This window comes from Miniopterus schreibersii (assembly GCF_964146895.1).
Source record: "Miniopterus schreibersii genome assembly, chromosome: 12".
Taxonomy (NCBI): Eukaryota; Metazoa; Chordata; class Mammalia; order Chiroptera; family Miniopteridae; genus Miniopterus; species Miniopterus schreibersii.
Genome location: NC_138112.1, coordinates 12,091,162 through 12,163,250, shown reverse-complemented (window position 1 = coordinate 12,163,250; position 72,089 = coordinate 12,091,162). Strand labels below are relative to the sequence as shown.

The window sequence follows — 72,089 nt, the reverse complement described above, 5'->3', positions numbered from 1 at the left end:
TGATGTGTCTCTCTCACATCAATGTTTCTCTCTCTCCCCTCTCCCCTCTCCCCTCTCCCCTCTCCCCTCTCCCCTCTCCCCTCTCCCCTCTCCCCTCTCCCCTCTCCCCTCTCCCCTCTCCCCTCTCCCTTCCCTTCTTTCTACTCTCTAGAAATCGATGGAGAAAATGTCCTCAGGTGAGGATTTTTTTAAAAAAAGAATTACGTAATATTTAGCACATATGCATGGGCAAAAGTGTAAAAGAAAGAACTGAAAACATACCAAATCTATGATAATGGTTTCCTCTAGGACAGGAGAGAAATAAGATCAAGAACTTTGACTTTATTGGACTTTTTTTTTTCTTCTTAAAAAAACTTTTTAAATCTGAATCTAAAACTTAAAATATATTATAATTCTTTGTTTATTTTTCAAAACAAATTATTTTTTAAAACATTTAAATAAGCCTGACATTTCACATGTAAGTTTCAAATACTTTCTCTTCCACCCCAGACTTAACACTCTCAGTTTTCCCATCTGTTAAAGGGAGAAAAGTCACATTAGATCACTTCTAAGATTCCTTCCAGCCCTGACACACCACCTTCCTATAAAATCTTAAGGACTTTGATGAGTGACTTTTTGTTTGAATAAAGTCTGGAAAGGGGCTAGGAATATACTGTCAGCTGTTACAAGGGAAGGAAGCCCTGGAACATTTTTATAAACTATGAAAGCTTCTTTGCACAGTAGCCTCACCCCAGAGGCATTCCTCGGTTAGTGTCTTATCTATTTATATTCTGAGAACCCTATCTAAATTAAGCTTTCACACAAGGGTTACACAGTGACAGGTTCTGGACATTCTGGCGCTGTTTCTCTCCCCTCCCCCCAAGCCATAAGCCTTATCATGAAACTTCATTATCACTAATTCTTATATAAAACACTAGGCTTAGAAGTTGGATGATCATATACCCCACTGAACCCAAAAGTAGAACTTGTGATCGGACACCAGTCTGACAATGGGACAGAATATTTGCAATCAGGATGATCCCAGCAAATCTTCAGTCTTGTGAGAAACTGAAGGAACCAGTTAACAGGTCCCATGGAATATAATACGCACACACACTTACTCCCTCACACACACACACACACACCCTGACCAGGGCCAGGGATGGAGCCTGCAACCAAGGTGCGCGCCGTTGGCCGGAATCAACCCCAGGACCCTTCAGTCCGCAGGCTGACGCTTTAACCACGGAGCCACACTGGCTGGGGCAATTATATCTTAACTTAAGCAAAACAAAGGTAACTATTACAACTAATAATACCAAAAGAAATGTTTTTAAAGAATAAATAAACATAGTAAATACAATACATACAATAATTACAGCATTATGTAAATGGAGGAGTTGGCAAGGAGTGATTTCCAGGACATATTAAGTGAAAAAAGCAAGGTACTAAAGAGAATGTGTAGTGTGCTACCTTTTGTGTTAAAAGAGGGAGAAAAGAAACATACATGTATCTATTTATTTTTGCAAAAAGAAACACAGGAAACATAACCAAAAAAAATGACATTGATTACATTCAAGAAGGGAGAAATGAAGAGAAACAGATAAGAAAAGGGGTGATGCTTCTTTGAAGTACAGTATTTACTTTTGGAAGCATGTTAGTATCCTACAGATTCAAGTAATGAAATTAAATCCACAAGAATAAAGGAGGCCTTAAGCTGACTATAAACAGAAACAAATGAACCCAATTGTATTTCAAAGGGTAGGGGTGGGAGTGGCAAACAAATCCTGAACTCATTCTTAACAGGTTTGTTTTTCACAGTGGTATGGATACAACAATTCAGAATCTATTTATATTCACTGTAAGACTGAGTAAATGTAATTCTGTTTGAGGAAGCTAGAGTTCTCACGGTGGAAGAAAGGAGGTCTAGCTATGGAATGGGCAAAAGAAAGGAAGATCCCCGTGACGTTTAATTGGCACCGGAGATTTAAGCGTGAACTGGTGATGTATAAAATGTGCCAGCAGCAAAGAGCATTCCCAGTGCCCAGATCTTGGTTTATAAAAGTGGCATCACCAAATTAAAGGGGGCGATAGTGTCGGCTTTTTTCCGACACCATTTTCAGCTTTTTTTAGGGAAAAAGAAAGTTTAACATGGACCTACACCTCACACCATTAATCAAGGTCAATTTTAGCTGTATTAAATATATGTGAAAGGCAAATCTATAAAGCAAATAAGAAAAAATGTAAGAAAACATCTTATAAACTTAGTAAAGCATTTCTTAAGATCAGAAAACAAAAGCCATACAGAGAAAAGTTGAGATCTGACTACATCAGAATTAAGGATTTTTGTTCAATTAAGCACCAAGTGGCATGATGACAGCTTAGGAAACGTTTGCAACATATACATTCGTTTCCTCCCCCCTGACCTGCAGTTTCATTTTCTGAGGTTTCAGTTACCCACAGCGTACAAGGTCCCAAAACATTAAGTGGAAAGTTGCAGAAATAAACAGTTCCTAAGCTTTAAACTACGCGCCTTTCTGAGGAGCATGATTAAATCTCGGGAGTTCCGCTCCATCCCTTGGGAATGTGACTCATCCCTTGGTCCAGCAAATCCGCACTGTATCCACCCCCGCCTCAGTCTTTTACCAGCCACCTGGGTTATCAGATCAACTGTTAGTCCTGCAGTGACCCTTGTTTTACTCAGCGGCCCCAAAGTCAAGAGTAGTGATGCCGGCCCTTTGGATATGCCAAAAGGGAAGCCGAGAGGTGCTTATTACCGATCGTCAGAAGGTCCGCGGAAGCCTAGGCCTGCGTCAAATGCCTGCACCGTTCCCCTCACTTCATCCCCCCACTGGGGCATTTGGTCATCTCGCATCATCACAGGAAGGGTGAGTACAGTGCTAGAAGATATTTTGCGAGAGAGAAAGAGTACATTCATATAACTTTTATCACAGTATATCGCTATAATCTTGCTATATTTTCTTTTTAGTTCTTGCTGCCAAAGGCACACCCGGGAGATGTTGCGGGTTGGGTTCCAGGTCGTCGTAATAAAAGCAGCATTGCAACAAAGTGAGTCGTCATCTTTTTGCTGGTGGAAGGCCTTGCCCTCAGTTTGCAAAAATCGCAACACCTGTGACGTACAATAAAGCAAAGTGCAATAAAACCAAGTATGCCTGTAATCGCCTACTGTGCCTGATTTATAAATTAAGCTTTATCATAGGAATGTATGCAGAAGGAAAAACAGTGTATATATAGGGTTCTGTGCTACCCCCTGTTTCAGGCATGCCCTTGGGGTCTTGGGACAAGTCTCCCTCAGATACGGGGGAGCTACCGTAAAAACCAATAAGAAATTAATTTAAAGGAACACCTGCCAGCAAAACAAAGGACATCCCATTTTTAAAAGATACAATAGGAATAAATAAATACTATGAGGAGGTAATGAAATTCACAAGACAGAAAAACCGAATGAATGCGTGGCAAACAGATCTTTCTCTGCCTCCAACACACCCGATGCCCTGGCTCTGGCCCCTGCGTCTCTGCACCAGCCGCGGCCTCAGTTCTGAACGTTCTTTCCCCTAAAATTTCCTGGGCCCGACTCTTCCTTGCCGTTCAGATCGCAGCTTAAATGCCTCTCTTCAAAGAGGTATTTCCATCCCACTCCGCCCAACACAGCCTACCTGGCCCATCTTCCTTCATCACGTCACGCTGCTTTATTTTTATTTTATACTTTTTATTCAGTGACACAATCTTCTTCATCTGTATGTAATTCCTCTCTCTAAGCCGGTCGTAAGACCCACGGAGTAGGAAATTCGTGTCCTACTCAACCTTGTCTGTCCTTGGTGTTCAATAAACATCTGTTGAGTTAATGAATGTATTAATGTATGAAAAAGGTAATGCGGTTCTGTTACTGGCTTAATGACAAGGATGTTCAATCATCATTAAATAACTAATTAATGGAATCTTGCTAAGCAGCGTCAACATCAGACGGAGAACTGGACAGGATGACCATTTAAGATATGTTCTTTCTAAAAATAATATTTATGAGTCAAAGGAACACGCTTCCCTTGGATACCTTTGTTTTGACCACGGTGCCTGGAGCTCATATTTTAGTCAAATAGATTAAGCCAATTGAAACACAACCCTCTATAGGATTATGCACATTTTAAATGCCATCGGCCTAGAGGGGCCCTGATGTGAATTCCATCAACAGGAGGTGGTGTTTGTGTGGAATATTCCACCAGGCAGAAATGTCCTAACCGTGAACCTGTGAGACTCAAGGTCACTCACAGTTGCTTCCCACTTTAAATCTTGTGGAGTGACAGTCACCACATGATAGTGGGGAAACCCCTGCGTTTTGCTAACCAGGTCTCATGAGAGAAAATGCAGCTAGTTTCTCGTGATCAGATCTCAGGGGAAGCAAGATGCCGTGGTGCCGCGCCTGCGATTGCAGTTGAGGCCCAGAGACTTTGATTTAACAAATTGTTGAATTTATGTCAACAGAGTACTGACATGCTTGGGAAATCTGTCATACAGCTTCTCGGCATGCCACTCGATTTCTAATGATCCATTTATGTGACCTTCTCTTGCCCAGTGTAACTCGAGCCTCGTCACTGTGGATTTGCAGGGATGTCTGTTTATGAGGTTTGGTTTGGTTTGGTTTTCTTTTACTTTAGATGAAGAGTTACATGAAGCACAGTCCTAATTCTTAACGCATTATCATCATCAGTCCATGTAAAACACCTCTTTTGCTTTATCTCTTTACTCTTTCCCTTCATTCCTGACCCCCAAAGTCACTAACTATAATATATTTTATATAATGTTCTGAACTAGGCGTATATCCTTCTGAAATTTATGGAGTTGTGTGTTTATGTACTTTTTAAACTTTCCTTTTCATTTTTATTTTATTTTTATTTTTTGGATTTATTGGGGTGACACTAGTTAACAAAATTATATAGGTTTCAGGCGCACAATTTCACAATACATTATCTATACACTGTATTGTGTGTTTATCACCCTAAGTCAAGTCTCTATCATCATTTATCCCCCCATACCCTCCTCCATCTCCCTTCCCCCCTGCCCCTGACAATCACAACGCTGTTATCCATGTCCATGAGTTTTTTCTCTTTTTTTTTTCTCAATCCTTCCACCACCCACTCTGCTCCCAACTCAGCTCACCCCGTGTTCGTGTACTTTTAATATAATACCAATCTGTTTCTTACTTCTATCACTTCAACATCATTTTTAAGACACATCTATTCCTGAGTGACTATCTAGTTAAAAGCTTCTAGTTCCATCTCTATCCACTATATTTTAATTATCATCCTCTTGTGCAAGAGTTATTGCTATTGTCAACAGTCTTATTTTTTATATTATTTTCAAGTTTGTTTTTACTGGCCTAGAGAAACTGTTGATTTTTTTATAAGTTGACCTTGTATCCAATAATCTTGCCAAATATTTGTGATAGTTCCCATATATTTGCATAGATTGGTTTTATCTTTCTTTTCAGTCCTGGTATCTCTTATGTCTTTTTCTTGCTTTAAAACTGGCCAGGATCTCCCTTACTATGTCAAAAAGTGCTAGTCAATAAGGCTATTTATTGCAGTGAAAGACAGAAAAGATTCCAAATATCCATCAATGAAGAATTATTTGAATAAACTATCATACACCCGCACGATTTTATACCGTGCCCAACAGCTCTAAGAGGAAATGAGGAAGCTCTCGTGCTCTGCTCTAGAGTAACCTCTGAGACATACTGTTGAATGAAAAGGCAAGGCCAGAGAGGAGTGTATAGGGTGCTTGCTTTTATCTAAGAAAGAAGAGATACAAATGGGGGGGGGGATTTGCCTCTACAAACAGTTAAAAAATGATTAAAAACAAGAATTTAAGTGATACAAATGAACTTAGCACTTCATCAAGGGGGCAGTCTCTGCTCCCAAGGGTCCAGAGAACTGCCACCTGGGGTGGAAGCAGGAACAGTTTACAGGGTAAAAAATAAGGAACAATGAAGTAAGAACAGACCCCAGGGGTGGCTTGGTGTTTGGGGACTGGCTGGCGATACACTAAGGTTCTGGTCAAGCAGAGCCTCTACAGGGCATGAAAGTTACCGAGGTTTCAGTTTGCTGATGTGGCACCGCGGGCAGGAGCAGTTCCATCTTAGGCTTAGAAAAGTATTTCAACAACTCTCCAGGATTTGATGCAAACTAGAGGAGAGCCAGGGCCTTAACTCTTTATACTCCTAGGAGGATCTCTTGACCTGGTGCTCTCACTCAGTAATTATTGTCTGCATTTATTCAGCTTAGTGACACATCTATTGAATCCAATTTTCAGTTATTAAATTTTTATACTCAGGATATCTACTTGGTTCTTCTTGGTTGCTTTTTGTCCCTGCTTCGTAATTCTATTTCTTTGGGGACATTTATTAAGCTTATTTTATTTGAAAGGCTTAGTCCACAAGCCCCAAATGGTGTCACTTGTGCTAAAGCCCATGACACCAAACCTAGATTTAATAGCTGACCAAATTGCTGTTTCAACCTCTCCCAGAAGCATAATCTCTACTTTATTTTATTTTTCAATTACAGTTTACGTTCAATATTATTTTGTTTTAGTTTCAGGTGTGCAGCATAGTGGTTAGATAATCATATACTTTACAAAGTGTTTCCCCCTCAATATATCTAGCACCCACTTGGCACCATACATAGTTATTACAATATTAGTGACTATATTCCCTATGCTGTGCTTGACATCCCGGTGACTATTTTGTAACTACCAATTTGTACCTCTTAATCCCTTCACCATTTTCACCCAGTTCCCCAACCACCTCCCCTCTGGCAACCAACAATCTGTTCTCTGTGTCTATGAATCTATTTGTTTTGTTTGTTTGTTTATATTGTTCTTTAGATTCCACATATAAGTGAAATCATATGATATTTGTCTTTCTCTGTCTGACTTATTTCACTTAGCACCTTATAGGTGCATCCATACTGTTGCAAATGGTAAGATTTTATTCTTTTTACAGCTAACTAATATTCCATTCTATATATGGACCACCACTTTTTTATCCACTCATCTACTGACGGGCTGCTTCCAAATCTTGGCTACTGTAAATAATGCTGCAATAAACATAGGGGTGCATATATTCTTTTGAATTAGTGTTTGAGTTTCTTCAGGTATATACCCAGAAGTAGAATCTCTGGGTAATAAGACAGTTCTATTTTTAATTTTTTTGAGTCCCCTCCATTCCCTTTTCCACAGTGGCTGCCCCAGTCTGCATTCCCACCAGCAGTGAAAAGGGTCCGCCTTTCTCCACACCCTCCCAGCACTTGTCATTTGTTGGTTTGTTGATGGTGGACACTCTGACAGGTGTGAAGTGATACCTCACTGTGGTTTTAATTTGCATCTCTCTGATGATTAGTGACATTGAGCATCTTTTCATCTGTCTAGTGGCCATGTGTATGTCCTTGAGGAAGTGCCTATTCAGGTCCTCTGCCCATTTTTTTAATTGAATTGTTTGCTTTTTGGTGTTGAGTTGTCTGAGTTCTTTTTAAATTTTGAATATTAACCCCTTATCAGATGTATCATTGGCGACTATCTTCTTCCCTTCAGTGGGTTGTCTTTTCCTTTTGTCGATAGTTTCCTTTGCTGTGCAAAGACCTTTTCGTTTGATGTAGTTCCATTTGTTTATTTTTTTCCTTTGTTTCCCTTACCTGGTGTGACTCAATTGATTGATTAAGCATCAACCCATGCCCCAAGAGGCCCCTGGCTCAATTCCTGGTCAGGGCACATGCCCTAGCTGCAGGCTTGATCCCCAGTAGGAGGCATGCAGGAAGCAGGCGATCAATATTTCTCTCTCATCGATGTTTCTCTCTCTTTCCCTCTTCCTTTCTCTCTCTCTAGAAAAGTCAATAAAAATATATTTTTTAAAAATTTAAAAATAAACAATAATGAGCTTCTACTATGTTCAAAGCACGGGATAAAGGGCAATCGATAAGACATACAAAGTCCCCGGGCTTACTGGACTACATTAGAGAGGAGACTTGTGTATGTTTGTCTCCTAGATTATACCTCCCGAAGGCAGGGACAAAGTCACATTCACTTCATCATTTACCTATTCTAGCCACAATAAGCATGAAAAAGCTGTTAATCGAATTGAAATATATTTGAATTGAATCAAATGTTATCAAAATGACAATGTTTCATTTGGGTTACTAGGTAGCTCTCGTTTTGGATGACTGTGACCAGGAAGAGAGCTAGATTGCCTTTAAATCTTCAACAATGGCCTTTCCCAAATCATCTGTCCAAGCTTTCCCTATTCAGGATCTGAATTAAGACAGATATTTTCTCCAGCAGAAGCCACAAAGGTCAGTCTGCAGAGCAAGTGTCTCTTGTGGCTTGTCATAGAGCCTGTGTGAACAAAACCACTTCTCATAAGACAAAATGTGTGTGCATGACTCACACACATTTAATAGACCCATGGGGTTACTGCGAGTGAATGTGACATGGCCGAGCTCTGACTCTGAAAACACCCCCATGTCCTGAATCACAGAGTATTTTGATGGCACTAAGCTTGTGGGAGCCTCTAACCGTAGAGTGGTTTGAGAAGCCAGTGCAGTGCAAGATAAAAACAAAGTCATAAAATAAAAATAAAGAAACTCATAAAGTTCTGATTTTTCCCATGACAGCTATTTTTAAAAATAGAAATTACCAAATTCAGAATACAGTTTCTCATTTTCATGGGGGTAGCTGAGAGAGCCCTAAGCACATGTACGTATAGATATATAAAACCCCAGAATGGGGTCAGTTGTTGTCATTACTCATCTTTAACAAAACTGAGATGGTAAGGGATTTTTTTTTTTAATTGATCTCAGAGAGAGGAAGGGGGAGAGGGAGAGAGAGACACTTACATGAGATAGAAACATCAATCAGCCACCTCCCTCCCACACTCGCCCCAACCAGTGATAGAACCCACAACCTGGGTATGTTCGCTATGTGCCCTGACCAGCAATTGAACCCGCCACCTTTTGGTGTACAGGATGTTGCTGCAACCAACTGAGCCACACTGGCCAGAGATGGTAAGGGATTTAGCCAAGATCACAAGGTCAATTATTAGCTGAGCTGAAACTCTAGACGTGCATCTTACACTCTTCCAATAGAGCGTTCGGCACACATACTAAGGGATGTTGTGTATGCGTGCATGTGTGCATGCATTCATGTGTATATGCATGTGTGCTCGCACACATGAGTGTGTGTGTGTGCCTGTGTTACGTCTATGGGTCAAAAGTGGCAAGTATTTACTAAAAACACGGTGAGCCAAGGAAGCCTGGGATTCTGAAGGTCTGGGTTGACCTGCTGTCTCTCTGTGGGTGCTGTTGCTACAGGGAGTATAAATTCTCAGGAGTCGTGCACCAAGATTTCAGAGTGAAGCACCACCCAGAGACCTTGGGCAGGCAGGGACCCAGTTGTTGCCTGACTGCCATGGGGCATGGCCTCTTCTGCTACAGTGGATACAGCGCAAGAATCAGGTTTTCTTTTGGGGGTAGGGAGGCAGCAAGTGTCAGTCCATCTGCTGCGTCTGGTATGGGGGCTGGAGAGAGAACGTGAAAGAGATGGCAAGGAGTTTATTCCTTCCATAGAGGGCACATTTTCACTTTCACAGATGGGTGAGCAAACAAATCTGAATGCAGTCTTACAAATCTTTGTCTTAAGGGCTTGATGTTTGCAGCCCGAGCTAGGGGGATATGGAGCCTCCGAAGTAATACAGATCTTAATCAGACATATGTCCTTTCACCAGCTATTAATTATCAGAATGTCAATAACAGGATTCAGCTGAACAAAGTCCCAGCGGGTCTTGTTTGTGTGTAAATTCCAGCATTCATTTTCCAAAATTTTTGTTTCAACACCGCCATCTAGTGTCCAGTTCTGTGACTTAACAGGTCTCAGGTTATCCGTTCAAGGAAAAGCTACTTAAGCTCTTAAACAGGGAAGTCAATATTCTCTGCTTTGGAAAGATATCTAAGACGCTTTGCTGAATGAAAAAAAGAAAATTTAAAAATGGTATGTACTAGCCCTGGCCAGTGTGGCTAAGCTGGTTGGAGCATCACGCCATACACTGCAAGACAGCGGGTTCTATTCCAGTTCAGGGCCCATACCCAGGTTGTGGGTTCCATCCCCAGTCAGGGTGCACAGGGGAGGCAACCGATCAATGTTTCTCTCTCACATAGATGTTTCTCTCTCTCTCTCTTCCTCTCTCTAAAAAAAAAAAAAACCAACAATGGAAAACATATTCTCAGGTGAGGATTAAAAAATAATAAAATTTTTAAAAATAAAATAAAAATGGTATGTACTATATAGTTCTGTACATGTAGACTTGTGTGTATATCTGTGTGCAAACTTTATTTATATGTATATGCATAAAAATGGAGAAAAATATTCTCCAAATTATTGATGGCATCTCTGGTACGTAGGATTTGGGGGAATTCTTGTTAGTTCCTTATTCGTACCTGTACTTCAGTTTCTCATAACAATAATCAATCATTTGTGTAAATAGGGCGAAAGTTTAATTTTTTTATATGTATCTTTTATTGATTTCAGAGAGAGAAAGAGATAGAAACATCAATGATGAGAGTCATTGATCGGCTGCCTCCTGCATGCCCCACACTGGGGATCGAGCCCGCAACCCGGGCATGTGCCCTGACTGGGAATTGAACCACGATCTCCTGGATCCTAGGTCGATGCTCAACTGCTGAGTCACGCCCAGCTGGGCAAAAGTTTAATTTTTAAAAAGACCAAATGAGCCCCCAATATGAGAATCTACCAAAAAAAGATTATTTTATGAAGTGAGGTATATTCAACAGAAATGCACTGAGCAAATGTATTCTTTTGATCTTAAGGTTCACCAGTAAAGTTAGATAATGTCCTTCTACCATAATACGAGCTTCTATTTAATGAATGTTCACTATGTGTTAGGCACTGTACTGAGAGCTCTTTGTGCTCTAAATCTTAAAACAATCCTGGAGGTGAAACTACTGAGGTGAGAATACTGAAGCTCAGAGAGGTTAAGTAACTTTCTCAAAGTCACAAAGAATATGAGATTCAAATCCAGGTGTTTCTTCAAAACCTGAATGAACACTGAACCACTATATAATTCCCCTCCAAGTTTCTAAGAAGTTCCCCCACATTATCTACAAGCGGGAGCAGAAAAGGAAGTTAAGTCTTTTGAAGGCTTGCTAAACGTCAGGCACCATTTTTTAACCCTCACAGAAATCTATGAAGCAGGTATTTCTTAGAGTGCAATCACATTAGAAACAAGCAAAGGTCCATCATTATAACCTTATATAACTTTATTTAACTAAGGTCACAGAGATAATAAACACAATAAATAGTGTGTTGAACAGTTGCTATATGCCAGGCCCTTTTCTAAGAACTTAACATGTATTGACCCGTTTAATCTTCCAAACAACCCCATGAGGTAATAGATACAATTATCCTTCTCATTTGGCAAATGAAGGGAAGGTTCAGAGAGATTAGGTAACTTGCCCAAGACTTAAGCTAATAAATCAAAGAGCTGGAATTTGAACCAGGTGTGACTAACTCCAAAACCCAGATCCTTCCTTCTATCTGATGCTTGCCTGGGCTCAGGGTAGGAATCAACACATATTTCAAATAAATCGTTAAAGATGAGGCTGCCATCATTCCCATTTAACAAAAGAGGAGCACGACTTCCCTGGTCACTCCCAGTCCAAGCACATAGGAGAACTGCATTTCTACATCCCTTTGAATTTAGATGTGGCCATGGAATTCGCTTTGGCCAATGAAATGTAAGAGAAAGTGATCTATGTCACTTCTGGGCAGTCTTTAAGGGCAGGGAGGCCCCGGGGAGTGTGGCTCAGCTGGCTGGGCATCCAGCCCTGCGCCAGGAGGTTGCCAGTTCAATTCCCAGTCAAGGGCATATGCCTGGGTTTCAGGCTCAGTCCCCGGTAGGGGCCGTGCAGGAGGCAGCCGATACATGTTGCACTCTCACCTCATGTTTCTCTCCCTCTCCCTTCCTCTCTCTCTAAAAATCAATCAACAATTAAAATTCTTTTAAAAAAAAACAAAAAACAAAAACCGCAGAGGCAGGGAGGAATTTTCTGTTTCCCTCTTTCCCTCTGCTATGGCTGCCCCATTGGCCTGGGTCCCAGGGTGAGTAAAACTTGAAGAGACCCACAGGGGACATGCACTATGGCCAAAATTAAATCTTTGTTGTTTTAAGCGAATAATATATTTGGTATGGTTATAGCGGTATAATCTAGTCAATCCTGACTGATTCAAGCCTCAGTTTCCTCATTTATTAAACGGGGATATAAATAGAATCTACCTTCTTAGGATGTTGTGAAGTTTAAATGAATAATTCATGTTCTAAAATTTTTTAGCACCCTGCCAAACACATACTATTTCTAGATCAATGGGCTATGAGAGTGGAAAGTGGCAAAGAATCACCCAAAATCACCCAGATTTTTTTGTTCAATTAGTAATAACTGCACCTCAGATAAACCTCATCAGCTACGACACTGCCACTGTACAAAGCTAGATTTTTAATGATAGAACCAGTGTCTTTTCTTCCAAGCAGTCACCTGGAGAGTCCATAAATGTGCTAATTATCTATTCAGATATACAGATTCTGGCTCCCAAATAGAGTCATTTTCACCAACGTGGCTGTCAACACTGGGGTGATCACAATTTCCTCTAATCCTTCTATTCACCTTGGTTGTCGTTTCTCAATAATGTATGTTATAACCATAGGAAAAATAAGCTACTGGTCTAGGTTTTCCTTTCTCCCAACTAGAATAGCGTTTCCTCATCAAGTATCTTCGAAAATTCTTTGTTCTCCCACATTTTAACTGATGCCAAGAATGAGACTTCCTGGGAGCGATTAACGTGCAGTTGATGGATATCCCCATGGTGCGCCATAGCGAAGGGTAAACCATCCTTTGAATTCTTACACCATAGAATTATTTACTACTTACCAAACCAAAACTAGTGATTCACAAGTTTAGGATGGAATGGAAGTTGAGAAAAACATAACCCGCAAGTAGTTCCTGTTATTTTTAAGGCTTCGTGTTTGGTGCTACGTTGGATGTGTCAACCTGTGTGCCTGTGAGCTTTCTCCTTCCACTAAGGCTGCGGCAGGACGAGATCTGTGCACGAGGGCCTTATAATTTCATTACAAAGGTAATATATCCATATGGATTGTTAAATAGGTAAGTTAGCAATACAAGGCAGAAGTTAGACCTCAAATTCAGTATTTTCATCGACTCTCCATTTTCCTGTATTAGATATTAATACCACAAACGAACTTTTGAAAGCCTGTGGTGCCTCAGCCTACAACAGTGCCTGGGCAATTGGTATTTATATAACTGTTGGACTGTTTTATAACAGTCCAATTGCCCTTCCTATTTTATAAAAAGGAGTGAGACTGAGGTGCCAATGAGGAACATGAGTTTTATAAATGTAATGTAATAGGACACAAAATGGAAACTGTTTCTATTTTCCAAAAAATGAAACCACAAAAGTGGTGCATCTATAGCCTCCATTGGGATCAGCAGTCTATTAAGTCGTGAAAGGGGGAAAAATTTTTTAATGTATACAAAATGCTGACAAGGTATCATCCAAGTATGCACCTAAAATGCGAGATGCAGCTGGATATTTTGAATTTCTTAGCGCTCCCGGAATGCACCTCCTTCACCCTTTGTAACATGTATTGTTTGACTTCCACATTCAACATTATGCACATTCTGAGGAACGCAGGATGTCTGTGCCACCGGATGATGATCGCTCTGTCACCAACGGGGGAGAAAAGAGGAAGTGCCATGTGCGCTCTGAAGAGGGAGAGGACCCTGTGGGCTCCGTCACTAGGAAGAGGGGATGGACCTGAGCTGCAGCTTGGGGTGAAGTCAGCATTAGGTACACAAAGCCAAGGTGGAAGCAGGAGTTGAACCTAAGGAGAGGCGCCTGTAAAGCAAGTGGAGGCAGAATCCACAAAGCCCCGAGCATCGGTCAGGGAGGCTGAATGAGCAGCAGCAGGTCACCATACGGGGATGGGAAAAACAGAGTCAGCCAGGCTCAGCTTGGACTTTATTCTAAGAGTAATCAGGAGCCGTCGAAAGTTTCTGGGTCAACTGGGGATATTTTAGAGAGGTTCCACTGGCAGGAACATGTAGGGTTGCAATAATTTCAGGAATATGTAGAGAATAAAAGAAACCATAGACAGAGACTCAAGATAGATGGCTATAGGATTGGTCCAAGCAAGAGTAAAAAAGGCTTTACGCTGATGTGAAAACAAAGAGAGACAGACAGACCACCATGAGAGATGTCACCAAAGAATTAAGACATTTGTGCCCTGCTGGATGTGAAGGGTGAGGAATCAATGCAGCGTAACTTCAAAGGTTATACGCAGCACTAATAAAACATGTGCTTTTATAATAGAATATGAAAGTCAGAAGTGGAAACTCAGAGGGGAGAGCAGGTGATGGAGGGCGTGAAGGGACAGAAACCACGAATGGGCTTCAGTGCAGCTTGCTGAACATGAGGCAACAGCGGGATAGTGAGTTGGAGAAATATCCATTTTAGAAGGTTAAAGAATATTCCAAGGGCACAGGCCTATTGTCAGGGGCTAAATGGAGTTGTCTGTCTTTGGTGCCCCCCCGTTACCTTTCTTGAGCTCATACCACGGGCCTAGGACTCACCTTCCCCTTTCTTCTCACTGCTCCACACATCCCCGTCTTGGAGACCTACTTGGGCGCCCTCCCATAACCTCGCCAGCCTTCTTCCTGGATTAGCATGAACCCACTGAACTCCGGGCAATTAGAGTGCCCTGCTCTCTGCAAACAATCTCCCAGACTGTGTCCTTTGGCCTGGCCTTGAGTTCTCCCGCTCTGCTCGCCAAAAGGACATGTGGGCTTGAACCATATCCCTACATCATGACCGAAGAGTTCTCAAGACAGTAGACTGTGCTGACCAGCCAACTCTGGCTCTCAACCAAGCCACATGCCCCTGCTCTGGAAGGTCTCGCACTTCAGTTAGCAAATCAGGCATCGGGCCTTGGCCCTCCCCCTCCCGTCCAAGCCTCCAAACTAACAGCAGGGCTCAAATAAATGTTGTACATCAATTGTGTCCGACTCAAGGTGCCACATACACTCAATCCAACAGGTGGACTGGGGACATGAAGTTCTAAAGGAATGCTCTAGATGTTTGTGGGGTGGGGTAGATTCTACGATGCTGCTGCAATCAGTCCTATCGACAGCAGCAATTTCTGGAGAAATAAGATGTTGGGGGCAGAGGGGAGGGGATGATGGTGACAGTGTGTGTGTCTGTGTGTGTGTCCCCACGTAAAGGTGCATGCACTGCCCTAGCAAGCTGGATAAGGTCCCACATGGGATTGCAAGGACATAGTCAGAATAGGAATCAAGAAGAATGTGAAATACTCAAGCAAAAGTGGAAAAACACAGTCACCAGGCAGAAAGAAACCTCCAAAATCAGGGAAGGTGGGCCTCTGCGTGGAAACTCCAGCTACTAGCGCTGGGAGCCCTATACATCACACCTTGTATCAGGAACCTTGACCTCCCCATCGAGCAGGCCCTGAATACCCATAGTTGAATGAATGGTGATTATATGGCACCATCTAAATGCTTGTTATGCTCAACTGAAGCCAATAATTGTTCAGATGGTTCTCCCTTTTTTTTGGTATCACTGCTCTCCCCTTTTCAATCTAAATTTCCTTCTCCAAAAGTATCTACACTTTAAATTAAAATTGCTAGAAGAGGGCGACAATCAAACCAAGGAATAAAGTGCATGATGACAGATTGGGAGAAGAAATTTTGGAACACTAAATCCTACAGGTAAAATTGTGCTGTTCTGAAGAGGCTGTACCCCCCCCCCCGGTGTGCCGCTTAAACATGGCCAGGCTTCTCCAGACACCCTTTATCAGGCAGCCGGAGAACTGCATGTTCAGCATTACCTAATTTCCTCATAAATCTCTTGCCTTTTAATCAGCTAAGTGGCTATCTGCTGAATTTCCCTGATTTATTGACATCTTATGAGGGCTGAGGCTATGTCCAGATACTAAGTGATTAAATGTAGATGAAAACGGCCCATCCCATAATGACAGAAACGGGAACCGTGACTAGGCATACATCAGACCTCACAGAGATGAGTGTGGACAGCCTCTTAAAAGGGCAGGCTCCAGGGCTGCAGAGAAAACCGCACTACCAAGCCGGCTTTGACACGAAAACCTACCCGATTCCTCCACTAGAGATGCACTCGCATTCGCTGGCCCAGCAGCTCCCCGAGAACCAGGGCGCCTAGAATTCCGTTTCAGAGAAGCAGCATCGAACTCTAAGCTGCTAAACTGAAAGGAATCCTGGATTCTATTTTCAACTTGGCCACCAACCGTGTGACCCGCAAGGAAGGATGCGTCCACTTGTCCTCAGAGGCCTTCATCTTTCATCTGTTAATCCCAAGGGCGATCCCTACCTAGGACAGTCATAACACCCTGTTTTAAAACAAAACACTGCGATTTAACAGGACGCTATGTTGGCCCCATAAAATGAAAGATTGTTTGTCGCAGGTCTTTGTTACACTGTATTTGTTAGAGCGCCACCTGCTGGAAACACCGCTGATAATACCAGTTCTCTGTGAGATGCTGGTATCAGAAAGGTGAGGGACGTCAGCTGCCTGGCCACAAAAGAGAACCTAGTTTCAAAAAGCAAGTAGTGAAAATGGCAGCAGCAAAGCCCTCTCTTCGTGCAGAGCTACACAGTCCAACTGCACAATTTATTACCCCTATGCAACACTAGGGAGCAAGCTAGCAGCTATACTATTCAGCAGGGTTTCTTTAATGGCATAAATATCTACCAAAAATATTGGAAAATGAATATTGTTCTAGTGGGCTGAAAAAGAATTTACAGGAGGTTCTCAACTTAAGGGTGTGTTGTGTTTCAAAAGCATGTGTATAAGCCAAATATTTAGAAACACATTGTCCAGGCTGGTTCAGCTAACTCCCAGTCTTTACACTTATTTAAACCGGGATGCACAGGCTTGCAGTCCTGCCATGTGACTCGCAGTATGGATTCTCTGGAACACTGGATTCCCAGTTTTAACTTGGGATGCCCAGAGTGGAACTGCCTTGCCCAACTCCGGAGGGAGCAGGTGAGGGGAAGCACTAAGATTAAGGGTATGAGCGGAAAGAGCAGAGCAGGGTAGGATAACTTACTGTCTGCAGGTACCTGCATAAAAGGCCTCACTTTAGGTCAATTTCCCTTTAAATGCTCTGAACTGGGACCAGAGACAAAGCTCATCTAATAAACACCCAACAAATCATAGGACTAGAAAGATGAAAACAGGCTGTGGTTGACCTGGAAGAGCTCAACCTGTGGTGAGGTGGGGCAGGCAAGCGGCAAGCACTTCAATTCAGTAAGAGCTGCGAGGCGATGACCCAGGGCCCTGGGTGCCTAAAGGAGGGGCTGCAGCTGGCTGGCCCAAGAAAGGCGTCTTGGAGATGACATTTGAGCTCCGCCCTGAGACGTGGGATGTTGTCACCTGAGATTCCCTACGTCATCACTACCCCTATACACACAGGTTTCTTTCTTTCTTTCTGTTTTTGTAAAACTATTTTTTTTACAGGTTTATTCTTAAGTAAGGTATTTTAAGAAATAAGCAGTGTATTAATCAAACTGAAAGTACTCCCCCAAATGCCAAATGTTTTAACATGACTTTTTTCACTCATTGACAGTTGTTATTGGTAGGGAATGAAAACAAAACATCAATTTTAACTGGCTTCCTTGAATGAGAAGTTATTTCACTCTTAAAGAAAAAGAATTTAAAAATATTTATTCCGGCAAGATCGATCTGTGAGCTCACTCTGAATTTCCTTTCATCCCAGCATAACCCCAAAGAGATAAGTTTATTTTACCTTACAGAAGACATGATTCTGAAAAGTTGGATGTGAAGAAATCTTGAATATATTGAGCATTTAAAATCAACAAGGGAAACTGGTTAATCAAAGACATCACACCATGGATGTATTTCCATGAAATCAAAATACTTTAATAATATGAACACTTACTCTCGATTTCTTTTGCCCAACTCCAGGGAGAGCAGGCGGGGGGGGAGCACTAGGATTAAGGCGGATGAGTGGGAAGTTTACACAGAGTTTTTGTACAGTGGCATGCTGGTAGTTGATATCATAATGAGGCTGCCTATAAACACCTCCATTGAGGAAGTACTTACTGTAAAACTCTCAAGGTACATAGAATTTGGTAAGAGGTGGTGCAGTACCCTTTTAACAACGGACAGAGGGTCCCCGGTGAATGCTTCTATGGCGCTCACATGTGCGTCTCGGGATTTCTCCAGTGCTGCCCCACCCGTTCTCCTGCCGTAGGCAATCAGTCCCCAGACCCCATCAGTGGCTCATGGACAACGGCGGCCTCAGAAGACAAAACCCAGAAGCCTCCGACCGAGGAAACCCGCTCCAGCCTGCCCTGACCGCCCCTACTCCTGACCACCCGCCCAGCCCAGACAGCCCGCTTTCAGCCTGTCCTGAGGCTGGCGGTGTGGGCACCTGCCCCATCCTGCTCGCTGGCCTGTGCCTCCAAGTCCCCAGAGTGGGGCCACACCTGGTCTCCTGACACTACCAGGTGTTGGTCCTCACACACACAGAAGCACAGTCCTAGCTTGGCTTCCGCTTCACCTTGGTATTTGCACATCTGGAACATTATTTTGTGTTCCTTTGTAAGATCTAGCCAGTGGGTCCCATCCAATGCCGTGGGGCGTCTGCTCTCAGGCTGGTCACTTTCCAGGTATCCCCTCAGCAGTCAGCAGGCTCTGCTTTCTCCGGTGGCAGCTCCCCGTTTCCCAGGAAGCCTCGGGGGACGGGCGCCCCTTGTCCGGCTACAGGACTGCAGAGTGGGCCTCCGGGAGGCTCTCCTCCAGCTTCAGCCCCAGGTTGTCGATTCCGATGCTGGCGACCGGGGGCACGCTGCTCTCGGCCGGCTCTGCCGTGCGCGTGGGCGTGGAGCAGTACAGGACGAAGCCCACCATGATGACGGTGAAGGAGAGAATGTAGAGCCCCGAAAACTAGGAGAGAAGAGCGGCTGCGGGTTATCTGTGCGGCGGCCTCTGCCAAAGCCCTCCTGTGCGCGCGTGATGGTGAGCGCCCGGGCTCACCACCTGCCCTGGCACAGCAGCCGCCTGGCCCCTTCCAGCCCTAGGAAACGGAGCTTTTGCCTTTTTCTGTGACAATCTAGCTGCACCCCTCCTTGCAACTAGTCCCCCTTAAGAGACTAAAAGGTTAGTATGGATACCAGGAGAGAGCCCAATTCAGACCCCAGGCCAGCGTACAATATTGTTATGAAACAGAGGAAGACAGGACCTAAGATAAAATGTGTGCGCACGGCCCTGGCCGGGTGGCTCAGTTGGTTAGAGCATCCTCTCGTACAACAAAAAAGGTTGTGGGTCCGATCCCCGGTCAGGATACATACCTAGGTTTTGGGTTCGATTCCTGGTTGGGGCACGTTGGGGAGGCAACCAATCGATGTTTCTCTCTCACATCGATGTTTCTCTCTTTCTCTCTCTCCCTTCCTCTCACTCTAAAAAAAGTCAATAAACATATCCTCAGGTGATTAAAAAAAAGTGGACGTACGGATGTGACCACTTGTCAACAACCCCTCATCTCTGCTATTTCAATAAAATTCACTTTGTTAAAATTTAATAAATTATCTTGTTTCTGTAGGCAAGTGTTACTTAGTAAAATTCATGGTGGACTGAGCAGATTCAGAATTTTAGAACTGATAAGAGTCTCAGACATAGTTTTTTCAGAAGAGTCTGAAGCCCAAAGAGGTTACTGGTGTCAGGTCCAGTTGGACAACTGCAGAGAATGGAGCCTGGCAGGAGGCACCTCCGACCCTCTCTGCTCCTGGAAGAACGAATTATAAGCAAGAGCTTATAATCTGACAGACACACCACGAGGATGGATGGAGTTCCTGCTGACCTTCCCCAGCCTGCTCTTTTTTTAGGGTTACAAACCACCACCCAGAACAAAATGCACTGAAGACAATGCTAATTCATTGTGTATTTTTACTGAAAATGATATTCCAAATAATGCAAAGTTTAAATAAATAATACGTACTCTATATAGTTGCTTCTATTTGAATTGAGGATCCATACAAAAGTCCAAGTGTTAGGAAATTAGTATTTAACAGCATGAAAAATAAAACACAGAAAGAGAATGGGAAAAGACTGACCAAGAAGCATGGAGTAAAATTTAGGGAAACTATGTAGCATAATGAATGTGTAATTAGATGCCCAAGATCATTTGTTTTTTTTCTTGGAACACGCAAACACAATTTTTTTTTAATATACCTTTATTGATTTCAGAGAAAGGAAGGGAGAGGGAGAGAGAAATAGAAACATCAATGATGAGAGAGTCATTGATCGGCTGCCTCCTGCACGCCTCCAACTGGGGATCAAGCCCAAAACCCGGGCATGTGCCCTGATGAGAATCGAACCTCGATCTCTTGGATCCCAGGTGGATGCTCAACCGCTGAGCCACACCGGCTGGGCAAACACAATTTATAAGTTGTCCTGCTAACCTGATTTTAAAATTAAGAATGAGGCATGCTACTTTATTCAAGCCAATGAATGCTTTTAAATTAGCTTGGATTTCATAGTATGCCCAATAAAAAGAGATCATATCAGGGGATAACAAAGGAAAACACTAATAAAACAGAATGGGTTGGGGAAGGAGAAGAGACAGTTGAGAGAGAGAAGAAAAAACAAGCTACAGTCCCAAAGGTAGAAGGAAAAATGAAATAGGAATCAGGTAGGCTGCTGGTCATCTCCAGCTGGGGGCTTCTGTGGGTCACCACTGGCTCAATGGTGATGCTCAATTACCTCTTAACCTTAAACCTTTAGAACTGCTTAAGGAATAAAGGAGCCACAGCCCTCTCTAAGGCAGGAAAGCCTTCACTGGATTCAGTGCTGATGCAAAGCCAGTGTTAATGTCAAGCTGAGCAACCCAACTGATTTCCTACCACTGGCTTTAAATTCTTAGACCCAATACTCAACACAGTGCCCAATACATAGCTGGTGTTTAATAATGTTTGGGGGGGGAGTTCAGAGAACAGGAGAGGAAGTTAAAGCTATTTAGAGTACCCTAAACTTTTTAGACAGTATTATGAAAATTAATCATGCTCTCCTATAAAATGTTCAGTTACCCGAGGGAAAAACCTATATAACTTATTCACAACATGTCTTGTTTGGTTTGGTGGTTCTAAATATTTAGAAGAAAAAGCACCTTGTCCCTGTTAAGAAGGCAGGTGATTAAATCGAAGCACCTTTATTAGAAGGGATGGACTGTGAGGGAGTGAGGTAAGTCTCCTCACCCTTTTTCTTTTGTTTAAATTCCACCCTTGTGTCTGGGTCTATATGGGAAGTTTCTGTGGCTACTCTGTTCAATAGGTATTTACTCAAGAGTCCGACACAGATGAGTGTAGAAATTTTTAAACCTCTTTTTCAACTGTCTGTCTGAAAAAATCAGAGCCAGTTCTTTTAGATTTTACAATTTTACAAACTGGAGGTATACTGGACTTAAGATTCTGTCTTTAAAAATTACTTTTAAAATGTTAGGTATTGCCCAGCCAGTGTGGCCCAGTGGTTGAGAGTTGACCCATGAACTAGGAGGTCACCAGTTCGATCCACGGTCAGGGTGCAGCTCGGGCTATGGGCTCGATCCCCAGTAAGGGGTGTGCAGGAGGCAGCCGATCAATGATTCTCATCCTTGAGGTTTTTCTCTCTCTCTCCCTCTCCTTTCCTCTCTCTGAAATCAATAAAAACATATTTTTTTAAATGCTAGGTTATCTTCTTTATGCTTAGTCTTCCACCTCTGTAATTTACTCTGAAAATCACAGAAGCCTCCTCTTTGTTCTGTCTTGAAATGACCTTTGACCAAAAGCGATAAAATCTGATCTGATTCAAGAGTGAGCTGCCCAACATGCAGAGTCAAGGAAACACAAAGCAAAACAGCTGGAAAGGCTGTATCCAATTTTGAGAATAAAGTCACGTGGCCGAAAACGTGGCACACAGAAGGACTTTCTCCATATTAAAAGTTAGAGCAGTTAAAGAGCAAATATTTACGTTAAGGGGAGCTTCCAACAGTTTGGCAGTGACAAGTGTACTTTTACCTCTAAGCCTGTATTTCTTTAACCTTACTTCCTCCTTTGACATCATTTTACTTATGAGGGACAGTTAAAAGTTAAACTACTAAAGCTAAATCAGTATGTTTGGTTTTTAAAAAAAAGCACCGGTGAGCACTGGTTATACGGTTGAGCTCTCAGGCTTTCTTGTAGCTATCAACCGGCCTTGAACTGCAGGACAGAAACACTATCACCCTCCAGGGGTGGCCATGTGAAATGCAAGCACAGTTCCACAGAACAACTCACTTTCAAAGGGGGGTAAAAAAATCTAGGGCTGTCAGGATCACTCTGAATTAGTTGCACTTTTTTTTTTACTGTTTAATGCTGCTTCTAAAAACCTAAAAATACTCTTCCAGTTTTAGTTCAGGAATACCTTCACCAGCAAGTTTGCAAAGATAACAGCTGGTTCCTGTCACATGTAACTCTGCAAGGCAGAATGGTTTATGCACCTCTAAGTAGAAATTTCTGAGAAGCCACTGAACTAAGCAGTGTGAATTCACAGCCAATTACTGGGCATAGTGTAAATCAGTGCCGGAGATTTCTGGCTGGATACAAAATTGTACAAAGACAAAGAAAGGTAGTTGCTATCCCCTACTGAAAACTAAAATGATCTCGTGACAGCCAACATCCTGCTTGTTCATATGACTGTGGGGAAAGGTAGCAAACAGGTCAACAGGCATTCACTGAAGCTATACTGAGGAAAGGCAGACTGCTAAAGCAGCAGTTCTCAAGATGGGGTCCAAAGACTCTTGAACGTACCCAAGAAGTTTTCAGGAAGCCTGTAAGGTCAAAACTCTTATTATAGTAATACTAAGATGCTATTTGTCTTTTTTGTTTTCATTCTCTTAGAAGCGCACAATGGAATGTTCCAGAGACTACATGACATGTGATATCACAAGGCAGAATGAAGAACCAGATATGAGAATCCAGCTGTTTTTCAATAAGTCATACATTAAAGAGATTTTTTTTAATGTAAATCAATGTCATTCTCACTAAGTCTTTTTTATTTTGGCAAATATAGTTCTTTCAAAAAAAAAATTTTTTATTTTTGAGAGAGGAAGAGGGAGAGTGAGTGAGAGAGAGAGAAAGAAACACTGATGTGAGAGAGAAACATCGATCAGTTGCCTCCCCCGTGTGCCCCCTGACTGGGGATCAAACTCAAAACCTTGGTATGTGCCCTGACTGGAAATCAAACCTGCCACCTTTTGGTGCACGGGACAACGCTCCAACCAACTGAGCCACACCAGCCAGGGCAATGAGTTTATTATTTTCTTAATGAGTTAATAAATATTTTTTAAATATCTCAGCTTTAAATTCTAATATGATAAATCATAGAAATAAGTGACCTGCAGTCTTCACTTTTTAAGCATTTAAAAAGATCCTAAGATTTAAAAAAGTATGAGACCTGCTGTCCTAAGAGTTTTTAAATTAGCTGTGAAGTATTAAAAAAAAACCTACTTACTGGTTCTCTCTAATGCACAAGACTTTAACTTGATAAATACATAAGCTTGAGATTCTCACCTTAATAATGAAAATAGAGAAGAAGGTGCAGTGGGAAGAAGACTGAACTGTAAGACTGATAACTACTAAGGTTCTGTCTTGACTTTACTGCTACCCAGCTGCTCACTAAGGGTAAGTCACTTAATTACACAAAAACTCCCTGGGCCTTTGTTTCCCCATCTCTAAAATAAGATCATTTATTCTGCAATTTTCAAGGGAAGGTGTATCAGACTCTCTGGAGATGCTATATTTGCTCCCTTGTTTCCTTTGAAGACACTGATTCATCCCTTCCCACCTCCCTCTCCTTGAGAATTACTGCATGTAATAAGAGCTGTTACTGATGGGAGCAGATTACACTTGTGAATGCTGTAAGGCTGCAAAGACAGAAAATGTCTGAAAAACCACTAGACTGAATTACCTTTAAGGTCCCTTCCAGATATAAAATTACCATCAAGGATGGAACCACTCCAACCACTGCATGCAAGATAATACAATGATCTCCCTTCCAATGGGTTCCACAGGCTTTTTATCTGTGTATTAGGGCTTTGCAACATGTAAGTGTGTCAAATCAACACGCTGTACACCTTAAATTTACACACTTGTAAATTATATCCCAATAAATCTAAGCGGGGAGAAGCTCAGGATGCCCACGGTAGGTGAGATGGTCTTTTAAAAGTCAACAGTGGCTCTGGGATTCCTTGTTTATCGCCAGGCAACATGTATTAGCATTTCCATACAATAGTGTCCTGGGCTATATCAAAGAGGAAATAGATTGCATTTCACCTTTTAGAAAAACCTAGATGAACAATTCTTATTTGGGTCAATTTTCTAATTTGGAAGCAATAACAAAAGGTATAAGGACTGTCCAATGAAATTTTTGCCAAGAGGACGAGATGGTTTTATTTTTGGATCCAAAATCTTGAAGAAGCCCGCTACTTCTTTTGGACTAAGTTTAAGTATTCTTTCTTATTTGAATGTGATTTCTATTTGCTTACCTTATAGCCAAAGAGAAAGAGCCCAAAGAAAAGGCTGTAGAGGTCGGCTGTCAGGATGCCCAGGTTGACAGAGGTGGCACTGGTAACTTTAATCACCAGTGGCATGAAGCTGTACAGGCAGAACATACAGAGGGCAAATGCCGCGAACAGCAGGGCTGTGAAAACATGGAAGGAATCAGAAGGCAAGGTGCTTGCGGCCTGTCTGCCATATAAAATCCCTGACCCTTTAACCGACTATCTGCAAAGCCCCATGTTAACATCAGCATTGCAAATGAGACATACAACACTCTCGGGAAAAATAATAAAACCAAGATGTGATGCAGGTGAAGGACTTCAAAATACAACAGGGTGTTGAATGGTCAAGCAGACAACCTTCACAGAAAGTCTGAAAACTCGAGATAACAGATCTAATTGAAAGCTCATGTGACAAAGGTCTGTCTTGCTCAGAATTCCTAGTAAAGAAAGGCTATTCCTGAAGGTAAAGATTAAAAATTAACTTCTGTGGAGGTTCGTTCACAAGTTCTCAGAGAAAATTCAAAGCAAATCACTACACTGTATATTGAATTACTCTGATTTTACAAAAATGCCTGAATGTTATTAAAATGAAGCATTTGTTTCTTGCTGTGTGTTTTTGTCAGTTAGAGGAAAAGATATTGACTACAAAGAATGATCCTTTACATACATACCAATTTTCCAGTCCCAGTGAATGCTGGCAATATCCTTATATTCCACAAGCAATCTAAGATTAAAGCAAGAGGTCACAGAGAGATCCACATGCTAATTTTCACTACTTAAAACGCATTTAGGTGCTATACTTCAAATAAGGTGAGGAATTATGTTGACTTCTGAATCTTTCTTAGAGTATAAAATAACAATATTTTATAAAAATGACAAAGAATAAAATCAAAGGAATCCATAAACATATTTGACTCCCTTAAAGCCCTCCTCAACAGTAGTCCACGAGCCCGGCCGGGCGTGGCTCAGTGGTGGAGCGTCAACCGAGGATCCAGGCAAGTGGGGTTCAATTCCCGGTCAGGGCACATGCCCGGGTTGCGGGCTCGATCCCCAGTGGGGGGTGTGCAGGAGGCAGCCGATCAATGACTCTCTCATCATTGATGTTTCAATCTCTCTCTCTCCCTCTCCTTTCCTCTCTCTGAAATCAATAAAGATATATTTTTTTAAAATAATAATAATAGTAGTCCACTACAGGAGAAAATACAAAGTTAAATATTGTCCAGAAATAACTGGAAAAAAAAGTCTTTACTGGTAATGCCTGTACCAAATGTATAAGAAAATAAGACATAATTCTTAATATTTTAAAACTCCTCTAATATATATTTAGCAAGTTCCTGATTTTTAAGGTGAATCTGGGCCAAATAAACATTGGATGTTGGTAACTGGAAAGTAATTCTCTATGACGTATTTGCTTATTCTGTTTTTAAGGAAAATTTTAGACTTACAGCTGTATGCCACTGATGATTGTTCCAAATAAGCCCACCATTCCTAAAAACTCCTGCCTGCTCAGCTTCTTCACAATGTATTCCTCGCACACATTGGAAATGGCATAGAGGGAAGCGCCCACAAGGACCAAGATGTCACCGATCAGCACATTGCTGCCTGTAGGAAGACAAGCCACAAAACGGAACACACCGTCAATAGGGAAGCCTCTTCAGCTTGCCTCCAGGAGGCTCGTGTTCACCTAACGTCAAGATTTTATGGAAGGAGAAACCCTGAGTTCTAGAAGTTTAAAGGCTCTTAATCTTCTCACTTTCCGGCACAATTCTGCTGTGATTTTTTTCATATTTTGACTCCTCAAGAGACTTACAGACTGGAAGGTGGTGGTACATGTCTTAATGTAAGGTCTCAGAAAATGATTCTGTGACATGAGAAATTAGCGGAATTTATTGAAGGCAATTAATTGAAAATTATAGGGAAGGAAGCTAGGTGAGCAAGGTCATTTCTCTCTTAAGAGAGATACTGACGTCACCTGTGGACTGGGTGAACTCGTGGACCTTATTGAGATTTTATACCATCAATTGCCTGAACCTTGATCCAAAGAACATCAAAGTGTTTTCATCCACAGAGTGGACACAAAGTCTCTATTCGATATTTTTAAAAAAAGAAAAAAAAAGAATCTATAGTACATTTTCCAGTAACTGTACCAAAAGAAGACTGTAACTACATAAAGAAACTTCTTTCATGAAACAAAACAAAATTAGTGTGACAAAAGGGAACAAGAACTTTGGGCCGGTAGGAACATAAAAGGTGCTTTGTGGAAGTGGTTACAGTACCAGAGGGAGCAAATAAATCTAAAAATAAAATTGAAAAGACAGTTAACAGGACATGTTTCCTGCCTTTTGCTATGTATTTGAAAAATAAAAGGGAAAACTTAAGCAAAACTTTTCTCCGGGACTGACCCAAAATTAAGGAACACAGTCTTACCTGAATTGTCTTCCCTCCCTGCCAGTATGTCTGCACCAACCATAGTCCCGACGCCCAGCAGACACACAGCCACAGCAATGAAGTGGATCACTCTGTATCTCGCATAAAGAACGAACCATGAGAGGGCCATCAACACTGGAATCCCAAAGCAATCCAAAAGCTGCATGGGAAGAGAAACAAACAGCGTAAAACACCTCTCGTCAGCTAACATACATGTAATTAAGTTATAACAGAAGTTAGCATTGATGTCCAGCAGGCATGGCTCAGCAGCCGAGTGTTGACCGATGAACCAGGAGGTCACGGTTCGATTCCTGGTCAGGGCACATGCCCAGGTTGCGGGCTCCATCCCCAGTAGGGGGCGTGCAGGAGGCAGCCGATCAATGATTCTCTCTCATCATTGATGTTTCTATCTCTCCCTTTCCCTCCCTGAAATCAATAAAAATATTTTTTTTTAAGTTGGCATTTATTGAGCATTGTTATTGATTGCCAGCCCTGTACTGAATGCTTTACCTGGATTAACTCATTTAATCCTCACAGCAACCCTATGAGATTGAAACTGCAAAGCCTATTTTACAGGAGGGAAAACAAAGTCCCAGAGAGGTTAAATGAGTGGTCCAAAGTCACACAGTTAAAACCCTGGCCGGTTTTCTCAGTGGTTAGAGCATCAGCCTGTGGACCAAAGGGTCTCAGGTTCAATTCCTGGTCAAAGGCACATACCTCGGGTGCAGACTCTATCCCGGGGCTCATTTGGGAGGCAACCAATTGATGTGTGTGTCTCTCTCTGCCTCCCTCCCACTCTCTCTAAAAATCGATGGAAAAAATATCCTCAGGTAAGGATAAAAAAAAAAAAAAAGTCAGAGCGATAGTTGCTCAATCCAGGAATTCTGCCCGACGGCCTGTGCAACTTACCTTTACATTGCCACTGGGTTTATCCTTAAGTTCAAAAGGCAAACTTTCCTACCTGCACGTACCCATTCACTCAGTCAACAAATATTTCAGCATGGGAGACACACTGAGAGGAGCTGGAATGTAGAGAAAAAGACAAGCCCTGTCCTCAGGAGCACACAGAAGGCTAGACAGACACAGAATAATTAATCACACAGCCAGATATTTAACTGCCATTGGGCTGAGTGTTACAAAAAGGTGCCAGTTACTGTGAGAAAGCAAGAAGACACCATCCCCCTGACGGTGTCCGACCCCACCCTGTCAGACAGGCACCGGCTCACGGCACATACTCGAGTTTGTCATATGCTCCTCCATCACCTGTTGACCCTGGGTCCAGAAAATACTTGCTCCACCCCTGCTATTGCCAGTCTGGAAGGCAGGGGGATTAAGGGTGACAAAATTATAGCAAATCCAAAATCATCCTGTTGCTTTTAGCCTTGCCTGGGATTCTCCCTGTGTCTGTTCCACCCTGGACGAGGCAGGGCCCTAAACCTCCAGCAGCCTGTGGGATCCTGCCCGCAGCTGTTGGCTAATCCCCCGTCACTGCAGTGTCCTCACTGAAGTCTGCCGCCCCTGCCGGAATGGGCACCTTGCCTAGATATTTATTCCAGCTGCAGAACTCTAATCTCCTAAGTGCTTTATCGAGCCCGCCTGAACAACAAAGCCGCAAAGATGCGAATGATAATAGCCTGTCCCGGAAGACACCAGCAGAATCCAGCCGGAATGACTTAACAAAGTCTGAACTACATTCCTTAAACAAAAAACTAGAGACAGGCACAAAAACCTCTCACAGGAGACTCCCTGTCTTTGAATCATATCTTAAAATCAAACTTAAATTTGCTCTATTTTTAACAATTTTGGTGGGCAATGAGTGGCCACATAAGGGAACTGCTTAGGTCGTGGTGAGAGTTCCAGACTCCCCAAGCCCCTGACCAACTGTGCGAGTCACAGCCAGTCACCCTCTGAGCCAAAATATGAAATGAAGAGGTCAGACCAAACGATCTCACAAGTCCCTTCCAACTCCAAAACTCTAGGGCTTCTTATCTGACATCTATTGCATCCAGCTGTTTATCTACATTGAACCTCCTTTTCGAGATGTATTCTTGGTGATTCTCTGATGCTCTCAGTTCCAAGAGTCCCCCTATTTAATTTAAATTTTAAAACTTATTGTACGCCCAGCCGGGCGTGGCTCAGCGGTTGAGCGTCGACCTAGGATCCAGGCGATCGGGGTTCGATTCCTGGTCAGGGCACATGCCCGGGTTGCGGGCTTGATCAATGACTCTCTCATCGTTGATGTTTCTGTCTCTCTCTCCCTCTCCTTTCCTCTCTCTGAAATCAATAAAGATATATTAAAAATAATAATAATAAAAATAAAAATTATTGTACAGCCCAGGGCGGTTCGATTCCCGGTCAGGGCACATGCTCGGGGTGCGGGCTCGATCCCCAGTCGGGCGCGTGCAGGACGCAGCCGATCCATGACTCTCTCATCATTGATGTTTCTATCCCTCTCTTTCTCTCTCCCTTCCTCTCTCTGAAATCAATAAAGATACTTTTTTTTTTTTTTTTAATTATTGTACAGTCACAGTAAGCAAAAGGTACTAAGTAAGACCCTAGAGGGCGGGGAAGGCGTAAGTATAAAAATGAGTCAGACTTTATCAGAGATACAATGGAGTATAGAGGAGAAAGTAAAACTGAATTCAGCCTTAGAGAATGGAGCAGGAGGTCTTCAAACATTCTAGAAAGAACAAAGCCGCACGAGAGGGGAGAAGCAGACTGTGGGTGGGGGCCATGCACATGTGGCAGCAAAGTGGGAGGAGAGGTGAGTAGAAACCTAGGCCTCGGGGTGTCGACAGCCACATCCTGAATTTCACGTAAACGGCTAGGTTACTACTCATAATTACAGAATCTGTGCAGGAGTCCTTAAGAAGGAGGTTCAAAGACCATCAAGTCCAAATATCCACCCTTTCAGATGACCCAGGCCAGAGATTTACTGGAGTAAAGACTCAGAGGAATTCCTGGGGCAGGTGCTCTCCGCTGCTGGAGCGGGCGCCAGTCGTCAGGTGGCTTTTAAACATACACTCCGTGGTGGGGAGGGTGGGTGGAGATGGAAGGGGCATAAGGGGATAAATGGAGATGGGAAAAATAAATACATACATACATACATAATAAATAAATAACAAATAAATAAATAAATAAAATATACTCCTTGCTGGAGCCATGAGTACGTAACTTTTGACAACCAAATGCTTAGGTTTTTCTAAGCGGCTAAGATGAAAGCATTATTTTGGATACTATAAGACATGAACTCCAGTCACAAACACCCCGGTGCCAGTGTGTTAACACGCCTCTGTGTTTAGACCTTGCACCAATTCAAACCTTCTAATCATCGTTAGTCAGAGATCAAAGTTTCTGGAAATTGTAAGCAAGTCATTGAGTTGTCTGTGAGATCTCGAGGGTGGATGGGACTAGAAAATGCTATTTTCTACATACTCCCTGCCCATTGTTTAAAGTACAGTTAATACTGTTTGTGATGAACTTCATCCTCTAGGTAACTAACTCCTGCTTTTAGTTTTTATGAAATTCTGGGTTTTTCCATGTACCTCCTATAATGTCTGTTTTAACAAATATTTCCTATCTGGGCTGTTAAGCTCATGCCCGTCAAAATCCAAGAGGTTTGCGCAGCTCAGCGGTTGAGCGTCGATTCCTGGTCAGGGCACATGCTCGGGTTGCGGGCTCGATCCCCAGTGGGGGCGTGCAGGAGGCAGCCGAGCAATGATGACTCTCTCATCATTGATGTTTCTCTCTCTTTCTCTCCCTTCCTCTCTCTGAAATCAATAAAGATATTTTTTTTAAAAAAAAAAGAGAGAGAAAGGTTTGCTATGGACCATGCCTAGCACCATGTTACAAAAAAGAAAGCATTTAATAAAATGCGTTTGGGTAATAACAGCATTTAATGTATATTCACATTGGAAAAATACTGAGTTTCCATCAATCCTTATCTTTTCCAAATCTAATCTCACTTCACTTCAATTTTTCCACATGCCTAAAATCTGGAGATCAAATAAGAGCATCTCTGTTTTACATAGTGAGAAAAGCAATACATCAAAAAGGTATAAATTCATTAAACGGTGAAGTCTAAACCTGGCAATAGAGTCTATCTCACTTTCACCTCCATTTATGAAACATGTTGTTAGTAATGGTGAGTCGGTGTTAGGATACATCCCATAGTTTCCTAACATTAAGACAACTGAATCACACTGCACTGTGAGCCCATTACCCAAAGCGAAGTCTCTTCCCATCCCAATTTATCCCCCCTTTGCCCACCTCCACCTACCCCCACCCTCTCCCCCACCTCCCCGCTATCACCATATTGTTGTCTGTGTCTACGGGAGATAGAATTTTTTGGCTTAATCCCTTCACCTTTTAATCCAGCCGCCCAACCCCCCTCCCCTCTGACCACTGTCAGTCTGTTCCTTGTATCCATGCCTCTGATTCCACGCTGTTCATCAGTTTATTTTGTTCATTAGATTCACATATACTCCAATAAATTCAATTAAAAAAAGAAAAGACAACTGAATCCGTCTTCTTCCACTCCACCAAGTTGAAAAGTACTGCTATATAGGAACATTTTTCTTTCAATCCAGAGACTGAAATCCTAATAAACAAATTCGGATGTTAAGTTTTGCCTTTGGCTACCATCTCTAGCCAAGATGTCTAGCAGGTTCTTCCAATCACTCCTCTGTCTTGAACACCTACTTTATTTGCAAACCTCCCCTTTTCTGTAGGACAAAGGAACATCCACTTTACATGCCATGGGAGAGGAACACATAAAGCAGAGCTCTCGTCAACATCACAGCATCCGTTGCCAAATAAATAATTATGCTTATTTGGGTAGAAACTGTTCTAAGCTGCTACATCATTTGCAGTTTGGGAACTCATTAACTTGTATACATTTTCTCTAATTCCCAGAATCCTTACTCATTAGCACATATGCTCCACTGGAAAACAGATAGCATCCACCTGTGCTTAGGTTTTCCTCAAGTGAACAGGTTTTCCATAAAATTATGAACACATATGAGCTCAGATTCCTCTCTTAAAACTGCAATCCACCCTAATCGGAGGCCGCGCCCTTACCTGGACGCTGGTTAGCGTCGTGTACTGGTACGCTCTCACAATCAGGTAATTGGCCTCCACGTCTGCCAGTCCCAGCAGGATGTATTTCCACCATTTTCTTTTCAAGATGTATAAAAGGTTGTTACTGCCTGGTTGAAAGAGATCTGGGTTAGTACTTGTTGCTTGAAAGCACTGCCATGGTGTTGACTTAGCGTTTACTGTGTGTTTTGGAAGTGGCCCCTCCTAATTTCCATTTCTCATAATGCAAATTTCTACAACAGTTCGGCAGAGTCAGATTTTTCTAATATGCGACCAAGTATTCAATGAAAGCACTGGAGAGAAAGTAGGTAGAGAAAAGTGGTTGAAGTCTCTTTCCTATTGTAACAGAAATATAATATCTTGATACGCGTTTGGGTGTCACCATTCCTGACAAGCTACTGCTTATCCTAGGAAATGAAATGTTTTCGAATGAATTCATTGGCGATTTAACCTCCATTCATGGGCTTCTTCAAAGGAAACCCTGCATGTGGTCATTCTTTTGCAAAAGATGTGCTTTCAAGAGAAAATTACGTCAGTGATGAATCTGGGGGGAAAATGACTTAGTGGCACTATTGAAAAAAACACCTTTTATTCAGCAAATTCTATTTATTCAAGTTAACTGTGATTCACTTCCTTGGAGAATCTAGCATCACAGGAGAGACACCGTTGGCACAGAGATGAGAAGGCTTATTGTAAGATAACCTACAAGGAAACAAAGGTACTGAGGGTCATGACCAGGTAATTATCATTAAAACCCAATGAACAGGAAAATCTTGAAAGCAGAGTCTTCCTGAACACGATATGGTTGGAAGGCACCTAACAACCGTCCCTTGGGGCGACCGTATTGCCGAATTTATGGGCCACAGTGACTTATCAAAGGCCAATGCTTACAGAGGAGAGCAAGGTCCAGGCTATGACCCAAGGGACAGTTCCATTTCCAGCCCTCAAAGCTCTTGCCAAATTCAGTACATTCCCCTTCAGATAGTTTCCCCTCTCCTACACCTGGTTTCTATTTTCTTACAAAAATAAGTTTTTTATCCTGACACACGGGAATGCCAGTGATACTTTGAGGTTCGTATTAAAAGAAGATCAGCTAACACCACATCGGTGCTTTCCTTATGTGCCTTAGATATGATGACAGTGGAAGTATTGCCCCCTCCCGATAGATTTGGGTTACCCATTGTCCTCACATTCCTAAATTCAACCCCGTTTAGCTTATTCTATTATACCATGCCCTTCTCTTGAGAGAAGAATGGTTGTTATCATGACAAGGAGCCCCCAGTACAGAACCGTGGTGAGAGCACGGCCTCTGGGGGGCTGGCTGCCTACGTTAGAATCCCGGCTCCACCAGTTACTACCTCTATGACTTAGAGCAAGTCATCGAAGTCCTACATGCCTCAGTTTGTTCATCTGTAAAGCGGGGATAATAATAATACTCACTTGATTTGTTGGGAGGCTTCAATGAGTTAATAGCAAACCTAAATGAGTTAGGCAATTAAAATGGCGCCTGGCACAAAAATGTTTGTCGGAACCTAGTTTTCCCCATTTTTGTGTAGCTAGTGAGAAATGATAATTCTGTAACGATTCTAAAACAACATAACCAGCCAGTGATAAAGAAGTTAATTCCCAGAGGAGGTTCCAAGATCGCGGCAGACTGAGTGGAAGCGACACTGACACTCTCCCAGGACCAATCTGGATTTACAACTAAAACATAGAAAAACATTCTGAAAACCAACTGAAGATGAGCTGGAGAGCACCCTCATAACCAAGGAGGAGAAGGGGAGGCCCCACAGAGACTGGTAGTGTGGAGGCCCAAGAGGGCTGGCTGGGCTCCCACAGGCAGCAACTGAAGGTCCTGAGGGACATCTCAGCTGTGGGGGTTCCCACTGAGGACTCTGGGGCATAAACCCCAGGCTGGGCTCCCCAGCCAAGAGCACCAGAACTGAGAAAGGTGCCCACAGAACACCTGGCTGTGATAAGCAGCCGGGTTTCTGTCTGCCAGGGAGAAACAGCTGGAACTGCGGGCACCCTCTTAAAGAGCCAGTGCTCAACGTTTCGTGTGCAGCCACTCATCCTGGGTTCCAGCAGAGGGAGGGCAGAGTGAACTAGAGCTGTGTGGGGAGAGTCATACCCCCAGACTGTGGAGGACATCTTTCTCAGGAGGCGAATTTTTGCCTGAGGGGGGAAACAATTGCCCTACCCTGCTGGAAAGCCACTTGGTCGGCCCAGAGGTTCTACAGCCTGAGGCTTGTTAAGAGACTGGTAACAACCAGCCCCCCCACCCTGTGGAGCTTCTACAGCCTGAGGCTCATTAAGAGAATCAGATTAATCAGCCTGCAGGGAGAGGCAGACCTCAGAGTGCTTTGAGTCTTTGCCTGATCTGCTTTGGGACACAGGCCATAGAAAAGCAGACTTTGGTATGCATCTTGGTCCTGTCCAAACGCACCCAGAACCAGGTGAGGATTGGATTAGTGAATTAGAAGACAGGGTAGAAAAAAATCACTCAATCAGAGACCCCAAAACAAAAAACAATTAAAAAACAGGAGGACAGTCTAAGGGTGCTGTGGGACAGCACAAAATGTAACAATATTTGTATTATAGGAGTGCTAGAGGTGGTCAAAAGTAAGCAGGGGTTAGAGAACCTGTTTGATGAAATAATGGCAGAAAACTTCCCTCACCTGGTCAAGGAAAAAGGCACATAGGTTCTGGAGGCACAAAGAGTCCCAAGCAAGCAGAATCCAAAGAGACCCATGCCCAGGCACATCATAATTAAAATGCCAAGAATCCAAGACAAAGAGAGAATCTTAAAGGAAGCTAGAGAAAAGCAATCTATTATGTACAAAGGAGTCCCCATAAAGCTGTCATCTGACTTCTCATCAGAAACTCTACAGGCCAGAAGGGAACGGCATGAAGTATTCAAGATAATGCAAAAGAAGGACCTGAAACCAAGACTACTCTATCCAGCAAGATTATCAAGATAGATGGTGAAATAAAGAGCTTCCCAGACAAAAAAAAAAAGGCTAAAAGGATTTATCACTACAAAACCAGCATTACAGGAAATGTTAAAGGGACGGCTATAATTAGAAGTAGAAATAAAGAGAAAAGGAAACATAGGTATAAAAAAACAAAATGGCAGTAAATAAGTATCTTTCAATAATAACCTTAAATGTAAATGGATTAAATGCCCCAATAAAAAGATATAGGATGGCTGAATGGATAAGAAAACATGACCCAAATATATGCTGTCTACCAGAGACCCACCTCAGAACAAAAGACTCACACAGGATGAGAGTGAAGGGATGGAAAAATTTTTTTCCATGCAAAATGACAAAAAGGCCGGGGTAGCAATACTCGTATCGGACAAAGTAGACTTTAAAATGAAGACCATAACAAGAGACAAGAAAGGTCACTACATAATACTAAAAAGATCGATCCAACAAGAGTATATAACCCTGATAAACATATATGCACCCAATACAGGAGCACCTAAATTTATAAAAAATATAGAGGACTTTAAGGGAGGGATCGACAGCAATACAGTCATATTAGGGGACTTTAACACCCCACTGACTTCACTGGATAGGTCTCCCAGACAAAAAATCAACAGAGAAACAGTGACCCTAAATGACATACTAGATCAGATGGATTTAATTGACATTTACAGAACATTCTGCCCCAAAGCTACAGAATATACATTTTTCTCAAGTGCACACAGGACATTCTCAAAGATAGACCACATGTTAGGACACAAAACAAGTCTCTACAAGTTCAAGAAGATTGAAATCATATCAAGCATCTTCTCCAATCACAGTGGCATGAAATTAGAAATCAACTACAATAAAAACACTGAAAGACATTTAAACACATGGAGGTTGAAAAGCATGTTTTTAAACAATGAATGGTTACCAAAGAGATCAAGAAAGAAATCAGAAACTTCTTGGAAACAAATGAAAATGAACACAAAACAACTCCAAATCTATGGGACACAATGAAAGCAGTCCTGAGAGGGAAGTTCATAACACAACAAGGCTACCTAAAAAACAAGAAAAACTTCTAATAGACTCTCTAACCCTACAACTTAAAAACTTAGAGAACAAGAAAAGCCCAGAGTAAGTAGAAGGAAAGAAATACTAAAGATCAGAGCAGAAATAAATGACATAGAGACTAAAATAACAATACAAAAGATCAATGAAACCAAGACCTGGTTCTTTGAAAGGATAAACAAGATTAATGAACCTTTAGCCAGACTCATCAAGAAACAAAGAGAGGACCCAAATAAACAAAATCAAAAATGAAAGAGGTGAAATAGCAACTGACCCAACAGAAATACAAAGGATTGTAAGAAAATAGTGTGAACAACTATACACCACCAAGCTGGACAACCTGGATGAAACAGATAAATTCCTAGAAAAATACAACCTTCCAAAACTCAATCAGGAAGAGTCAGAAAATCTAAATAGGCCGATAACTGCTGATGTAATCAAAGGGCTCCCAGCACACAAAAGCCCTGGCCCAGATGGCTTCACAGGGGAGTTTTACCAAACATTCAAAGAAGAATGAACACCTACCCTCCTCAAACTATTTCAAAAAATCCAAGAGGAAAGAACACTTTCAAACTCTTTTTACAAGGCCAGCATTAGCCTAATTCCAAAACCAGATAAAGACACTACAAAGAAAGAGAATTACAGGCCAATATCCCTGATGAACATACATGCTAAAATCCTCAACAAAATATTAGCAAATCGGATCCAGCAATATATTAAAAAGATCATACACCATGACCAAATGGGATTTATTCCAGGGATGCAAGGCTGTTACAATATTCCCAAATCAATAAACGTGATACATCACATAAACAAACTGAAAGACAAAAATCTCATGATCATATCAATAGAAGCAGAAAAAGCATTCAATAAAATCCCAACACCCATTTTTGATAAAAACTCTCAGTGAAGTGGGAATAGAGGGATCATACCTCAACATAATAAAGGCCATATATGAAAAATCTACAGTCAATATCATACTCAGTGGGCAAAAACTAAAACCATTTCCCCTAAGAACAGGAACAAGACAGGGGTGTCCACTTTCACCACTCTTATTCAACATAGTACTGGAAGTCCTAGCCACAGCCATCAGACAAGAAGAAAACATAAAAGGCATCCAAGTTGTAAAGGAGGAAACAAAACTGTCATTATTTGCAGGTGACATGATATTGTACATAGAGAATCCTAAATGCTCCACCAAAAAACTACTAGATTTAATAAATGAATTCAGCAAGGTAGCAGGATACAAAATTAACACCCAGAAATCGATGGCATTTTTATACAGCAATAATGAACTCTCAGAAAGAGAAACTAAAAAAAAAATCCTATATACCATTGCAACTAAAAATATAAGATACCTAGGAATAAACTTAACCAAAGATGTAAAAGACCTTTACTCTGAAAACTACAGGACACTGAAAAAAGAAATAAACAAATGGGAAAATATACCATGTTCATGGATTGGAAGAACTAACATCATTAAAATGTACATACTACCCAAAGCAATCTATAGATTCAATGCAATCCCTATTAAAGTACCAACAGCATATTTCACAGGTCTAGAACAAACACTTCGAAAATTTATATGGAATCAAAAAACACCTCGAATAGCCACAGCAATCTTGAGAAAGAAGAACAAAGTTGTAGGGATCACAATACCTGATATCAAGTTATACTCCAAAGCCACTGTAATCAAAACAGCCTGGTACTGGCACAAGAACAGACATATAGATCAGTGGAACAGAACAGAGAACCCAGATTGACCCATGCCATTATGGTCAATTAATATTTGACAAAGGAGACAAGAACATACAATGGAGCAAAGACAGTCTCTTCAATAAATGGTGTTGGGAAAATTGGACAGATACGTGCGAAAAAATGAAACTAGACCACCAACTGACACCAGACACAAAAGTAAATTCAAAATGGACAAAAGGCTTAAATGTAAGACATGAAACCATAAATATCCTAGAGGAAAACACAGACACCTAAATCTCAAACATCTCTTGTAGGAATGTTTGCTGATACATCTCCTAGGGCAAGAAAAACTAAGGAGAAAATAAACAAATGGGACTGCATCAAAATAAAATCTTCTGCATAGCAAAAGAAACCATCAACAAAATGAAAAGGGAGCCCACTGTCTGGGAGAACATATTTGCCAATGATACATCTGATAAAGGGTTAATATCCAAAATATATAAGAAACTCATACAACTTAACAAAAGGAAGACAGACAATCCAATTAAAAAATGGGCAAAGGACCTAAATAAACACTTCTCCAAAGAGAACACACAAATGGCTAAGAGACATATGAAAAAATGCTCAGCGTCACTAATCATCAGAGAGATGCAAATTAAAACCACAATGAGGTATCACTTCACACCTGCCAGAATGTCCACCATCAACAAGTCAACAAACTACAAGTGCTGTCGAGGGTGTGGAGAAAAGGGCACCCTAGTTCACTGCTGGTGAGAATGCAGACTGGTGCAGCCACTATGGAAAACAGTATGGAGTTTCCTCCAAAGATTAAAAATTGACCTGCCATTTGACCCACTGATCCCACTGCTAGGAATATATCCTAAGGAACCTGAAACACCAATCACAAAAAACTTGTGCAGCCCTATGCTCATAGCAGCACAATTTACAATAGCTAAAATCTAGAAACAGCCCAAGTGTCCATCAGTAGGTGAGTGGATAAATAGCTGTGGCACATTTACACCATGGAATACTACGCAGCTATAAAAAAGAAGGATCTTTTATCCTTTGGCTCAGCATGGAGGGAACTAGAAAGTATTATGCTAAGTGAAATAAGCCAGTCAGAAAAAGACAAGTACCACAGGATTTCACTTATATGTGGAATATAATAAAAAAAATAAACTGATGAACAAAGTGGATCCAGAGACATAGAAGCATGGAACAGACTGAGGGATCTCAGAGGGAAGGTGGGGAGGGGGGCATGTATAAGCATAACCCATGGACACAGACACTGGTCTGGGGAAAGCCTGGGGGGTGGGATGGATGTGGGGTAGAGGGGATCAATGGGGGTAAAAAGGAGACATCTGTAATATTCTCAACAATAAAGATAAAGAAACTGAAAACAACAGCAAAAAGAAAAGAAAAACTGTAGGGGGAAAAAATGTCCATCATTGGTGGTCCAAAAAAAAAAATATTTTTTTAATTTAAAAATTTTTTTTAAGTTAATTCCGTGCCAGTGCTTGTCTTTGGTTCTGTCTTAACATAGACTCGATCTTCATGCAATTGATGCTCCATTTAGTGCTCTCCACTTAGCTGCAAATACAGATTTTGGAGAGTGGGGTTCTTGACTTTAGTGTTTTTAATATTGTCTCTTAATCTTATCACCAACAGTGGGGCGGGGGGATAAAACCTAACTTGTAATAGCAGTTACACTTTTTTTTTCCCCAACAACTTCTGTTCCAGTTTGGTGCTACTTATTTTAATCAACAATGTCAGAGATTATGCATAAATCTCTAATTGCTACTTTCACAGAATTCAGAGGTGTCATGCTTTTCTAATGGCTTTTAAAAAAAACAGCAATGCTTTTTCCTGTTCTTAGTTTTGCCTCATGTCTTAATTTTTAAATGTCTAAAAGCCACATTTTTTCATGAAGACAGTTTGTTGAAAAGGTTAATCCCCACACTCGGCATACCTGACTGAAACGCCAGCATCACCGTATAAATCAGAAACAGCAGGCAGTAGTTGATAAAGCTCTGAAGCATGGGGGTGTTCACTTTGTATTTTTCTGCCAAATACTGGCTGGTGATGGCTGTTCCACATATGCACAAGGACAACATCTGACCCAGGGCGAGCGTTTTCAAAATATTCCTGGAAAACAAAGAGGGAAACCTGAGTAATTTGCAAGTAAGTTACCCCTTTGACACAAACCTCTAAGGTGCACAACACACAGTTAGGTGCTCAATGAAAAGGGAAATGTTCATTATTCCGGGTGGGTCATTATCTCATTTCATTGGTGCTCAACAAAAAGGAAAGGCTCATTATTCCGGGTGGGTCATTATTTCATTTTATTGCTTACATCACCTGCACAAAAATTAAAGTGTTGGATTTTGAGAGACCACATTTTTAATATTTCTTGCATTCCTATTTCCCCTCATTGCCACAAAAGCACATATTCCCCCATTTTATTGACCATCCATTTAGAAATCATTTTGACATTTCACACACTATTTGAAGTGATGTGTGTGTGGAGAATTTTATGTGAGGGTGTGATTTTTAAAAACTCAGCTTTCACTCTAGCTTGAAGGCCTTCCCAGTCATTAAATGTTTAACTTTTTCTGATCCTCTCATTCTCCCAGTCTTGATTTCTTCAATTAAGTAGTGGTTCTCAGTGCTCCCTGCAAGTTAGAATCGCAGCGTTTTTAAAGGTGCCAACCTCAGGCTGCCTCTGACCAATCACATCTTCACGTTTTGGGTGGATCCCAAGGCATCAGTGATGTTCAAAGCTCCCCAGGTGATTTTAACATGCAGCCAAGGCTGTGAAGCCCTGCTCTAGAGGCTGGCACTTTGGGTCCACAGAAAAATAAAACCCAGACCCTGGCCTTTAGCATTTTAAGAGAGAGAGGGAGACAGGCATCTGAACAACCGATAACAGAGCAGCAGCCTTGTAACAGTGGTGCAAGCAGAGTGCCAGGAGAGTGCATGGGGCTGGTGATGGATTCATTCTGAGTGATGGATTAGCCAGCCGGGGGACCCGGGAAAGGTTTCATAGAAGTGGTTTTCAGGCAGGTTTGGAAGTATACAAAGGATTTGTAGAGGAAGAAGTAGGGAAAAGGGGACCCAGGAAGAAGTAACTAGAACCAAAGGCAGAGGCCCAAACAGGCAGGGGAGGGCTTAGGAAGCATGAGGTGGCCCAGTGTGCCTGGGGCAGAAGGGCAGGAGCAGAGTGGTAGGCAAGACGCTTGGAAAAGTACACTGAGGGCAGATCGTAAAAAGGTTTGAATGTCATACTGAGAAAATTAGGCCTTTAAGCCATGGACAGCTGGGCTTCATGAAGGTGTGTGAACAGAGGGATTTATGAAACTCTGGTGGTTAGGAAAAGTAGGATTAATGAGAAGGGAAACTCGGCTGAGAAGCCAGTTTGAAAGCTAAAATAATGGCCCAGGCCAAAGTGAGATCTGAACAAGAGCCATGTCAGCATGGGAGGAAAGTAGAGAGTGATATGAAAGACTCCACAGAGCCTAGTGCCCATCAGCTCTCAGGAGGTGCACAAAGCGATACCTGGGTTTCCAGATGAGATGGCTGGATGGATATGAGGCTGCTGACCAGGACGGGGGAGACAGGATGAGAAGCGGGCGTGGGGGGCAAGGGGAGAGCAGTGGGCTCAATTTTTTTTTTTTAAGATTTCTTACTGATTTTAGAGAGCAAGGAAGAGAGAGAGATAAGTATCGATGTGAAAACAAAACATCGATGCCCCCACCACCACCAGGAAATGAGCCTGCAACCCAGACATGTGCCCTGACCCGGGATCGAACTGGCAACCTTTTGGTGCTCGGGACGCCGCCCGACCAACTGAGCCACATGGGCCAGGGCTGTGAGTTCAATTTGAGAGCAGTAGAAACTGAAGTGGCTGAAACGCTGAGAGGAAGAACAATAACAGGCTTGGGATGGGCAGACTCTAAGATGCCCAGTGAATCTCTGCCTCCTGGCATTGTTGCTCCATGTAATCTCCTCCTGAGTGTCGGTAGGATCTGTGACTTGCTTCTAACCATTAGACTAGAATAAAAGTATTCGGTGTCACTTCCATGAATACACTACATAAGGTTGTAACTTCCATCCTGCTGGGCAACTCTCTCTACTGATTCTCTTCCTTGCTGGCTCTGATGAAACAGCCTGCCGTATAGAGATGCTCCCATGGTAAGAAATCGGGGGTGACCTCTGGCCAACAACCAGCAAGGAACCGAGGCCCTTGGTGCAACAATCCACAAGAAATTAATCCTGCCACACCAAAATGAGCTTGGAAGTAGATCCCTCCCCAGTCGAGGCTTCAGATGAGACCCTGCCCTGGCCAACACCCTGACCGCAGCCTTAAGACCCTGCAGCAGAGGGCAGAGCTAAGCCATGCTCAGATGCTTGATCCATAACAACTGTGAGATAATAAATGTGTGTTGCTTTAAACCACTAAATTTGTGGTAATTTGTTACCCAGCAAATAGATAACAAATACAAGGTTGAAACTCTGGACTTCACAAAGTTAGACCATGTATGTATTTGCTCTCCACTACATATCCAGTGCCTGGTACTTTGTTGTCACTCAGTAAACATTTGTCGAATAAATATAAATGTATAAAGAAATTACCATATATGCCCAAATATATGGTAACCCCTAATATAAAGTCTTCCCCACTTCCCCAGTGCAGTGCCATAGTCAGAGAAAGAAATTACGAGAGTGCCGTGCGACACAGGAGCTAAGAGTGGAAAAACATTTTAAGAAGGAACAAGTCAATATACTGCAGTGTCCAAAACTGCAGAGGGAAGAGGTGACGTTCTAGCTAAGGAGACACAGTCGGACTGGCAAGCTGGAAGTCGCTAGGGGTCTTTGAAGGAAAGCTCTTTGTTAGTGGCAAAGCCTAGAGTCAGATTCCAGTGGGCTGAGCGAGTAGGTGAGCACCAAACATACACAGCTCTTTTTCAAATGATGCAAAAGACACTAGAAACGGGTAAGAGTTTGGAGAGCAGTATCTTGTTAAAGCATCAAGGAAACATGCAGATGTTTGGGAGACGCAGGAGGCAATAAGAGTAAAACCTCGAAAACTGGCAAAACAAATTAAGAGATGATAAAGGCTGGCAGTTCCTGGAAGGTTTAGGGACCAGGATTGAGAACGTTGCAACTTTTAACTGAAACGTTCTCTGTATAAAACATCCTTCCAGAGTTGTTCCACACAAAGTAAAAAATACCAAAATAACAGAAGACACAGGATACCTATTCTGGAAGTTCACAATGTATTCTTCTCTCTGGAATATTTGTTTCAGTAATATGCGACTAACCTCAAGGGGAGAGAAAGAAAGGAGAAGTTTGCTGGGGGAGACAACCCTAAAATACACTTGTAGGGCCCCTACTATGTGCCAGGCTATGAAGATACAAAACTGAAGAGGCTCTCTCTATGCCTCGGACGCTCAGAGACTACTGGAAATAAGTAGGCATGTAAACTCACAATGAGGGCACAGCCAGACAAGTGCAAAATAGGCTAGTTAAAAAAAAAAAAAAAAAAAAATTCAAGCGTTCACTAGCTAGGCACAGTAAGGAAAGGCATTCCAAGCAGAAGAAACAGCATATACAAAGCACAGAACTAAAACAATATGGCACATTCAGGGATTTCAGGTGCAGCACAGGGTGTAGGAGAGAAAAACCAGCAGTTCAGGATGGAACCGTTGACAGGAGCCAGATGGAGAGGGGTGGTGAAATCACAGAAATCTTCCAAACAGGGAGTAAAGAGACTCGCAAGGTGGGAACTGAGCATTTTAGATATGTCATAGCACATACATTGTGGCACGCAGCACCTAAGCCTCACCCTTAATTCCTAACATGAAAACAAAATAAACAGGAAAGGTGACAGAGATGGAGGGGGTCTAAAATAATACCCAGTTTTCTGGACCAGACAACTGGCTAGAGAGCAATGTGGTTCATCGAGATCCCAACAACAGGGGGAAGGCACACTGAGAAGGGAGATAACCCCAGACAGCCCAGAAGACAGGTCCAGCAGGCGGCCTGGAGCTGAGAAAAAGAACTCCGTTGAAGAAATCAATTTGGGAATCATGAGCATGGAAGGTGGTCGTTCAAGCTGGGATAGAAATGAGATCACTATAACATATACCTAAAAACTGTAGAGACCAGGGTCACAAAAGAAACAGTCTGGGAAACAGCAACATTCAAGGGGCTGGGGGAGGAAGAAGACTTGCAGATGGAGACAAAGGGGTTTGGCCAGAGAGGCAGAGAGAGAACAGGGAAGGAAGAACCTTCTGGAAGCAAGAGAAAATGGTGTTTCAAGGAAGACGTGCTCCAGAGTTGGGGCTGCAGCAAACCCCACTGCTGCTCTCCGTCTCCGCAAACCCAGTATCTACACTGCAGCAAGAGTGGGTGTGCTGGCTGTGACCCTAATGGGCCCACTCCCATGTCTCGTACCTTTCAGTAGTTCCCCTTTGCCCTCAGATGAAAGCCAAACTTTTAAATGGCCTATGAGGCAACCTACCATCTGACCCCTGCCTAGCTCTCCAGCCTCATCTTGGACTACTCTCTCACAGCTTTAATTTTTAATTTTTTTATAATATTTTCAAATATGCTTTTATCGATTTCAGAGAGAGGAAGGGAGAGGGAGAGAGAGAAACAACAATGATGAGAGAGAATCATTGATCGGCTGCCCCCCTTGCACGCCGCCTACTGGGAACCAAGCCCGAAACCTGGGCATGTGCCCTGACCAGGAATAAAAGCCATGACCTCCAGGTTCATGGACTGATGCTCAACCGCTGCACCACGCTGGCTGGGCTAATTTTTTATTTTTTTAATTTCTTATAGGATATATTTAAAACATAATAAAGTATAATCAACATGTACTCAAATACCTACTAAGCATCTTAAGAAATAAAATATTGGCAACATCAACATACCCCCTTGTGCTCTCCCCAATCTCTTAGTTTTCCTGAGGTAACTACTTTCCAGAACTTGGCATTTATCATTCCCTGTATTTCCACATATTTTAATATTTAAATATGTATCCCTAAGCTATAAACAGCATTGTTTTCCTTGTTTTTAAATTTTATGTAAACAGCATCATATCATATGTGTACGTTTGCAACTGGCTATTTTGATTAACACTGTTGGAGACAGTCATCCAGATTGACACTTAGTTCTAGCTCATACCTTTCCACGTAATTATATAACACTTTATCCATTCCTTGGTGATATTATCCATTCCTTGGTGGTATTCTGATATTTTTTGCTCTTATAAATAATGTCCCTACAAACACTCTTGCTTATGTCTCCTGATGTACATATCTTAGAATTTTTCTAGTTTTTAGCAAACTGGTGCAAATGGGTTGCTGATATGCTAAGCTACAGCCTCATGAGCACTCAGGATGTGCTGCTGGGGACAACCGAGAACATCCATCCGCCGCAATCAGTTAACTCTGAGTGCCTACAAATATAGTGACTTTCTATTTGTGCCATGAAGTTTAAAGGGATCCTTTGCTTTGAAGATATATCAAAGTGTAGAACTGTTAGTCTCAGGGCATAAGGATCTTCAGATTTACTTGTCTTGCTAGACAGCTCTTCAAGAGTTATATTACTTCATGTAGTTTACTCTGTTCCTCTCAAAAGGAAGGAGCTGAAAACTCCACCCCTCCAGGGGGAGGAACAATATCAGGAACTGGCCAGAGGCAGGCTCTTTATTAGGCCAGGGAGGCCCACTTTTGCCCAGGTGAGCAGAGGGTTAAGACCTTGCCCCACACAGCAGCAGTGCCCCAGGGACGCGCTCCCTGTCACGGCGGCTTCCTCTGTGCTCACGTCTTCCTGAAGAAGGCACTGGTTCTGGGTTCTAGGCTGCCCAGCCTAAACGAAAGGAATTCTCCACTTGGTCCTGCAGATGAGGAGTCTAAAGAGCCCAATCCAGAGGGTAGAAAAGTACATTTTGAGGGGACAAGTGTCATTGTCCCCAGCCTCACACTCCCCTCGGGAAACCTGTGGTGAAGGGTACCTGGCCAAGGACAGGGGTCCAGTTTTCCTGTATTTCATGGTTCAAATGGCATCCCCGGAGCACAGTCTCAACATAATCCTCCAGCAACCCTGAGAACAGTGTCAGTCCACTCCTGTTACAGAGGGGAGCGTGAGACTCAGAATGGCTCCAGAGTCACCCGCAGTCCTACAGTTAGTAAAAGGCAGAGGAGGTCAGAGCCTAAGCCATTAAAAGGCTAGAGGAGGGAGATCAAATTTGCCCCACATCTAGGGAAACAGCTCGTCTCCTGGAAGAAAGCCTCGGAACTGCAGAATTTTGGTGCTAATACCCACTTTTTTATTTTATTTTTTAAATCACATTTTATTTCTTCTTTTTTTAAAAAAAAAATACATCTTTATTGATTTCAGAGAGAGGAAAGGAGAGGGAGAGAGAGAGATTGAAACATCAATGATGAGACAGTCCTTGATCGGCTGCCTCCTGCCCCCGACTGGGGATCAAGCCTGCAACCCGGGCATGTGCCCTGACCGGGAATTGAACCCCGATCTTCTGGATCCTAGGTCGATGCTCAACCGCTGAGCCACGCCGGCCGGGCCCCACTTTTTTAGAAGTGAAGAAACTGTGGCCCAGAAGAGGTGTTTTGCCTGAGATCATACAGGAACAGAGGTGACGCCCAAATTTCCTGACCATTAAACATCTGCTGTCCCCACTACAGCACCTGGTCTTGGGACAGTAAGTGAGGTCATCCCTTAGAGTTGCTCTCTCCTTACCTTCTGTATCTCTTTCTCCTCACTCTCCTTCCCCCAAATACCCCTCTTTACTTCACCATTATGATTTTATCACAGAGCTTAGTAAACCCTTCTCAAAGGATCCTTGCACCCCAGCTCGCTGTCAGGAAAGGGGTCTAGCCTGATTTCTCTCCCACCGTTATTAACACTGCTCCCCAGGACATCAGGGGGCGGGGGCTGGCTGTCCAGAGCACAGGCCGCCGAAAAGCTAACCAAGTGCCCGATAACCTAATCAAATTTAGACCATTTTTCACATCCCATGACAGACCTGGAAGCAATTATAAATTTGAAATAAGTGAGAATAAGAGTGTGGAAGCACCAAGCCCTGTTCACAAACTGACAGAATTCCTCCTTCTAAAACAGCTCAATTAAGCAAGCTGTCCTTTAACTATAAAGTATAACCATTTTCTAAAAAAAAAAAGAGAGAGTCACAGATTGAGTATGGAGATTTAGAATTACCGAATGCATTTCTCTTGGCCCGAAGTCATGATGACCTCATCTATAATGGAAGAGCAGGAGCCAGAGCGAGAGGGAGGGAGGCAGGCAGAAGGGGCTGAGGGGGTGGAGGCTGAACAAAAGGAGAAAGAGAGAAAACCAGACAGGTAGAAAGAAATACCAAAGGCCTCCAAACAACTGTTGTTCCTTATGGCTTCACATTCAAGCATTTCAGCACAGGGTCCTATTCACACGAACTGTGAGCTGAACCCAGGGACACTTTATACCATAACAAAACCAGCCCCTCTCTAAAGGAAGCTGCCAGAAACAATGTGCATCTCACCATGGGATATATCCTGTCACGGTGTTTCAAACAGGACCTCCACCAACCTGAGCTTCAAAGGCAGGATATGGTCCAACTCCAAGGCACGTCTCCCACGGCAGCTTCACGCTGGGGGAGCCAGGCCAGCAGAAGGCATTGCAAACAAGAGCTACGGGTCACTTGGGGCACAAGTAGGAAAACAGGTAGAAGGTAACCTGAGCAAGGTCAATTCTGATTACTTTACTACCTGGATATATAGTATGAATTTAAGGATTGAAAAAAAGAAGATACTTTACGGCATTTTATTTCCCCTCTTCTTTCTTACAGAAAACCTAATGACCCCTGATCACAGACCAGAAATGTGCACAATTTCCAGAAAGATTCAGGAGTGGAGGAAGGGCTATGACACGGGTTTCTGCCTAAGTCAAACGCTAGTTTTACATAAAATGTAGATGAGACAATGATGGGACTGATTCATTTCTTTAGCTCTTCCTCATTTGCACCATCGAGTGAGAGCACTATCCTCCGCCTGGGTGTACATTAAATAATCACTGAGGGCTTTAAAAAAAAACAACCATGACATCAAGACTAGCCCAAATCAATGGAATCAGACTCTCAGGAGGTGGGGTCCAAACACCAGTCTATCTGAAAAAGCCCCCTCGATGGTCTAATGTGCAATACGGATGACAAACCACTGAATTTTTCTCTCCCTTTTATTTGAAGAAAGAAGGAGTTCCAAATGACTGATCAAATACATTGTTCGAAGGCAAATCCCACATTTTTCTTCACGTTATGTCTCAATAAATCTGTGCTGCTAGACTGCACATTGTCAGCCAGAGGCAGGGTTCAGCAGTAGAGCTAAGAGACTTCTGCGGAGCATAGAGTCTTTGGGGAGACTTTAAACTTCGTTACATCTGCCACCTGGAAATACCAGGTACAGAACAGTAAGTTCCAGCACTTCTATAAAAATCCTATTACAAATCTGAAACGAAATGTTCGTTCAGAGCAAACCCTCATATTGAGCACACAGATTGCCTAGTGCCTATTCCTGGAGTATTTTAAATCCTATGGGAAGAAAGCTGGAAGGCTGGAAACAAGTAGTTTCTCCCCACACACTGAGCGGCAGCCTGGCTGACCTCTCCATTCCTTCCAGATCTGTATTTCTATGGTTCCAACCTTGAGCCATTAGTGTATCGCCTAATTCTAATTAGCACAAGTAGCTAGCTCGCAGTTTTGAAGAACACACATTCTGACATAACGGGACATTTTCAAAACTCAAAGTGGCCAAGAAAGCCAAATTTCAAAGAATGGAAAACATAGTAATGTGTAGATATTACTACCTTAAAAGGAAGACAAGTAAGGAAAAGGAAATTTATGTTTTCTTTTCTCCCCACTAAGCCATATCTTGTTCATAGCAGGTGATCAGTAAATGTTTATTAAATTATTGAATAAATGCTGCAATTAACTATCAAGATGCTGTAATGTTAAAATGCAAGGGAGGGGAACCTTATAAGCAGGAGACCCTTAGAAGTGAACTCAGGGCATTTGTAGCAGAATAAATGTGAGCTCAGGAGTTAGACAAAATGGGGTCTAGATTTAAATTTGAAACATGAGAGAAGTAGGTGCCGGGAAGTGAAAACAGTGCAGTACTTTTAGTTGTGTTGTGTGAAAGACGGGTAAAGGATGCACCCCAGATGTAGCCTTTGAGAAGGCAGTCTTCCTTCTGGACACAGGGGAAAGGGCATTAGGCTTTGACTCAGAGTCACTCCCTTTCTTATTAGTGTTATGAAGCTGAATAAGTTAGCCTCTCAAAAACTCTGTCTTGTTTTGCTTTTAATGATTTGTAATGCTACTTGTATGGGTTTAAGGGTCGATGGAGATAACCCATGAAAACTTATCTACAGCCTTAGGCACTCAATGAATTTTCTTTCTTCCTTCCTCTGGTTCACTCAGCGTTTTGGAAACATCATGACCAGATCTGTCCAATAGAACTTCCTGCGATGATGGAAATGTCCTGTATCTGCACCATCCAATACAGTAGCTTCTAGTTATGAGGCAATTAAGAACTTGAAATAGGGCCAATGGGAATAAAAATGTGAATTTTTAATGTTATCAATTTCAGTTTAAAGTAAAATCGCTGTATGTGGCTACAGGCTACTACCACATTGGACAGTGTGGACGTGGACCAGCACTGTGCAGCAGAAGTTACTGCAATGACAGAAACGGCTCAGAAGTGGCTGCTGAGCACTTGAAATGTGGCCAGCAGGGTGACCGAGGAAGTAAAATTTTCACTTTCTTTCACTGTAATTCATTTTAATTTAAAGAGCCACATGGGGCTGGTGGCTGCAGCATTGAAGAGCACAGTTCTAGACCAGCGCTTCTTAAATCTTAATGTGCTATGAGTCACCCGAGGATCTTGTTAAACTCCATATTCTGATTCAGTGTGTTTGGTAAGAAGCCCGAGATTCTGCATTTCAAACACGCTCTCAGGTGACGCCTGTGCTGCTGGTCCACGGACCACACTTTGAGGAGCAGAGCTCTAAAACTGTGCTTCCAATTCTGAGGCCCCTCAGCTCGAAGCATCCATGGAATGAGTGACAGAAATCCATGGGCTGTTCAGGAGCTGTCTTGGACACTTCAAAAAGCTTAGCAGTACTTCTGACCACTGCTGGAAAGAATGCAAAATGAGCCGGGTCAGTGTGGCTCAGTGGTTGAGCATCGACCCATGAACCTGGAGGTCACAGTTCAATTCCCGGTCAAGGCACATGGCCAGGTTTGGGGCTTATCTCCAGTAGGGGGCATGCAGGAGGCAGCTGATCGATGATTCTCTCTTATCATTGATGTTTCTCTCTCTCTCTCTCCCTCCCTTCTTCTTCCCTCTCTCTGAAATCAACAAAAACATATTAAAAAATAAAAAAAAAGAATGCAAAATGATGCAATCCTTATGGGGGAGCGCAATTTCTAAATTTTACTTCAAGGAATCTATTCCATAGACACTTTGGCAAAAATACAAAAGGCGTATATACAGGCTTTTCATTGTTGCACTATTCATAATAGCAAAAGACTAAAGAAAAACTAAATGTTTAACAAAAGGGAACTAGCTGAATGAAGGCAAAGGAGTACTGGGAGCTATAAAAAGCAAGACAAATATTTCTACACATTGCTATAAAGTGACGCCAGGAAATACTTTAAAAAGAAAAAAAAAGCAGATGTGGAGGAAAATGAGATGCTAACATTTCTTTATCTTTGTTAATATTTTTAAATGAAAACATAAAGATCAAAACTGTTTTTAAAGTTGCCTATAGGTCAGGAAAGAGAGCAAAGTAAAAGATACATATGTCTAAATATACCTTGTTTTATAGATTCATCTTCAGAGCCATGTATATATTTTACATAATTATAAAACAAAAATTAATTTTTCAAAAATCCACAAGGAAAATAAAAATTATAAAATAAACTTAAGGATATTTTAAGTTCATGGTAAAACAAAATAGGAATTATTTCAAGTGACTTTAAAACACTAATTTGTCAGGACATTCCTACTAGAATATACCATAGGAATAGTAGGGGCTGTAAAACACCTTAAATTGTTTGGCAGTGATGCCCTAGCCAGGTAGCTCAGTTGGTTAGAACATCATCTTGATATGCCAAGGTTTCGGGTTTGAACCCCGGTCAGAGCACATACCAGAGTTAATCAATGAGTCCATCAATAAGGGGGACAACAAATCAATGTTTCTTTCTCCCTCCCCCCCCCCAAAATCAGTAACTGAAAAATTTTTAAAATTGTTTGGAGGTGGTGTTGATATTATTTTAAGACTGTGTGCATATTGTGGAATAAGGCAAGAAATTACATTGATGTATTAATATCTGGTACAGGAAAGAAAAAAGAATGTGTAAGATTAAACAGGTTAAATTTAAAAACCCTATAGTTCTGAACTTTACTGAAAGAATGAACTCATAAGATATTTTCTATATTTTTAAGCATGTATTTCCTATTGCCGTTCACTGTAAAGCCACAAAACAATCACGAACACTCCTGTGCCCAGAATAGGGCAATTAAATAACACTTCCTACTAAAAATAACTAGGCCACCTTAGAGGGTGATTTCAGACCTGGGGCAAGAAACGTGCAAACAAGCCTGGAACACCTTGTCACACACCAAGTGGCAAGAAAGCTATCAAAGAGTAGTGGAGTCGTGACAAAAAGACATTCTGAGCATCAATAAGTATAATTGGATTGAAATACCTCCAATATGTTTAAATCCATGAGTTAATCGTAATACTTAAAATTTTTTAAAAATAAAACCCATTGGTCATCTTTGGAGGAAGTTAGGGAAACAGCAGGTAATTTTGAAAACTGGCAAATAAAGGGGAAAAAAGGCAAACACTTATCTTGCCCTTCCCATTCAAATTATACCTCAGGGTAATGAGTTAATGAGGGTAATGAGTTAATGACAGGGCATCTGTCTTTGTAGAAGTATGTGGATAATAAATATAAATAAAATGACACACAATATCATTTTATAACCCCTAATAAAATAATGAATCTAAGCAATAAACCTCAATAGCTCCTCGTGTAACGAAAAGACAAGCAAACATTCTGTACCTTGCAGTAGCAGTGCACAATATCTATGAAATATTCCCCTCCCCCCCCCAAAAAAAGGGCCACAGGATTTTTTTAACAGGTGTCCATGGACCAGATCCATGCAAATATTCTGGGAAATCTATGAACGTGGAAAGGAAAAAGCAGATCTTGACTTTCAGTAACATTTAACTAAAATGTAATATTCCCTTCGATTATGAACGGAGGCAGCAAACTATAGTAGTATTAGCAGTATCTATGAGTTTGCTGCCAAAGAATTCACAGAAATCTTCCTATCATACAACAACTGCTGCTGAAACTTCAAAATATCATTTACATTCATCACTACTCCAAAGTCATGGTGGTTAAAGACCCATTGTGAGCTCTTATTATTTAATGTGTGGGTTTTTTTGGGTTTTGTCTTTTAATATATTTTTAATGATTTCAGAGAGAGGAAAGGAGAGGGAAAGAAACAGATAGAAACATCAATGCTGAGAGAGTCACTGATTGCCTGCCTCCTGCACACCCTCTGGTGGGAGTCGAGCCCACAACGCGGGCATGTGCCCTGACCAGGAATGGAACCTCGATCTCCGGGGTCATAGGTCAATGCTCAACAGCCAAGTCACGCTAGCCAGGCTAATGTGTGTTTTTTAAGAAAAGAAGCACATATATCAACGTATCACAATGTATTTTTAATAGTTTAGTACCTAAATGGATGCAATTGGTTTCCATTATAATCCTATGTATTTTACTTTATGCACTTAGAAACGGTATTCTGAGAAGGAAATACTGTAAACCCACGAGGAAGATACAATCGGCAAAACTCAGAATGTGGAAGAGTCTACATGACACATGAAGTATTTCTGAAATGAATGGGCTGTGAGCATCTTGATTTTGTCAATAACAATCAGTCCAAACCTATTTTTAAAAAACTTTATTGAAAGTTTATTTGCACCAATAACTGATGACATTTCCGAAAGCAAGATCTCAATGGACTGAGAAAATGCTCCTGAGAATGGCAATACGGTAGTTAGTAATTTTTATACATTTAGAGTTTAAGGACAAAAACTAAAGAAGGTTACATGAAATCCACTGGTGGTAGTAGATTAAGGAGGTGAGAGAAAGCAAAGCAGGGAGATCTGTAAGACTGGATAAAAAGTAAAAGGGCAGAAAATTTAAAAATTCACAAATATATTAAAATTAAATACAACAAAAAAGTAAAATGGAGAGATACTTCTTTTACACTGGTGGGTACAGAATAGCTAACACAGTAAATAGAGATGCTATGCAAGCAACAAGGTAACAATGAGAGGTTTCAAAACTAAGGAAGATTGAGGCCTGGAATGTGACTGTCCACCACGACCGGCCCAGTTAGGAATTTACGATCAGAGCATCCTGCCAGGTTACTTTCAGTCGCTGACTTTGGCAGGCCTGCCATGTGGCCCCCTGAGCTCGTCAGGTCTGCTCCATAGCCTCCTTTTTGTTCACAATTTGAATGAACTATTTAGAAAATTATGTGATAATTGAGGAAATTTGAACATGGACTAGATATTTGATATAAAAAAATTATTATTTTTTGGTGGAATAATGGTATTATGACTATTTTTAAGTCTTTATCTTTTAGAAATGAATACTGAAATATTTATGCATGAAACTATATGATGCCTGAGCTTTACTTTAAGATAATCCAGGAGGAGTGAAGTGGAGAGGTACAAATGCAACAAGATGAGTTGATAATTACTGAGACTGGGTGATAGGTACATCTAATAGGTAACAGTCGCTAATTTTATGTGAACATCTCTATGATAAAAGGTTTCTTTTAAAAAAAGCCTAATAGAAACCCTACATTTACCCATGATAAGGCTGCACAGACAAACCAAAACATTACACTTATCTGCTTTCAGCTATAATTATACCAATCAAGTGTAGTAACACTCATTTTCTCTTGCTAATCAGAAGCTTTAGTGTCTGATTAGTTAAGTGAGAAAATAAATGCATTATTACTTAACTGCAATTTAAAGGAGTTTTTCAAAATCTTTCAAAATATATAATTCCTGGCAGAAAAATAATAAAAGGAGTTTGTAATGGAGGAAAACCCTGAGGATTGCTGATCTAATATAAAATGTCTCACACTGTATTCCACTTGGCATGTTTTAGTCTCTCCAGGTAGGTTGTACACTCCTAAGAGGCAGAATCAATGTCATTTTTGTCTTTGTTTATCCAGTATGTGAGTCAATACAGGCTGGCTGAATGGCTGCAAAGGTAAAAAATGCCACCACAGAAAGAGGCCTTTCTGAAGCCTCTATGAGCCTATCTGTAGTGGGGGGAACTACGATGCACTACAAAAAGAAATAGTTCTACAGTGTAACCTAAAATTTGTCAACCCAAATACCAATAGAAAGCATTCATCTTTAAAATGAAAATGTAAAATAAGTTGCAATGCAATACTGAAACAGGACAGAGTGATAGGGAATGTTCTGCTGGGCAATATAAATTCTAAAAAAGGGAAACCTGCCAAGTTTCTCTAGTCCTACACAGGAGCAAGAGTCCCCGGATGCATTAACAACCTAGTCTTAACTCCAACAACTCAGTCTTAACGGCTTAGAAGGCAGGTACCAAGAGTGTCATGAAGGAGGTGGGGACATGTAATTTCTTTTGCCCTTGTTCCAGATTCACCAAGCAACTTTAGATCTTGTATTGCCTACGTAGATTTTTTTTTGTTGGGATGATCTTACTGTGACAGGCTGTCAAATTTAAGAGTGAAAATTCTCATTATAAAGTAATTAAAACATCTATTTGCAAGTATAAATTGTGAGTTTGAACAGCAAGAGCCACTTTATCTAGACCCTGGTTCAATCCCAAATGAACTGACCAGGATGTTCCAGGCATACAGAACTGGAAAATTCCACCAAACAAGGGGCATCAAGGGATTTCAGCTTTCTTATCTATAATTCTAGCAGCATGTTTATAAAGTTTTGCCAAAATTCCAATCTGGTATTTAATAAAGGAAGGAAGCAAGCTTTTCCAAAAATTGCCCCATAGCCCTGGCCAGTGTGGCTCAGTTGGTCGGGAGTCTTCCCACGCACCCAGAGGCTGCCCTTCGATCCCAGTCGGGGCACATGCCTGGGCTGCGGGCTCGATCCTCCGGGAAACAGCCAATCGAGGCAGCCAATCGATGTTTGGCTCTCACATTGGGTTTCTCTCGCTCTCTCTGCCTCTCTAAAAATCAATAAAAAATACTTTTCAAAAATTGCCCTATAAATTATAACACCCATTACATTTTCTCATACTTAGGATTACAGAATGGAAGCAGGACTCTTCTGAAATTAGTAAAAGATTTTTTTCTCTACTTGTCTTCACAATACGTCACATTGAACTTCTTGGACTAGAAGGGAGGGAAAGCTAACAAGTTCTGCAGTACTCTATAACAATATAACAGAAGTTTAGAGAAGAGCAAGCTTAGAGTGGGTCTAAATCCAGCCAGTAACCCACAGGATTACAATCACTTGAGTGGTCACTCAGGATATTAAACATGAACTTCAACCTCTCGGCCTTCCCAGCTCTGCTCGTTCCTGAAACTGCTCGTTTCATTCTATTCCGATTCTGCAGGAACAAGAGAGGGCCTAGAGCCACAGGATACTACTGGCAGGGGTAAGAAGTCAATGACTAGCCCACCCGGCGTGGCTCAGCGGCTGAGCATCAACCTAGGATCCAGGAGATCGAGGTTCGATTCCCGGTCAGGGCCCATGCCCGGGTTAGGGGCTTGATCCCCAGTGGGGGGCGTGCAGGAGGCAGCCGATCAATGACTCTCTCATCATTGATGTTTCTATCCCTCTCTCTCTCTCCCTCCCCCTCTCTAAAATCAATAAAGACATATTTTTTTTAAAAAGTCAATGACTAGATTGATTGATGGATCGAATTGCCTAAATGACTGAATCTTAAAATTAACAGATAATTTGGGTGGGAATGTACGACTAAGGCTCCTAACATTCAGGAATCTATTTCTTAAATCTGTACTCTTTCTTAAATGAACCAAGAGTGAAGAGACCAGAAGAAAACACCAAGAGTAACCTCAGAAGACTCCTTGATGCCTCATTTTGAATCCTTGTGCTAATTTAGACTCACAGCTCACCTTCCTCTTTTTTTCTCCCCCAGCTTCCTTAACCCATACAATTCTCTGTTGATAATTCAAGGTTTCCAAACTGCTGACATAAAGCTCCCTGGACTTGCCAATGGGGCATCCATGATCATCAAGTATTATTTATTTATTGCATTCATGCTAATGGACCCCATCAGAACAGCTTACTTTATGTTTTTTTATAGTGCCTCACAATGTAGGAAAAACTGTTCTATACCCTATCTTATTTGATTTTTTGATCATTTCACACTGCTGTGTGTTACAAGGAAACCGAGGCTAAGAGAGATGATATGAGTCACCTACCTGATATTGTTCAAAAGTGGCAGAATCCAGGACACCACACAAGCCCCAGGCACTAAGCAGAGTGCATTTGCTAGACCACTATGCTCCCTCCTACATGAATCTATTAAAATAACTTCAAAACAGAGGATCTACCCCTTCTCTTTTTATCTCTAATCAAATATTTCATGAAAATTGACAAAGTTGCAAAATGCAGGCTGGCTGATTCTAATGCATCTCTTTTTATAAATGCCTGACCTTTTATGTGATCGTTCAATATGACTTTATTGTTATATTTCCAAAATATTTTATAATATATAATATATTCCACTATAGCTGCAGGCTCAGTTATTATAGAATTAAATCAGGTATCAGAATTATAATTATTTTACCTTTTACTTGGGATTTGGTGTGCAAATGTATCCTAAAATACTCCAAGCAGTTAATAAATTTTGTCCACACTACTGAAATATACAACCTTCTGCAACACCTGGCAACTTTAGTCATCACAATATCATCCCACAGCCAATAAGAGACAAAGCTACCAATATCTTAACCCATAGAAAATTAGAGTTCAGCAAAAAATCAAATGGATGCTAGCTGAAGGAGCTAGCACTCAATGCCTTGATTGGCTACTAAACCTTTAACACGCATTCTCTCTCACACATACACAAAGAGAGAGAAGTGTGGAGAGGAAAAAGAAGTGCCACTTGAGGTATTTGAAGGTAACTACACCTATGGACTGGACAGAGCACACCTGGAAAACTGCAGCCTTGTCCAAGGGAGCTGATCTATCTCAGGAATGATCAGATCAAGTTTATACCTGTGTCTTTTTTCAGGAGAGGGGGTAGGCTTTGTGGTAGTCACCACTCTGAGACTTCTACCTAGGGACCTATGTCTCTAGGTAGAATGCCTCTCTGCCTGCTTAGTGGAAACTGTCCAAACTGGCAGGCAACTTCAATCACTCACAGTGACCCTTATTACCATCTTCTTAATGGTGCCCAGTTCAAGTCAGCAAATATTTGTTTAGTGCTTAGTAGATTCCTGACGCTGTGTCAGGCTCTGGGAATATAGAGAAATAATAGAGCCCCTGCTTTCATGGAATTCACAATATAGCAGTGAAGAAAAACAGTAAAGAAACAATGAGGATGGGACCTAACCTAATCTGAGGTTTCATGGAAGGCTTTACTCATGTCGTGATATTTCATCTGAGACTTAAAGAATGAAGACAAGGCCCTGGCCGGGCAGCCCATTTGGTTATAGCATCGTCCCAATATGCCAAGGTTGCGGGTTCAATCCCTGGTCAGGGCACAAGAATCAATGAATGAATGCATAAATAAGTGGAAAAACAAATCGATGTTTCTCTCTCTCTCTCTCTCTCCCCCCCCTTCCCTCTCTCTAAAATCAATTTCAAAAAAGAAAAAAATGGACACAAGTTGTCAGATCAAGAGAAAGGGAACAGGAACTGCTGTGCTGTCCCAGCAGCAGCAACAGAGTTGTGAATTCTCCAGCATGACTGAAGCCTGGAGATGCAACTTCTTCTAAGGAATTAGCAGCTACCAAACCTCGTCCAACCTGGGGTACAACTGGAAAAGAGTTCATCAATTCTTGGTTAATTATTTCAAACACTGACCATGTGCAAAAGACTGTGGGTTAGATGAGTTGAGAGAAGGTTTCCTTGACATTTTATGAATTATCGTTTATATTTTTACCAGTATCCAGATGGTCTTTGTGCTCTAAAGCTATTTAATGGATCCATTTTTAGATTGTATCAACAAATGTAGTAGGCAGAATAATGGTTCCCCAAAAATGTTCATGTCCCAGTCCCCTAGAACCTGTGATTAGGTCACCTTGTCTGTTGTGATATTGAGATATACAGGGTGTCCCAAAAAATGTGTACACACTGTAACAGCTGATAACTCAATATTGAAAATGAAATATATTTTAATAAACACTGCTTCTATAATTATTCAAAGTGTGTATATACATTTTTGGGGTACCATATATATTAAGATATATATGTATGTGTGTGTGTATATATATATTTATATATACACACACACACACACACACACACACATATATATTAGTCTTGGCTCCTGGATGATTAGAAGTACAGGGTGATAACCTGAGACTCGAGACTGGTGTCTGAAATGGAGGTTGGGGGAGTAGGAGGGTAATCTTGTGGGACTGAGCCCTTACCCTGTGGGGTCTGTGCTAACTCCAGGTAACTAGTGTCATAAGTAAATCATAAGATACCTGGTTTGTGTCTGGAGAATTGGTTGATGTGAGAAAAAAAAGAACCACGTAATTACTGTCAGAAGTATTGAGTGTAGGAAAACAGTTTTTTTCTTTTACATGGCAAAAAGGACTTTGCAGATGTGATTAGAGTTAAGTACCTTGAGATGGGGAGAGTATCCTGGAATATCCTGGTAAACCCAATCTAAACATGAGTCCTTAAAAGGAGAAACCTTGCCCTGGCTGGTGTGGCTCAGTTGGTTGGAGCTTTGTCACATACACTAAAAGGTGGAGGGTTTGATTCCCAGTCAGGGCACAGACCCAGGCTGCAGGTTCAATGCCTGGTTGGAGCGCATAGGGGAGGCAACTGATGGATGTTTTTCTCACATCGATGTTTTGCTCTCTCTTCCTCTCTCTAAAATCAATTTTTAAATGTGGGGTTTTTTTAAAAATGTGTTACACCACCTCACATCTGGCTTTAAAAAAAAAGGAGAAACCTTTCCAAACTGTTGTCAGAGGGCGATGTGACTACAGAAAAAGAGACAGTAAGATACATTACTGGCTTTGAAGGTAGAGGAAGGAGCCACGAGCCAAGGAATGCAGGTAGACTCTAGAAGCTGGACAAGGCAAGGAAATACAATCCCCCCATAGCCTCCAGAAAATAACACAACCCTGCTGACAACTTGATTTTAGCCCAGTGAGACCTGTGTCAGGTCTCTGCCCTACCGAACTGTAAAATAATAAATCTGTGTTGTTTTAAGCTTCTACTTTTGTGTTAGTTTGTTATGACAGCAACAGAAACTAATAAACTAAGTCAATAATGCTTATGATACTTTAAAACAATATTTGAATCAAAAATCTATAACCATATACATTCATCTAAATGAATTTCCTTAGTAATGAGATAATCACATCAAATGAGCAGAATCTATTAAATAACTGCAGACAAAACTGACCAGGAGCCATTCTGAATTAAAACATTCTCATCATTTCCCAGGGAGGAAAACAAAACCGTGCATCCAGCCAGAAACTATAGAACTAGTTTTAGGTAAACCAACAGAAGTGAAAATTGCAAACCCTGTTATTTTTTTCTTATATACTATGTCCTGCATGACTCTTAGACAGTCAAGAATACAGGGGAAACACGGATACTCACCCTCCATACAATAAGAGAGGCAAGTGCCAGTCACTGAACTAAGCTCTTAGGTACATTAACTTATTGGATTTTCATACAGCACTAAAATATAGGTTTCATTTTGCAAAGTTCAAGTGTTTTAACCAAATTCATGTGGTAAATAAATAGCAGCACTGAATTAAAAGCCAAGCAAAATTCTAAAGCTATTCTTTCTGTTCCACTATGCCAAGAAAATAAAAATAACTGTGGGAAGAAAAATAAGAAAAAGGATACCTAGTTTGGGAATGATGAGCTCTCAATTCCGATGGCATTTGGGTTGCAACCCTCTTTCTCCACTTTCCACATTCTGCCTGTAGTGTTTCATATGTCTGTTGCATTTGCGTTACTAGATTGTAAACGCAGAAACTGTGACATGGATACTTTTGTGCCCCTTCCCTTATATACACAGCCATACGATATCTAGTATTGATACTATTATTGTTGTTGTTGTTGTTGTTATACTATTCCTGTTATTTGTTACTATTATTATGAACAATAATTCCTACACTTATTTCATAGTCCTAATTCATTCAATTCTCTGAACAATCCTATGATGTAGACACTATTATTATTGCTATTTATAGATAAAGAAATTTAAGGCACAGAGATGTTAGACAACTTGCCCAATATCACATAGGTAGCAAATGATAGAAACTGGAGAGCAACCCAAGCAGTGTGGCTCATAATCACTGTTATATTGGAAATACGTACACTACTTGCACCCATCAGGGACTCAAAACACCTTTCTTATTAGCCTAACAAAAGTGAGGTGGTTTAATAAAAATAACTGTGCCAGGTGCCATATGAAGTGCTTATACACAGGGTGGCGCAAAAGTAGGTTTATAGTTGTTTGTATGGAAAAAGAATATAATAATTAACAAATAATAATACAAAAATTAACTCTTTCCCATACTCACAACTGTAAGCCTACTTTTGCCCCACCCTGTATGTTGTCATTTAAATCTCACAAAAACTCTTGTGAGATAGAGATTATAACTGTACCAGTGAGAAACTGAGCTTCAGCTATTCAGAAGTTCAGTAACTTGCCTAAGGTCAGAAAATTGGTAAGTACATTTTTCCCATTCTACACATTGCCTCCCTGACAATAATATATATAAAAAGCATTGAGGATCATGATATAGGCAGGGAGATCAATTGATACAGATGATCCTGCATCTCTAACAATGGGCACTGATTACCACAACCCATTTGATTATATGTTCTACAGTTATTTTAATAAGGAGTGTTTTAATGAAATTATTTTTTTTTTAAAAAAGAGAGAAGACATAAAATCTACTTATGGCATTCTCCCGCTGGCCGCTGATTTTTTGATTGGCTGAAATGAGAAAGGTGAAACACTGTCAAATCACCTGCTCGTCTTGGATACAGGACAGAGTCCTACAGTCTGCTGGGCGGAGGGTCTACACTAAACTGCGGGCAGTATGGGGAAGACGTGACCTCTACCCTCCGGGTTCCTCCCTCCCCCCAGACCCTTCTGTGAACATTCTCGGGGGGGGGGGGAGCACCAGTGTGACCGCAGTCCACAGGCCGGGAACCGGAGCTCCAGGAGGGCTGGCCAGGTGGCTGCAGGGGTGACGAAGGGCCCACTAGGAAGCCTGCGATTAGTGCTGGGTCACGACTGTGGTTTCAAGAGCGATGAAGAGTTTAGGACCCTGTGATAGGCATAAAACCCATGTCTGGCACTGGCGCCCAGAAGGACACAGTGACCCCATTCCCAACAGGCAGACAGGAAGCCCTGCCCATAAAATTTTAAATTCCTAGTATGGCTTGTCCATTGAGATGGAATAGGAAGTTTTGAAAGGCTATTTTTCAACTATTGTAAAATCTAAATGAACCTCCTTGTAGATTAACAAAACAAGAACACAGTTTCAAAACTTGAGGGTTTTGTTTGTTTACTTTTTGTTTTGTGTGGTTTAAACTGTAGGATGTAACCCTCTGTGGAGGGTAATCAGTCAGGGGGGTGAAATCAGCAGCAGGGATGGAGAACCTCGTCAGGTTGGGGTCCCAGCTCTGGCTGCTTCTCTGCTGTCTGTGGTCTGGCACGTTAACCCTCCCTGAATTCTGTAAAGTAATAAATCTTTTTTTACCCACGCCAGTGGTGCAGAGAATTTCTCTGCTAACAACCAAACTGATGTGCTCATCGAACACCAACCGGAAACCGGAGGAAAACAGGAGTCTAAGCCTGACCTAGAAAGTTCCAAGGGGCCCGCCGGCAGGGGAAACGGAGGCGTGAGGGAGATTTCCTGTGAGTCATGTTAGCCTTTCAACACTCCACAGGCCTCGAACCAGAAAAACTCCCTCCCCTCCTCAGTCAGCTCTAGCTGCTCGAATTTAATCCAGCTAATTCCCAACTGCTCCAACTTTTCAACCGAACTTCCACTAGGCGAGAAACAAAAGAGCATTAGTGGGTAACCTGATGCAAGCCCCACGTTTCAAAACTTGAGGGTTTTGTTTGTTTACTTTCATTCTCAGGTGTTACCTTTAAAATGCTTGTATTTCACAAGTAATGTGGAAACACATAAGGTCAATATATATCACAGACCCGACTTCATCAGTCATCAGGGATATGCAAATTAAGAGATACCCGGGCATGTGCCCTGACCGGGAATCAAATCGTGACCTCCTGGTTCATAGGTCCACACTCAACCACTGAGCCACACCGGCCAGGCCATTTTGAAATTATTTTAACAGAATCACGTAGGAGGGAGCGTAGTGGGCTAGCAAACGCACTCATACTTGGCTGGTGGGAGTGTAAATTGGTACAACCACTTTGGAAAAACTGGCATTATTTTATGAAGCCAAACAGTCACGCACCATGCGGTTCAGCTGTTCCCTTCCTAGATGTGTGTAATGTGGATGTGTGTGCATAAAATAAGCTCTTACATGTGATCAATAGGCAACAAGCAGAGGAATGTTTCTAGAAGTCCTGCTCAGTACAGCAAAAATCCTGGGGGAAAAACAGGTTCCCATGAACAGAATGAATAAATAAAGTGTGGTATATTCACAGGAAAGAATATTATATAGAGCCAAAGTGAGTGTTTTGCAGCATCAGGCAACAATATGAATGAATCCTAGCAATGTGATGGGGGCAGGATAAATCCCAATAGATTACATATAGTATAATATCTCTTTAATAAAGTAAAAAAAGATAATAAAAAACGTATTTAGAAATACAAAGAGGTACAAAACTATATAAAAATGAGAGCAAGGAAATAATGAAAGGAGATTCAGAATGATGATTATCTTTGGTTGAGAAGAAGGAATGGCCAAAACGTAGATGTACATTAACATCACAATTCTCATTTTAGGGCTGGTGGTGGTTTACAGAAACCCACTGCATAAAAACAATTAATTTAGCCATTCATGCGCCAACACTGGAAGTGTGTCGTGAGCTAGGGATTATGATTAATCCATTTCTGTGCGACTGGAGTCTAACAAATAGATTAAATGATGCTTCAGGAAGACACATTATATTTATCCTGTGACTTTATATACTCTCTGGCACCCCTGAGGATACAAATAGCTTAGAAAAAGCTTCGGATAAGGGTGTGGTGTAAATTGTCCAAGGCTTGTTTTTTCTGTTCATTGCCCAGCTCACTAAAGAAAAGGTATCACAGTCGTTAGGAACACAAAGGGGAAAATCTGGTTGTGTTCCTTACTACTATGTGACTAATCCTATTAGGGAAAATAACATGACCTCTCTGTGCCCCAGTTTCCACAGGTCAAATGGGGCTGGCAATGATAGTAGTATAACACTGCAGAAAATTATTGTAAAGATTACACAAGTTAATCTACCGTAAGGTCCTCGAATAGTGGGTTGCTCTAGGTACTCTAAGTAAGCTGTTCTCAAGAAAGATTGGCTTATTACTATTTTTATCTCTGGCTTGATACCACTATGAAAAGCTTGGGAAGTGTTCTCCTAAACACTTCTGGACAAGCTTATCATAGCAAAACACTAGTCACAAGCTCTCAATAAGGATTTGTTCCTTAAATGCTCTGGTTACCAAGGAATGACTAGAAACAAGTTTGGGACTTTTCTGTGGTTTTTCTTGGACTCTATCACTGCAACATTAACATAAATAACCACCTTATCTAATGACTAACACAGACTACTGTAACCATCCTCTCCCCCCAGAAAAAGTCTCAAAATCTGTGGACTAAAGGCTTTTATAATTTATTAAAATGAAAACCATTTACATTTTTATACAGGGACTATTTATACTTTCAGTACAAGCAGTTCTAAGGAACTGGGGCCCGGCCAGGCGTGGCTCAGGGGTTGAGCGTCGACCTAGGATCCAGGCGATCGGGGTTCGATTCCCGGTCAGGGCACATGCCCAGGTTGTGGGCTCGATCAATGACTCTCTCATCACTGATGTTTCTATCTCTCTCTCTCCCTCTCCTTTCCTCTCTCTGAAATCAATAAAGATATATTTAAGGAACTGGGTTATCTGGTGTCTAGTGTTAACTGGTTAAAAATGGTAATTTAGAAAGAATGAAAGCTTCCAGAGATATGCTTAGTAACAGAAAAAATCATGAGTGTCCACTGTAAGAATAAAGTCAGGAAAAATAATTCACTTCGATGGCCCCTAAGCATATTACCACCACTCAGCAGAATAAATTTCATAATGATGATCCTGAATCATGAAGAAAAGGTGATATGCTGTTTATTAAAAGGTGAGCAGTCCCATATATGTTTTATTTTTATTTTTTTAGTATTGATTTCAGAGAGAGGGAGAGACAAAAACATCACTGATGAGAGAGTCACTGATCGGCTGCCTCCTGCACACCCCTTACTGGGGATCAAGCCTGAAACCCCTGCATGTGCCCTGACCAGAAATCAAACCACAATCTCCTGGATCATAGGTCAATGCTCAACCTCTGAGTCACTCCAGCCGGGCCCATATATGTTTTAAATGTACCATGAAGACTTTTAAATAATGTTTCATTTTTTTTCTTGGTAAAATCTCCAGGATTAGTTGCAAGTAAGTCAACAGGTTAGCCTACACTATAAAGTTGTTTGATACAAACCAATTAAATGTTGCAGAACTGCCACCCAAAATTATGTAAAAAATTAACAGAAGTGAGTAATCCATTACATAGTGCCATTCAGTTGGATTTAAAAGTAAATTTAATACTTAAAAGAGTCTTAAGTTACTTGTAAAATTCACCTGTATAAAATGGTTCGTTTCCTCTGATGATCCTCAGTAATTAATAAGGAAGTTTTTAATAAACTTACAAAACCTTATATACACAAGTAGTTACCTTGGGAGGTAATTCACTTCTTCCACAGATGTGGCTACGTTCAAAACTTCTCTTCCAAAACAGCCTAATTTTATTTCAGTTCTAATTCCTACATCTTATTTACCAAATTTGATTGTAAATAGGTTTTACTGTTCCTAAAAACCAATTACTACCATTTCAGTTCAAAAAACAGGTACTTGAAAGATGAACTACCGCCCTGGCTGGGTAGCTCAGTTGGTTAGAGCACGGTCTCAGTGAGCCAAGGTTGCAGGCTCAGTCTCTGGTCAGGGCACATACACTGAAGCAACCGGTGAATGCATGAACAAGTGGAACAACAAACTGACGTTCCTCTCTCTCATATCAATAAATTTTAAAAATTAAAAAAAAAAAAAAAAGAACTACCATCTCTGGCCTTAAGGCATTCTCCCAAGCTAGTGATAATTACCTCTTACTTCATGGTAAATGTAATGAGTTAGGAACAGGTACCTGAAGGGTACAGAGAAAGGGCACCCAACCCAGCTGTATGGGAGGTGAGACAGAAAGGAGTCAGGGAAAAAGGCTACAGTCTTTAAGCAGCTATGAGAAAAGGTCAAACAGGAAAAGTATTCAAGGAGGGAAAACAGGTGTAATGGGGCGGATTATGGTGTGTGAAAGGAAATGGAGGCTTGTTGTGTCATTGGAGAGTCACATGAGAGATGGACAGTCCAGGAGATGAGCCTGCCAGGGGGATGAGGGACAGTGACAGAGGACCTGGAGGTTCATGTCAAGAAGCTCGAGCTCTCACAAAAGGGTAAATATTGCATGGTTCCCCTTATAGGAGCAATCTAGAATAGTCACATTCATAGGGACAAAGAGTAGAATGGTTGTCACCAGGGGCTAAGGGGAGAAAGGGAGGCAGAGTCAGTGTTTAACAGGTACAGAGTTTCTACTTGGGATGATGAAGAAGTTCTGGAAATGGAGAGAAGTGATGACTGCACAACACTGTGAATATAAACATCACTGAATTATACACTTTAAAACGGTTAAAATGGTAAATTTTATGTTATACATATTTTACCAGAATAAAACACACTAAAACTGTAATAACTGTGTTCAGGTAAGGAAGAAGGAGAAGGGGGAGGGGGAGGGGGGAGAAAAGAGGGGGAGGGTAACAACAACAGCCAGAAGAAGTCGAATCAGCCACAGCTGGAGCTTGACCAAGTAATTAGTGGGTCAGACTTGTTTTAGCTGCAGAACGCTTTCTTCAAACAAACACCCTGCATATGCCCTGGCCAGGTAGCTCAGTTGGTCAGAGTCATCCCAATAAACCAAGGTTGAGGGTTTGATCCCCGGCAGGGCACATACAAGAAGCAACCAATGAATGCACAAATAAGTGAAACAACAAATCGATGTCTCTCTATCTCTACTTAAAAAAAAAAATCTTGCATTAAGGCCCAACTATAAAACAAAACAGGCAAAGCAACAGACCTGGAGGGTGCCACTGGGAGCCAGAAGCCCACCAGCAACTATTTCCCAACTTGCCCCCATAATGGACCCTGAGCAACCTCCAGAGAACCCAAAGAGGTCTCCCAGTTTGCAAATCACTGGTGCAAGTGATGGGAGGAAGCGGAAATGTTTCAGCCTCCACAATATGCAGTGAGATTTCTGAACTAGTCAAGTGGGTCTGGTCCTTAGAATCAAATGAGCTATCTCAGCTTCGCCTCTCACCAGCCATGTGCCCTAGAGCAAGTTACTTATCTGCTGTCAAAGAGACTTAAAAACTACTTTCATAAGATTGTCTAAGGACTGATGAAATATAAGTAGAATGCCCGATACAGGGTGAATTACAGGGTGAATTCTCATTTGATGGCAGCTATCGATACCCTTTACTTTTATTTGGCATCACTCTGGTTCCTGCATAGTGAGATGATTTGGAGGCATGGATGGAAGCTATGACAAGAGTCCAATGAGAGATCATAAAAGCCTCAAGTGGTGACAATGGGGATTGGAGCGGGAGGTAAACTCCAGAAAAGTCTGGAAGTGCTGGAGAGACGGGAAATAAGCACAGGCAGCCATCTCATCTTCTTCCAAATCAACCAGAAGAAAGGAGCAGAGATAAGCGGGAATAACCCAAAGGCTGTCTAGGCCTGGTCTGGTTGGTAAAGGGGAGAGGACTATAGCCTGGGGCAGAGAACAACCAGGGCACACTGGAAGAAAGCTTTTAAAGTCAGCACTTACCTCTCCCCTATATTCGTGGGGACAATTACTGACTGTCCCTTTAACAACGCCTTGCTATATTGAGAAGCTAATAAAAAGGTTCAGGCTGTCCAGCCAGAGATCTTTTTTCCACCCACCTCCTCCAAGCTCCTGGGGCTAATGGGCTGAACCCTGGTGAAAAAGCCTCCTCTTGCTCCTTCCAGACCAACTGAGGACAAAGCCATTGTCACAGAATAGCCTGATGAAGGGGCGCCAAACAATAGCAATCAACAGTGGTTCTGTGGTGCCCAAGGATTCTCTATCCTGGGTTCATCCCTCCCTTCGACTTAAAGTAACCTGGAAGGACTCAGAACCGGGCCTGGCCACTGGCTCTTCCCGGTACATACGGGGACATGTATGAGAATGCTGATCACAGTGTTGTTTGTGGAGGCCGGGAGCTGGAAACTACCTAAGTGTCCACCACTGGAGTACCACGGAGGCCCAGAATTGTCTGCAGCAGTTAGAAACAATAGGCTAGTTCAGTGGTTCTCAACCGGGGGTGGTTTTGTCCCCTAAAGAGACATTTGACTATGTCTGGAGAGATTTTTGATTGTTACAACACGGGGGGGGGGGGGGGGGGGGGGATAATGGCATCTAGTGGGTAAGGGCCAGGGATGCTGCTACATCCTACAATGTACAGGACAACCCACCACAATAATTATTCAACCCAAAATGTCAATAAGGCTGCAATTGAGAAACACTGGACTAGATGAACAAAATAACATGACTGTGTCATATAGCGCTGAATGAAAAACTTACTTTAAAAAAGAGATGTGATCTATTATAAAAATTCTTATTTGGAATTAGGGATCCATTCAATTATCTGATATTCATTGTGTATCTACTGCAAGATAGACGCTGTGCTTGGCAGATTATACAATAGTGACCAATACTAGATAGGATTCCCCACCTCCCGGAGTCTAGTAGAAGAGGCAGATATTAAGTAAATAATCACACAAATAAAAAGGAGAAGGGAGGAGGTATAATTTTAGAGACTGGTAGGGTCTAGAGTTTCCCAATCCCCAGCTTGCACAGGCCACAAAGTCCCTCAATTTACAAATTTGCTTAGATAAAACTACAGAACAATACCCTTCAGCAAAGCTACACACCAGCTTAGGACTGTGCTGTCCAAACAGTGAGAGTCCCATAGATGTTTGTTGAATGAATAGATGAAGGCTGTACAGTTAAACATCACCAGGGATGTCAGAGCAATGGTGGCGTGAGAGATACCCTTGGCCTATCCCCCTGAAATTTCACCAAATTAACCAACTATAATTCAACAAAGAACCCCCTACAGTTAAACACCACTAAATGGCTCCTGCAAAAATTTCTGGGCCTTGCCCTAGCCAGTGCGGCTCAGTGGTTTAGAGCGTCAGCCCCGCGCACACAAGGAAGTAAAGATCCACAAGGGAGATACCATAAAAGCTGTTCAGAGACAGAAGAAATCTCATATTTAGGACACTATTAGGTACTCCGAACTGTAAAACATACCAAGATTTTTTAAATATTAGAACATTAAGAGAAAAAAAGATTGCTAAACCTTGTTAGGTCTTGCTAAAATGCTATCTGCCATATTGTCTGTCCCAGCATCAAGGCTGCTTGCATCTCCGGAGGCAACACCACGGCTTCCCATCACTGAGGAACGGTGCCTGACGAGTAATAGCAGGAGCAACCTGTCCACCCACTCCTCTGTAGTCAACCACTTAATCCTCACAACATCCTCAAGGTAGGTTCTATTATTATCTCTGCTTTGCAAATAAGAAAACGAGAGCAGAGAAGTTAAGTGGCCTGCCCAAGGTCACCCAGCTGGTAAGTGGCACAGACAGGATTTGAGTCCTGAACCTGTGGCCTTAGCCATTCCACTATACTGCCTCCCAGCTGAGAACTTAGGGTTAAATTTATCAGGACATATGCGACCGCACCATACAATGTGATTTTGGGTCAACTTTCCCTTTTAAACATATCCATTTATTTAAAACTATACTTATTTATATATGATGAGAATACAGTATTATTGATCTAGTTTTGAAAATGGTCTGGCTTTTCAGGACATAGTTTTCACAATCTTTAAAGAGAAATTCTCCTTGTGTATGTGCTGCCAAAGGGAGCACTTAAATTCTCTTTGTTAATCTTAAAAAAAAAAAAAAAAAAATCAAATGAGGCGAGCCAGGGGCCAGGAGTGATTAAAGCTGCAATTTGGACTGGAGTTCGCCCGCACCGTTCCTTAGACCTCATCTCATGTGGCCTTAGACCAAATGCTGAGCCTTCTTTACTCTTTCTCCATCTGCAAACTGGGTATAACCATAGTGCCCTCTCACGAAGAGGTCATGATTATCCATTTAAATCGCTAAGCACAGTACTTGACACAGTGAATGCTCAGTAACTGCTGCCTTTCATTATTTAGATCCTGGGTTATTTTTATTTCCAGAATTCAAGTCCTCCAGCAGCCACAGAAACGCTTTCTCCGTCCCAGAGTCGCTCAGTCCCTTACGCACGCTGCTGCTTCCCACAGGGACACGGGAGCAGGCTTCCCGCACCCCAGCCCTGGAGGAGGCCCGGCCGCCTCGCCCGGGCCCAGGGCGGCAGGCTCCGGGCTACCCCGGGGCGGGAGCGCACAACTTCGCCCAGATTCCTCACTCGGGTGCACTCATCTGTTAGCGCAGCTTCAGGGCCCCGCCAGACGGGCTCGGCCGCAGGAGCGCGGGGGGCGCAGGGAAGCGGAGCTCACCCACCTGCCAAGCCCGAGGGTGGGCACCCCTCCTTCACAGCATCCCTGGGGACTTCGCCCCTCCCTCCCCGCCGGCAGGCCACACGCCACCGACCTAACGGCGCCGACAGGGTGAATTTCGCGCCCCCCCCTCCCCCCAATCCTCCGAAATGCGTTCCCGCGATTCCTAAGAAGGCACCGAGGGAGGCGCGCCCAGCGCCGCACAAAGCCAGGTAAGGCGCTGCATCCCCGCTGCACGTGTTGAGTCGCCCCAACCGGCTCCAAAGTCCCCGCCGCCGCCGCCGCCTCTCCCCGGCCACCCCGCGGGGTGCTCCGCGGCCACGTGCGATGGAGCCGGGTCCGGGGCCGCGGCGCCCCGCGCTCCCGCCGCGCGCCCCTCGCACTCACCAGGTGAAGAGTTTGCCTTTCAGCCTGTGCAGCAGGCCGGCGACCGGGTCCGGGGGGCCCTCCGGCTGCGGGGCGCCGCGTCCCGCCGGCAGGGCTGCCTCCATCGGGGCGCCGGCGGTCTCCGACGCCCGGAACCCCCAGATGTGCCCGGGCCCGGAAGACGGGAGGCGGCGCCTGCGAGGCCGGCGGGGGCTCGGCTCGGGCCCTGCGCCCGCGCGCCCGCGCTCGCTCGGCCCTCTGGCTGCCCCCGCGGGCTCCTTCTGCGGCAAATCATTAACTGTCAAGCCCCTGGGGCCAGACGGTAATACATTTGCAGATTACAGCCCGGCACCTCGGGGGGAGCGGGAGGGGAAAGGGCGCTCGCTTTTTCCGCCTCGGCAGTGGAGCCCCAGCGCCGGGTGACGCCTCGTGTGCGCTCCGGGTTTTTATGGCCCCTTGTTCAAAACCGGCAGGAGAGGTGAGACGAGGTGACGCCCGCGCGCCTAACTTAAGAAGCGGTGGTTTAGCAACTCCCTTGAACTTTGCAAACTGGAATGAACCAGCTGGCCCCTCCCTTCGCCTCCCAGTCTCCCGCCCCCGGGCTAATTTAGAAAACGTCTTTTCCACCTAAAAGGACTGAAGACGCCTTTAGTTATGTTCCTTTTCTTCGAGAAACAGGGGTAAAATCTTGAAGGGAGCCTGGAAACGTGCCTTGGCGGCGCGGCGCCTGGCCCGGAGCGTTGGGCTCGCCTCTCAGTGTTCAGAGTCGCCTGGGAGGTGCCAGCCCAGGGGACCGCGCCAACCCCTGGCGCTCAGCCCGCGCGCCCTAGGCCTGGGCGACGCCTCCCTTCCCACGCTTTTGTGCATCTGGAGGGACTAGGACTTGGGGTCCAAAAGTTCCTGACCCTCACTGACGGGACGTGGGTGGGCTTGGGGGACCCCCTGCTTCTGGAAAGGAGAGCAGGAAGACAAAAGAAAAGGTATTGGGACCATTTTTCCCCCTAATCACCTCCTTCCTTGGGTAAGGTGGGAGAGGGTAGAAGTGAGGAAGGAGGGAAGTAAATGTTAATGCAAATGGGTAGATAGTTCTTTGAGAAGATTTCAAGAAAGAAAATAGATTTTGAAAGCTGAAATGCAGCTTAAGGAATCCCAAGCCCAGCAACTTTAGGAACCCCAAAACCTGAGTGAAATGACTTTTTTCAATTGTTAAATTGAGAGGAGGGAAAATGAAAATTAAGAACATGGTCATCCATAGAGAGATGACTGATGGATTTTCTCTAGCTATTTTTGAATGAAAAAGTTAAGATATAGGGAAGTGTTGGGGGTGGGGGGAACTGGCACCAGGTGTTAGACCCGTGGGGTCAACCCGGACCTGGGTTCAGCAACCTCAGTATTTGAGTTCAGAGTAAAGATTCAGACTATAAGAGAACATTTATTTTAAAAATCACAGCCGTAAAATAAATAATTTGTAGAAGAAATGGGCTTAGGAAACAAGGTATATAGGCAAAGGAAGGGCCCTTGGAGCTTAGAATCCTGGAAGGTCAAGGTGATGCTCCTACAGGGAGAGGGA

General features: G+C 42.4%; 1 protein-coding gene across 1 annotated transcript; it reads right to left on the bottom strand.

The window, feature by feature from the left end:
• Positions 1-18,028: 18,028 nt before the first annotated feature.
• On the bottom strand, positions 18,029-70,851 carry SLC35F2 (solute carrier family 35 member F2). Its single transcript, XM_081152915.1, has 8 exons — positions 70,541-70,851; positions 39,944-40,119; positions 32,216-32,343; positions 27,137-27,296; positions 26,155-26,311; positions 25,381-25,433; positions 24,695-24,849; positions 18,029-19,083 (listed from the first exon to the last, which is right to left on the bottom strand). Exons 1-8 carry the CDS (start codon positions 70,642-70,644, stop codon positions 18,898-18,900), a joined length of 1,119 nt encoding a protein of 372 aa, XP_081009041.1. The 5' UTR covers positions 70,645-70,851; the 3' UTR covers positions 18,029-18,897.
• Between the last annotated feature and the right edge of the window lie 1,238 nt (positions 70,852-72,089).

What these genes read in the sequence shown, in the direction of transcription:
- SLC35F2 (XM_081152915.1), bottom strand. Translation starts at nt 70,644, where the DNA reads ATGGAGGCAGCCCTGCCGGCGGGACGCGGCGCCCCGCAGCCGGAGGGC. An exon ending in AAAGGCAAACTCTTCACCTG is followed by an intron (nt 40,120 to 70,540) that starts GTGAGTGCGAGG and finishes TTTGTTTTCCAG; the next exon opens with GAATATTTTGAAAACGCTCG. An exon ending in TCTTTCTCTTTGGCTATAAG is followed by an intron (nt 19,084 to 24,694) that starts GTAAGCAAATAG and finishes CTTCTCTCCTAG; the next exon opens with TTTTCGGGGCTCTACATTCT.